Source organism: Equus quagga, chromosome 22 (assembly GCF_021613505.1).
Source record: "Equus quagga isolate Etosha38 chromosome 22, UCLA_HA_Equagga_1.0, whole genome shotgun sequence".
Taxonomy (NCBI): domain Eukaryota; kingdom Metazoa; phylum Chordata; class Mammalia; order Perissodactyla; family Equidae; genus Equus; species Equus quagga.
The window spans coordinates 4,233,026-4,305,114 of record NC_060288.1 but is presented as its reverse complement, the minus strand read 5'-3'; positions in this window follow the sequence as shown (position 1 = coordinate 4,305,114).

Genomic DNA, 72,089 nt, shown 5'->3' with positions numbered 1-72,089 from the left:
TTTCAATCAAATAAATAATTGTATTTATTGTCAAAATATACTAAAGTATGTCTCTAAGTTAATTACATCACAATATGATTTTTACTACTGTGTTTATTCATTCAATTTTTTTGGAAGAAGATTAGCCCTGCTCTTTTTACTGAGGAAGGATTGGCCCTGAGTTAACTTCTATGCCCATCTTTCACTACTTTATATGTGGGACCCCTGCCACAGCATGGCTTGATGAGCGGTGGATAGGTCCACACTTAGGATCCGAACTGGCAAGTCCCAGGCGTCTGAAGCAGACTGCGCGAACTTAACCACTATACCACTGGGCTGGCCTCACTACTGTATTTATTTTTAACATCACTTAATATATTTTCAGTATAGAAAAGCAATATAGCAATGAAATTATTCATGATTCATATTAAAGAAGTTGAACTCTTAAAAATGTAATGCAATTTCTTTGTGTTTGTAAACACGTGCTGCAAGTTTTTAGATTTTTTTCATTTATTATATGATAAGTAATTTTCCATCTTATCAAGTCTCCTCAAGATATCTTTTTGGGAATATATAACAATTTACAGATGTCACAAAATAGAGGTTTCTATAGTATAACAACATTTTATTATTGTAAATAATGTTTCAAAGAAAATGTTTTGGCATTATTTTTTAGCTATAAAATTTTATATTAAAGATTAATTCTACAAGTTATTAGGTCATAGTGTACAAAATATTAAGGGCTGTTTATAATACACTCATTTCCCTCCTTATATACAATTATCTATTCAATGCAAGAGTGGAGTTATGTTTCACAAGACTTATAGTAATATTTAAAAAATTAGTAAAGTGGATAAGCACAAATAACTGTGTCCATATCTTTTTCAATTTTATCTTTATTATTAATGTGTGAAACATTTTACATATCTATACATTCTGGGTTATTTTATATTTCTATGCCTATATTTCTGTTGTGGTATTCCTCTATTTCCTTTATTTGTAAGCATGTTTATATTAATGATAGGAACGCCTAGCCACTAAGATATGTTACTACATTTTACAGTTTATTGTGAAAACTCATTTTTGTTTTTGTGAGGTTCTTTTTTGGGGGCAATTTTTTGATGTTGTGATATTGTGAAATGGAAAACTTTTATGAAATCTGAAAACTATCATCATTTTTGTGTATTTGCTCTTTGAGTTTATGGATAAAACTTTTTTCCACCCTAACCTCAGTAAAAATGTGAATGTGTAGTGTGTGTGTAAAATGTTAGTGTCATATATATATATATATTTATTTATTTTTATTTTACATCAAATGTTTTGACTATTATGTTAGCAGAGAAGCTGTAATAATGGATCTTTTTCCAAAAAGACTAGTTAAATTTATCAGTTGCATTTATAGAATAATAATCTGTTCCTGATTTTTTGTAATACCTGGATTATCTTGTAATATCCTATATAAAATTAGATACAATGTCTTCAATTATACTAACTGCACAGTTATTGTATTATTAAAGCATATCAAAACTTTATTACTATATAATACATTTTTATATTTACAGGAGTCAGATAATATTCTTTTTTTCAATTTTCATAATTCAACATTAAGAGGTGTGCTCTGCTTCAAAAAAATATTTTAGTAAAGAATTATCTAAAGTATTTAGTAAAGATAGAAGATTGAACACACACTAAATATTAATGTTGGAGAGAAAAAAGCAAAAATAAATAACACAAAAGGGAAATTTCCAAAGGCTGAAATCAAAGAGAGAGCCTAGAGTGGAGAGCATGATTTGACAAAACTCAATGTATAATGGTAATCTATCTAAATGCCAGGCTTAGAAATAGACTTTTAATGACTTGTGGTCTAGGTATAGAATCCCATCACTGGAGGGATGGAAGCCAGAATTTTGTAAAATAGGCAGCTGTGGTTTATCATTGAGAAATTATAGAAATCAAAAGGACATTCCTTTACTCCTAGTAGTCCAAATTTTATCAAATGTTCTTCAATATTATTCAATATCAAATTGAATATCAATATCAAATATCAATATCAAATGTTCTTCAATATCAAAATGTTCTTCAATATCTTATCATTTTTTTCTCTTTGTTAATTTAATGATATAGGCTGAAAAATACTGAAATGTTTCTCTATTTCTGGAACAAACTCCAGAAGCATATATCTTTTCCTATACTCATTGGGATTATTTAATAATTTTGATTTAGACATTTTGCAAGAATTTTCCAAAGTGTGAATCAATCATTCAAAGTACTTTTAAACTAGCTAAAGGAGGAATCAATAACTTTCATGATTTAATCCTATTTCTATATGCCTGCAAAGAACACTGGAAATTGAGATTTTAAAATATGTAAATAATCTATAATAACATTAAAAAATATGAAATACTTAGAATTAAATTTAAGTAATTAAAGGCATGTAAATAAATGGAACAATATACTATATTCATAGTTGGAAAATCACAAAATTATGAATATGTCAATTGTGCACAAATTCATCTATAGATTCAAAAACTCCCGAAATTCCAGCAAACTGTTCTTTGGTGGGGGTAGAAATGGAAAAGTTGATTTTAAATTTTGCATGGGTATGCAAAGACTTAAAAAAGCCAAATCTATCTTGATAAAGAAGTACAAAAGATGAGGATATCTTTTACCTGATTTTATGAGCTAGGGTAAGGAGAGCTGGAATTGGTGCAAGGATAGATACACAGATCAACGGAACACAACTTAGTATGTGGTAAATTGTTTTTCAATAAAAGTATCAAGGTAATTCAAGGGGAAAAGGATAGTCTTTTCAACAAGTGGCATTAGAACAATAGACTATCTATATGGGGAAAATATACCCTGATCCTTAACCTATAAAAATTACTCAAAATGGATAACAGACATATACATAAAAGCTAAAAATCAGTAAACTTCTAGAATAACACTTATGAGAAAGCTTCATAATCTTGGGATAGATAGGATACAAGTAGCGTAATACATAAAAAAAATATGATAAGGTGGATTTCATCCAATTAAAAACTCTGACTCATTGAAAGACATCATTAAGAAAATACAGAGTCAAGCCACATACTGGGAGAAAAATCTGGCAAAGAGCTTGTATATCGTGTATATTAAGAATTCCTATAACTACACAATAAAAAGAAAAACAATCCCATAAAAGTGTACAAGATATTTGAACAGACACTTTAAAAAAGGGACATATGAATGTCCAATAATCACATGAAACACTGTCCAATATAATTAGTTATCAGGGAAAGACAAATTAAAACCACAAAGAGATACCAGTACACACTCAAATGACTAAAATGAAAAAGACTGACAATAACAACAATTAGTGAGGATAAGGAACAACTGTCACTCTCATACACAGTTGGTTGGAATGTAAAATATGACAATTATTTTGGAAAGCAGTTTGACATTTTGTTGTAAGTGTAATAATAAATTAACATATAACCCAGTAATTCTACTCCTAGATATTTAGCCAAGAGAAATGAAAACCTAAGTCCACACAAAGATTTGGACATGAATGTTCTTCGGAAGTATTTTTCATAATACTCCAAACCCAAAACAACCTAAATGCTCATTAATAGTTGCATGGATAAATACACTATGGTATATCCATACAAAAAGATACTACACTACAATAAATACCAGTGAACTACATATACATTCAAGCATATGAATGAATATCAAAAATATTATGTAAAGCAAAAATACCAGAATCAAAAAGAATCCATAAGCTATGATTCATTTATATGAAGTTCGATAGTGGGCAAAAATAATGAGTTGTGACAGACTTTAGAAGCTTAGATACTTATGGAATTGACTTGGAGGAGGTAGAGGAGAACTCTCTGTGGTACTATAAATGGTACTATGGTACTCCAAAAAACTCAGGAAGTCAGAAGGAAAACAAATATAAATAAATATAACGAAGACCACTTAGACACATTGTAAGTCCTTGTGTTGAAAACAAAAGACAGGTCACAATGCCTATGTGGATACAAAGAGAGATGGGTCCTATGGCCAGGTATAGCAGGCAGAAGCAGACTTGGTCACTGAAGTCTTCAGTGACAATGAGGGCAAATGGTTGTTGAGGCTCTTGATGAGTTCCATCAGTGTGGAGGTGTGGTCTTGTAATACTAAAGAAAGTGTATCACGGTTATTGTTTACTCACCTACACTATCAAGAAAGTAAAACTACTTATATTCTGCTGGTGGCCACAACTATAGGTAGAAAAATACTTGGTGATCAAGAGCAGTTAGTCACTCCAGAATTTACTGAGATACATTCTTATAATGCAAGAGAAAGGAAAAAAATTAGAGCTATACTTAAGCAAAAGCATGGTGAAATCATAAAACCTAGGCTCACCCAACTAGCATATTAGGGATCTACAGAAGTTTTGCTGGATTTCAAGGCTGGGAAGTCACTTGGTCACTTAAGAACCAACCTCATGCTCTAAGCACCACTGGTCAATAATCACTCTGGCTAATGAAATGGACATGGAGTAAGAGAATGTAAAGACCTACTGGGGCTGATTGCAGTAGGTCTTTACAGTCATAATAAAACAGTGGCCTACCCAAGATGAATTCCCATTTTCCAGTAAATACCCTTGGAATCCAGTGGAGCAAGCTTCCACTTCTCTTTGGTCCACTGTGACTCCATCCTGGATTCTTAATGAAGACTAAGAGGGCCCAGATGATGAAATAGTCACCCGATCAGATCCGTTTGTCCAAATGGTGCAATCAGGATATCAGAGACAACTGAACCTCCTCTGGTGTACCAGGAATAATCTCTGAAAAAGTATTCAGGAACTGGGCAATGAAATCCCCAGAATGGACAAAGCCTCAGAAAAAGCTAAACAAAATTTCCTGCAAGACAAGGGCTATAAAAAGAAACAAACCAATAGTTCAAGTCTACATCATAAGGCCATGTAGATCTGGATGTTAAACCAGAGAAAATTTAATGAGGAAATTGATGGTCTGCCCTTTGGAAACATTCTCTCTCACTACTGGGCTAGAGAAGAGCCCTGGTACTTGAAGATTTGGGTTGTGGCCAGGGAATATTCCTGCCTTCCTTTGTACTTACTGTGGGCAAGCAACAGGAAGACAAGAGGGTCTTGATCCCCTATGTGACATGATGCCATTTGGATTGGCACCTTCTCTGTACACAGATTTTACCTCCTTCAAAAACAAACAAGACAAGGATGAATAGCTTCATTCATATGAATGAAAACCATATATACTGGTCAAGGTGTGTTGGAGAACTGATGATAATGAAGTGGCCAAGCCATTTCATCTCTCCTGGGCACTGCAGCACAATCCATTATGATACCGGAAATTTCCCAGGGATGAGGTTGAAAGAATATTCTTACTGGATTCAGAAATACTTTCAAATTAGAAAATGGAATCATATAAATTTCTGGTGGGCCCTTTGGGGCCAACACATACTCTAGTAGTTGTAGCCAATATTACTGAATATATGGTGGGAATAGATATTTTATGTGCTTTTAATATTTCTCTGGATCTAAAGAGATGTTCTCAATGGGGAAATGCTACAATTTGGACAATGATAGTGGGATGAGTATACAACTGGAATACCACGTAGCTCCCTTGACCTATCCATATCCTTATTGTGAAGCAGCACAAGATACTTGGCTAAGTGGGGAGAGAGAAAGTAATAGGGGCTTGTTGAGGAGAAAAGTGAGCTGGAAAGGAGGTCACTGTCTTGATCAAGGAGACAACAGAGGGAGGGATATTCAAAGAAACCTAGCATCTTATAATAAATCTATTTGACCAGCAAAAAAGGCCAGTAGTGCGCAGTGCCTCATGGTGGCTTACAGCAAGTCAAATATGGCAGTGGCCCCAATGACAAGGGCAGTTTCATATATTATCATAATCACAGACTGTAGGCATCTAGAGTGTGTTGGTGGACATTAGTAAGGTCTTTGTTTAGCATCCCACTACACCCAGAGGATCATAATCAGTTTGCATTTGCCTCATGTAGCTTGGGTTACAATAAATTTCCATGTGATTTGCTATCGCTGGATATTCTGAGAGCTTGAGAAAGTTGGAATTGGATAAGAACTGTATTATTACCACTATATTGGTGACATCATCTTAATTGGAAAAACTAGAGACAGTGCACAAATTGCCCAAGATGAAATGGTCCAATATCAAAGTGAAAAAGGCTGGAGAACTAATTCAAGATACAAGGGCCCACCACTCAAGTAAATTCTTTAGCAAACATGTGGGTTGACACCCAGAAAACAATACTTTAACCTGTAAAATTAAAAAAGAGAAAGAAAAAGATAAACTGCTAATCTTAAAAACCTCTAGGAAAAATGGAAAAGAAATCCATGTGTTGGCCATGTTCAGATATCATACACAATTTATAATACACCTGGGTGTTTGAAGACTGTTGCAATCCACTTATAATCCAGACTGGACCCCAAAACAAGACCTAGTGTTTCCAGCACATGGGATCAAGGAAGACTGGCAAATGTGCCTGTTCTACCATCTACAGTCAAGTGACATGGAAAATCTGGGGCACATATCCCAGAGCAATGGACATGGCTAGTGCTTGCTAATACAGCTTGTAGGCCCTTACTCTCCTGTCAAGGGTACTGTTTGGCATTGACTGTAAGAGAAACTTTTTCCAGGTATCATATAGCAATTTCTTTCTGCACAGTGGATCTTAGTCATACTAGTCAAGGACTCTTAAATGGGCAATATTACACATCCAGTCAGACAATGGTGCCACTTTTAGAGCCAAGAATACTTAGCATTGGGCAACTGGCTGAGGTAGTCACTGAACATTACATGACCACATTGTGCACCAGCAGCAGGTGCCATTAAAAGATGAAATGTACTTATGAGAGAAGTTGAAAAAAGTAAGTGGAGAATCAAGGCTTATCTCTCAGTGCAGCACACACTTAAGACAGGCAGTATCATCTCTAAATGTGGCAATTCCCTGGAAGTAATTAGATTCAGAAGGAAATCCAGACTGACTCTAAAAGAACCAAACCACATTATTAAACCTCCTGTTTTTCTGTTATTTATTCCCCGTGTCTACCCCAACATGCCAGGCTACTGAGACTGAAAGGTAGCAGATAAGAACCAGGGAGTGGTAGACACAAACACGGTGCTTCTTTTACTGCCAGCTTTGCTTGCTGGATCAAGGTGATAATGGATAAAAATGATCATGGCTAAGAGGTCAAAACTCCCAAGGTGATCCTGCTGTGGTTCACATATCAATGGATGGGAGATGTTCTAAGATGGTACAAGATATACAAGAAATAAACTACTAAACTACTTAAGGATGAACCCAGCTGAATGGTTTGGTTTGCCCTGGTGAGGATGGGAAAAGAGCATCTTACTGTAGATGCTGGTCATACTGACCTCATGACTATGGAACAAGAGCAACAACTCTGGCAGATGGAGAAGGAACATCTTAGATAGACTCTGGCAGGCCAAGGGTGAGAAGAGGGACAATTGAACTCTTGGCTCCCACAAGACACTTGGCCTGGCCCTGTCAATTCAGAATGCTTTGGTGATCTTGCCCCAGACTATCACCGCTGCCTTAACCTAAGGACTGGAAACCCATTCTATAAGGAAACCTTAACCCTAGACTTGTTGACTTTAGAGGCAGACAGCTGCTGCCAAAGATAAACTTTTCAACACTGATGTGGTTCCCATTAGTCACATTTTATTGGATCAGGAGTTCTGCACTTCCTACCGAAGGAAAAACAAAACTCTTCTGTATGCTTTCCTCAGGTCCATAGCTACTACTCTGATTGCTGGATGTATCATCTCATGACCCTCTTGATGAAAACCATGAGCTGTTCCTTTGAACACTTCATAATATAGATTTCCTTCTACAGGTCCCTTCTGGCACTTAGGTTTCTCTCACTTTAATAATCTCCACTTTCTGTCTCCTAAGAATTGGCAAGAATTGATCTCATGTCAGGAAAATATTGCTGCTGAGATTGCTACAAATGTCTTGGCAGAAATGATTTCACCCAAAGTAGGCCAATGTATTAAATCTAGGTTTGCTATGATAGCCAAATTGTTGTTCTTTCACCAAAACTGCAGTCTGTTTGGCTGGAAATATTTAAATCCATTCAAGGAGTTTGTCCATAAAAGGGACACTGAATTGGCTCAGTCTTGTATTCATTTGCTATTTCTGCTGTAGAAAATTACCATAAGCTGAGTGGCTTAAAACTACACACAGGCATTCTTTTACAGTTCTGCAGGCCACAAGTCCATAAGGGGTCTTACTGGACTAAAATCAAGATGCCGTGGGTTCTACATTCCTTCTAGAAGCTCTAGAGAAAAGTCTCTTTTGCTGCTTTTTCCAGCTTCTAAAGACCACCTGCATTCCTTGGCTCATGGACACTTTCTCCATCTTCAAAACCAGAGTCTAGCATCTTCAAATATCATTGTCACATATCCTCTGACTCTGACCTGCTTGCATGCCCCTAATAAGGACCCTTGTGATTACATTGGGCCCACCTGGATAATATAGGATATCTCCCCTGCTCAAGATCCTTAACTTGATCTTATCTTTAAAATCGCTTTTGCCATGTAAGGTAAGATATTTGCAAGTTATGGGGATTAGAACATGGGGAACTTTGAGGGTTATTCTACCACATTTCACTATCTGGTCCCCAAAGATTCATGTGCATCTCGCAGGCAATATACCTCCATTTTATCCTAACTCAAATTTATCTAAAGATTCAGTGAAACATCTTTTGATCTTTTTGTTGGCGGAAACTGAAAAGACGAACCAGAAATTCATAGCAGAGGGCCAAGAATATTCAAGACAATCATGAATTAGAAAAACAATGATGGGGAATATGTAATATCATATTCCATGAATTAATAAAAATCTACAGTGATTAAGATAGTGTAATGTTGGCACAAGAGTAGGAAAACAAATGTTCACTTGATCTATACTAAAATTATGATTCAGAGCAGTGAAGGAAGTATCGTCCTTAAGTAAATTGTGATTGTTCAATTTGATATCTATATAATATATATAACAATAAATTACAGCTGGATTGCATATGTAAATATAAATTGTAGAAAAATTCCAACCACCGTTAGAGGAAACGTGAACATTTTTGTGAAGTATAGAGCAATACACATAAAGTGGCATGTGTCATCTATTGCTGCAGAACAAATACTTAATGGCTTCAAACAACAATAGTCATTTATTATTTTATGGTTTCTTTGGGTAAACATTCAGGTATACGGATTAGAGGAGTAATTGTGGTTTTGGGTCTCCCACAGATTCTAATTCTAAAAAAGAATTTAGATACAGATCTTTCCTTTTTCACAAAAATCAACTCAAAATGAATCAGAGACGTAGGAGTTAGAGAAAAAGGAAGGAGAGCTGAATATGTGAACTGAAGGGGATTTTTTAGGGTGGTAAAACTATTCTGCATGATACTGTAATGGTCAATGCATGTCATTAGGAATTTATCAAAATCTGTAGAATTGTATAACACAAAGAGTGAACCTTAATGTAAACTACTGAATTGAATTATAATGTATCAATAGTGGCTCATTAATTGTATAAATGTACCACACAAATACAAGATGTTAATAATAGGAACATTGTGTGCTGGAGTTGAGGTAGAGAGCGGGGCAGGTAAACAGAACTTATCTGCTCAATTTTTCTGAAATCCTAGTACCACACTGAAAAAATGTCATTATTTTTAGGACTTTGTAGCCCAGAAATATATTCTACAAATATGTATGTTGTATGTTTAAGCTTATTAAATATTTTAACTAATCTGGCTATTAGTCTGGTCTTTTATGCCTTTCAAATATTTTTGTTCTTTTGTTAGTCTTTGTGGATTTGATAAATTTTTTCTAGGTTCTCACACACATAGATAAACACTGGGTATTGCTAATACTTTTTATACAGTTCTGGGAAGTTGACCAAATCCATTTCAATTTTATCAGGTAAGGCTTAGAGCACAGTTTGCTGTTCTGGACTTCCACAAGGATGTGTCATCTCTAGATTATAACAATTCTTGTAAAATACTATTGAGTGTGTAGATATCCTGTCACAATTATAACATTTTTATAATGACCTGCACTGAGAAACTTGTTTGCTTTGCACTGCATGCCATTTAAGTATAACTGGATGAAAACAGACTACCATCCAAATAACCTTCTTGATCCACTACTATACTGAGTTACAAACAAAAGCAGCTAAGTTTCTATGGCAGTAGGTGGAGCTCAGCAAGAAGAAGCATTGAAAGTAGTTCAGGATAAAAGGAGTGAGGGTGAAAAGAAGGTCCTGCCATTGGGCACTGTATCTGATTAGGACTCCATGCAACTGCAGGCATCTCTGACCACCTTCACAGCTGATTTCATCCATTGGCCCTGAATTTCCCTTGAGGTTCACTGGTTCCTGGAATTTGAAATCAAAGCACTTTATCCCATAGTTAAGTGAAAAAAAGGTTTGATTCCAATATTCCCATTCTGTTAAAAGTCCTTTATAAAATCCAATTCAAACGGGTGGGTAAACCCCCAAAAGTTCCACTATAAGAGATTGGCCTCTGACGCTTGTAAACTCCACAAATAGGAGGCTTTCCACTCATAAGAAACAAAAGTAGCCCACCTACTGCTGCAACTAAACTACTAGATCTCTGGGGGTCCTCTTCAAAGACTTGTCTCCACCAAAAGAACTTAGTTTAGTGGAGAAACAGCATACCTCTGAGCCTTCTACTATATTGATGATAAATTGCTGACAATTCACAGAAGTGAATGCTGATTAAATGACAGGAAAATGTGGGTAAGACATGAAAAGACTATTCAAGCATAAGAAAACCCAAAGTAAGTAAGATATCCTCAATTCATAGTTATATTCACTTAAATACCTCATAACATGGCACATTCACTTCTTGGTATACAGCCTGAGAACTGCAGGCACATGTGCAGCAGGAGACATGTGCAAGAAAAGTCATAATTGCAAGTGTCTTAATAGTCAAAAATTGAAAATAACAAATTTTCATTGATGCATAATAAACTATTGTATTCATAAAATTAACACTAAAAGCAATCAAAACAATTGGACTATAGCTACACTCAAAAATTGATGAACTTTTGAAGTACAATATTGGGTGAAAGACCAAGTCACCAAGTGATATAAACCACAGGATTGAAAATTATATAAAAGCATAAAACAGTCAACCAAACTATATTGTATAAGGAGTAAAAATAGGAAGGAAAAACTATGATGAAGAGTAAAACACAGAAATGATTACAGTAAGTTCTAAGCAATGGTTGGAAGGAAGGGGCATGTGATTGCAAAGGCACACACAGAGAACTTCTTTGTCAGAAGTAAGGTTTGTTTTGACCTGAGTGCAAATTATTCAGGTGCTTGTTAAGTGTATACTCATTGCACTCTTCATCAACAATTCATGTTTATATTTCATGCATATTATATATCATAATTAAAAAATGAGAATGACATAAATATTTATTGTTAAACAAAAGTGGGCAGAGAACTGTCCTATCAAGAGAACTGCCCTAAAGCATATTTTAAGAAATAGAATATAATTCAAATGGAAATTATTTCAGAAGGAAACGTTGACATGTCAAAATAAAAAATGCTAATAAATAAAAGGAACGGTAGATAAAATAAAGCCACTACTTTCTGGATAAAGTCTTCAGAGTACTTTCTAATGTAAAGAGTAAAGATGACTGAAATGAAATATTTACAAAAATGTTATGTAAGCTAAGTGAGTTGTAAACCATGCTATTTTGGGGGAAGGTGGCTCAGATATGGTTAAACCTTTAAAAAGTATGGTAAAAATTCAAGGATAATCAGTAAAGGGAAATAAAAAGTACATATCCACTAAATCACTGAAAGAAATAGTGGAAGAAAGGAAAACAAAACACACAGATCAAAAGAAATGAGCAAAAGTTTAATTAAAAAAGAAATGTGGCAAAATACACATAAAAATTATAAATTTTGAGACAAATAAAATTTTAAAAGTATGCAGTCTAGAGGAGCATAAGGAGTTATAACAAATAAATGTAACAAGGTATCCTGGTGGAGATCCTGGAACAGAAAAAGGCTACTGGGTAAAAATAAAGGAAATCTGAATGAACTATGTGTTTTAGCTAATTAAAACAATATGCAAAAATTTAATCACAATAACGTTTAAGGGAATAATCTTGTAAATCAAAAACAAATTAAATAAGAAATTAAAACCCAATGTAGATATCGAACTTAATAGTACAGAAAAACTAAGTGTGAATAGAGAAATATCAGGGAAATACTAATTAAAGCAAGCTAGTGTGTGTGTAGATATAGAAAGAGATATATAGATATGACCGGCAAAATAGACTTTAAAACAGAAAGCAACATTAGAGATAAAGAGATTCAGTATTTGAAGGTAAAAGAAAATTTCTAGGAAGATATAACTATTGTAAATAAATTTGCGTCATATAAAACAGCTTCAAAATACATAAAGCATGAAGTGAGTAAATTATAGTGAGAATTAGGCAAATCCAACTGTATAGTTGGAAATATCAATACTATTTTTCAAGTACTGAGAGGCCAGGCAATCAAAATCAGTAAAAATACAGATTTGAGTCACTCACTTAAAAGTTATGATGTAATCACGTTATACAGACTTTTGTTCCTAACAATTAAAGAGCTTTCAATTTCCCAAGTAAATAAGGAACATTCCAAAAAATCATCACACATAAGCATATGAAGGCAGTCACAACAAAATTCAATGATTAGTTGTCTTACCAAGAACAACTGAAAAAAAAAAAGATATGCGCAGAAAGCTAAATATAGCAATTACAAAGGAAGGATTATGACTAATTGAATTTTGTGAAAGCAAGTTAAAATAAATGAAGCTACCCTGGATGCAAGGACTAAAACTAAAAGGTGAGGCAGTAAACAACAACATACATTTAATAACTTAGTGAACTGACGCAGTCACCTTGGAGGAATTCAGGAGATGATTTAGGTGATGATTATACTACTAATGGTACTGATGTTTATGATAAAGAAAGGTGGTTATTACTTTTAACAGTTACACAATGAAGAAAATCTATTTCTTTAATCCATGCTAACTTACCCCATAGTTACTCTTCAAATGCTTCAAATCCAGGATGAGTCAGTTATCACATGCCCCCATCTCCCTATCTTAGAAGTCTGATAAAATAGTGCAGCATTTGCAAAAAACGTCCTCCCCTTTTATACCACACCCATATTTATAAGACTACATGAGAAACACAAAAGCAAGACTTTAAATAAGCTATCAATTTTTGTTACTAACCTCTACACTTCCACAATCACATTCCTCGAATTGTTCCAAAACCTGATTGCCACAAGTTGAAGATTTTTCTTGGTAAACCACTTTTGAAACTGTTTGATTCTGAAGACATTCAAATTGAGGCTGTGAAACCACATGTTTAAATTCATTCACGCTGCAACTGCTAAAAAACTTTACACCATGGGAGCGTCTAAAATGAAATCATAATCCTCAGATAAATGGAATACAATCAGTACCAAAGTAACACTCTTCAATAAAGTGCTGTGAATTCTGTACTATTATTCACTTATAGAAGAGCCAAGAAGGAAGGGTGAGTGCTTCTATTTTTAATACAAGTTGCAGATAAAAGCAGTAAGTTCATTTCTATCGTAGTTTGATATAAAAGACATCTAGCATGTAGAGGAAGTTGAGATGACATGAGTTAGAATATATTAAAACACAACAGTGCTTGGCACACAAAAAGCTCTAAGTCAGTCTTATTATTTTAATTATTGTCAACATCATAATTATAATCATTATAACAAGAAGCACTAATTATTTATATGAAAATAAAACATACTAAAAATTTGTGTGAAAAACTGAAGGAATAAAAGAAGATAGATTATGTTAATCAAAAATCAGGTAACAAAAATCTTTGGTAACAAAATTAATCAATTGAAATATCTCAATGTTAAGTATATAAAATGTATAAGCCCTAGATTCTTTTTACTTTTTTGACTTTTTAAAATATTTCTATACTTCTAAGCATACTGTTTAAGGGGTTTTTATTTAATTTTATAACAGTCTCAAATTTAGAGAAATAATACAAACATAGTCCAAAAAATAAATTTCGTTTGCCTAAACCGTTGAGTAAAATGCGAACATGATATCCAAATTGGAAAGGAAGAAGTGAAATTGTCACTATTTGCAGATGATATGATTTTATATATAGAATACCCTAAAGAATCCACCAAAAAACTTTTACAAATAATAAATGAATAAAGTTGAAGGATACAAAATCAACATACAAAAATCAGTTTCACTTCTATACACTAACAACGTAGTAGCAGAAAGAGAAATTAAGAATAAAATCCCATTTACAACTACAAGAAAAATAATAAACTACCTAGGAATAAATTTAACCAAAGAGGTAAAGACTTGTACACTGAAATCTATAAAACATTGTTGAATGAAATTGAAGAAGACATAAAGAGATGGAAAGACATTCAGTGCACTTGGATTGGAAGAACTAACGTAGTCGAAATGTCCGTACTCCCTAAAGCAATCTACAGATTCAATGCATTATTTATCAAAGTTCCAATGACATTTTTCACAGAAATAGAACAAAGAATCCTAACGTTTTCATCGAATAACAGAAGAACGCGAATAGCCAAAGGAATCCTGAGAAAAAAGAACAAAGCAGGAGGTATCTCATTCCCTTATTTCAAAATATAATACAAAGCTCTAGTAATCAAAACAACATGGTACTACCACAAAAACAGAAACATAGGTGAATGTAACAGAATTGAGAGGCCAGAAATAAACCCATACATCTATGGACAGCTAATTGTCGACAAACGAGCCAAGAGCATACAATGGAGAAAGGAAAGTCTCTTCAATAAACGGTGTTGGGAAAACTGGACAGTCACATGCAAAAGAATTAAAGTAGATGATTATCTTACACCATACGTGAAAATTAACTAAAAATGGATTAAAGATTTGAATGTAGGACCTGAAACCATAAAACTTCTAGAAGAGAATATAGGCAGCATTCTCTTTGACATCTATCTTAGCAGTATCTTTTCAAATAGTAGGTCTCACAGGAAACAGGAACAAAAGAAAAAACAAACAAATGGGACTGCATCAAACTAAAAAGCTTCTGCACAGCAAAGGAAACCATCAACAAAACGAAAAGACAACCTAACAACTGGGAGAAGATATTTGCAAACCACATATCTGATGAGGAGTTAATATCCAAAATATATAAGGAATTCATCCATCTCAACAACAAAAAACCAAACGACTCAATTAAAAAATAGGCAAAAGATCTGAACAGAGATTTTTCCAAAGAAGATGTACAGATGGCCAACAGGCACATGAAAAGATGTTCAACATCACTAATTATTAGGGAAATGCAAATCAAAACTACAATGAGATATCACCTCATGCCTGTCAGAATTAACAAGACAAGAAATAAATGTTGGAGAGGGTGTGGAGAAAAGGGAACTCTCATACACTGCTAATGGGAAAGCAAACTGCCGCAGCCACTGTGGAAAACAGAATGGAGATTCCTCAAAAAATTAAGAATAGAGCTACCATATGATCCAGGTATTCTACTGCTAGGTATATGTCTAATGAACATGAAAACAAATGTGTAAAGATATTTGCAGCCCTATGTTCACTGCGGCATTATTCACAATAGCCAAGACTTGGAATCAATCTAAGTGCCCAGTGAGGAATGAATGGATAAAGAAGATGTGGTATATATACACAATGGTATACTACTCAGCTATAAAAAAAGATGAGATCTTGCTATTTGTGACAACATGGATGGACCTTGAGGGTATTACTCTAAGTGAAGTAAGTCAGACAGAGAAAGTCAAATACCATATGATCTCACTCTTAAATAGAAGCTAAAAATGATAACAACAACAAACAAACACATAGATACAGAGATTAGATTGGTGGTTATCAGAGGGGAAGGAGGGGAGAGAAGGGTGATTAGGCACTTGTGTGTGGTGATGGGTGGTAATTAGTCTTTGGGTGGTGAACATGATGTAATCTACACATAAATCAAAATATAATGCTGTACCACTGAAATGTATATAATGCTATAAACCAATGTCACCTCAATAAAAAAATATTTGGAGAAAGGTACTTTGGTTGTATGTAAATATCCCTTTCCTAATTACATTTTCAATTCATTCATTCATGCATTTATATGAATATGGAATCATATTTTCCTATTGTACTAAATGGATTATAATCCATTATTATAACTATTATTTACGACACTCAAATTGTCCCAGATTTGGCTATTGGGTGCTCTATTGGCTATTGGGAGGTTTTGGTTTTCCTTCGACAAATCTCCATAATTCTTTGAACACTTCCTTATTTTCTGACACACGATGTTCCAGGCTCGCTTGTATTTTCTCTGCGTTGGCACTGGAATAAATCATTTCTCCAAGGTGCTCCCGTTCCTTTTAGTGGAGAATAGTATTTTAAAAACACAATCTGGGTGATACATGTGCTCATTGTTACTGGACTTTTTAAGGTCAGAGACCAAGGCCATACCAGCATCTTAAGAAATGTTGGCAGTCCCTTGGCTCTCACCTACAATTTGCAATATCCCCACCAAATCTGCCTCCTGTAATGTATGAGCTTACTGATATTTCAGTCTCAGGGGATCACTTTTTGGGATGTAGATTAGTCAATGATGTCTGAGTTCCCAGGTCTGTACGTTTTGTAGAGGTTCCACTGTGTTCCTTGTTCATTCTCCTACACAGCTACTTTCTTTACGCAGGTCTTATTTTGTCAGTGGATTGGCCCCACCTGCTGGTATCCTTGGTGCATTCCAGTTTGGGAAACGTGTGGAATATGTCTTTGCTTTATGTTTGTTTTCATCGTTTTACTCTCTGTTTTGTGAGAGAATTGGGGGAGGCTAAAATACCATGCTGATACTTTTACCATCTGACTTCCAGCCTCTCCCTTATTCTTAAAACACATTCCTCCCGAGGTAAGACTCCATCCTATCTTGGTTCTTGTCCTAAAATTTTCTTCCTTACTGTTCCTTTTTACTCCATATCACTTTTTCCTCAATAACTCAGCCTGTAAATATGGGAAGTAGACAAAGCTACATCTTAAGGCACCTCTTTTCACCTTCTTTCTAAATGATCTGTTCATGGTTTTAATTCCCATCAATATGCTGATGGCTCATACATTTTACATCCCTTGTCCTTTGAGATCCGGAATTATACATCTGTGCACTTAACTCTAATGGAAGATTTAGGACCCAAAATTTAATACATATAAACTCCCCTCAAGATTTCCCCCCATTTTCCACCTTTCCTAAAATATTTGCCTTTTTAATATCTGTTAATATGTCGTGATATCCAAAAATCTACAGATAAGTCTTGACATCTCCCTTTCTCTCCATCTATGAAACTGCTATAGATTATTATGAGAATCATCATTTCTTAAATATTACTGTATTCTTGTCCCCACTGACATATTTTACATTCATTTTACAAGATAATTTTTACTATCCACACTGCATGAATCGATAACAATGTGTTTTGTTACATTTATTATAAAATCCCAAGTCCCGCATCATGACTCCGTGATCACGCTCTCTCCTACATTTCCTATGTCCTCTCCTGGACTTCCCCTGACTCGTTGTGCTTTAGCGTCATTGCGTTTTACTTTCTCTCCAGGCCTAAACCATTCTTCCTTGTAGTCTCAGGTGTTCTTTCTTTTTTTTTGGGGGGGGGGGGGGAGGGCTCGTTTTTATCCTCCCCTCCATCTCCTTATTTCAGTTCGTCGAGCTTTTCTAATTTTTTTCCAACCAAGTATCACTTCACTTGCTGACCCTGAAAAGTTTTCAACAAGCTTTTTACAGGACCAGATTCACTCCTTCACTTTCGGGTTCTGACATAATTATTTCCTCAGAGAAACTCTCCTAAAGCACTTTATCAGAAAGTTTCTCCTCCCCATGTATTCCCTACTTATTTCCTTCTCGGCACCTATAGAAAGAATTTATATTTTGTTTATTTTTATGCCTATTTTTTAACTCTCTGTCCCTGAAGGACTAATGTAAGATATTTAGGACATATCTATCTTGTCAACCATTCGTAAGACAAACTAACATAATCCCTGGGACACAGTAGATGCTTATTACAGATTTTTAGAATGAATGAATGAATTTCACATGAAGATTCTAGAAAACCCAGAAAGTCATCATCAACATCCGCTTTATACTATAACATTGAATATAGAACTACTAAACACATTTTCTACAATATCAAATACTCATTTTCTTCAATAAGTTTTTAGGCACATATGTATTTAATAAAAATATTCTTACTTAAATTATATTGCAAAAGACTATATATCAGGGAATACTACAAACATTTCCCAAGAGAAGACATAGATTTGATAAAAATAACACCTTACATTGCCTGAGGATTCATTATGCATGTAGTTCCTGGACAGTAACAATTGTAGATGTCATCATATGTTAATCCTAGATTAATTCCAAGCAACTGTACCATAACAATTGAAAATGCATCTAAAGTTATCGTCTTTGGATACTAAACACACACAAAAAACAAAAAACAGATTTGTTGTCTAAGTTATTTCTTCACCCTTTTGATTTTTTCAATAATTTTGTGAGCATATAACCTAAATGCAAATACATATTTAAGAAACTAGTACACCACAGCTCATTATTTTATTAGGAATATGGAAAAAAGTAGGTAAGTTTTATTATGTTTTTGAGTGACAGTGCTTTTAATCCAAATGTCATTGACATACAACAAAATAAAATTACAGCTACCATATGTTTTTACTATACGTTACTGATTTAAATTGAATAAACTTTAAAAATTTTTTTGAGAAGAATAAGCATTGTTTCAGTGACTCTATCACTTTTCAAATGAACACTTGGAAAAAATACACAGATTCTTAAGCGTTGAATTGGTATCAGTATGACTTTAGAAATAGTTTTAAAAGAGAGAGTCAAGTTAATTTTTTCCAAAGGCAGAATACTATAACACCTTGCAAATGGCTTTCTTTTTTTTGTCTTAGCAAAAAAATAAAGAAAAAAAGAAAACCCTTGAGAAGGAGCGGTGCCATTAAGGCACAAACCCTTGGCAACCCATGATCTTTTTATTATCTGCATAGTTTTCCCTTTTCCAGAACATCATAGAGTTGGAATAATACATTATGTAGCCTTTTCAGAGTGGCGTCTTTCACTAATGACTATACATTTAAGTTTCCTCCATGTCTTTTCATGGCTTGATGGCTCATTTTTGTAATCACTAAGTAATATTCCTTTATATGGATTTACCCAAGCTTGTTTATGCATTCACCTGTTTAAAGGTCATCTTGGTTGCTTCCAATTTTTGGCAATTATGAATAAAGCTGATATAACCATTCATGTGCCATTTTGTGGGGGGGGCATAAATTTTGAACTCATTTGGGTAAATGCCAAAAAGGACAATTGCTAGATCATATGGTAAGAATACATCAAGTTTTGTAAGAATTTGCCAAACTGTTTCCACAGTGGCTGTACCATTTTGCATTCCCATCAACACTGAATCAGAGTTGCTATTGCTCTACATCCTCACAGTATTGGGTATTGTCAGTGTTTTACATTTCCAGTATGATGCTGAATAGGAGTTGTAAGCTACATTCTTACCTTGTTTCTGATCATAGTGGGAAAACATTTAGTTTCTCACCACTACTGAGTGATGTTAGTTGTAGGTTTTTGTAGATGTTCTTTCTCAAGCTGAGGCAGTTCCCTTATATTCATAATTTGCTACAATTTTTTAAATAATAAATTGTGTTGGACTTTGTCAAATCCTTTTTATGATTCTTTTGATATGATCATATGATTTTTATTGTTTAGCCTATTGATAGGATCGATTAACTAAATTGATTGATTTTTGAATGCTGAATCAGCCTTACATATGTGACATAAATTCCAGGTATAAATATCAAGAAGGAGATATAAAATATTAAAAACAGAAGTTCTCGAGCTGAAAAATATAATAAATGAACTAAAAATATTCACTGGAGGGATTCAAAAAGCAGACTTGATCAGGCAGAAGAAAGAATCAGACCTGAAGATAGGCCATTCGAAGTGAGAGGACAAAAATAAGAATAATAAGGAAAGAATAAGGGGAAAAAAAGAACAAGGGAAGTGAAAGAACCTATCAACACTACAACCAGACCAATATGAGTCTCTGAAAGCAAAGGGAGAAAGGGGCAGAGAGCTTATTTGAAGACATAATGGCCAAAAACTTCATACATCTGAAGCAGAGAATGAACATTTAGATTCAAGAAACACAACAGTTCCTAAGTAGGAGAAACCCATAGAGACCCACACAGAGACACATTATAATCAAGCTGTCATACGTCAAAGACAAAGAGAGAATCTTGAAAGCAGAAAGAGAAAAGTGACTTGTCACATGTAAGGGAGCTCCCATAAGATTACTAGTGGTTTTCTCAGCAGAAACTTTGCACTGCCAGAAGGGTGTAGGGTGATATATTCAAAGTGCTGTAAGAAACCATCAACCAAGTATATTATACCCAGCAAAACTTTCTTTTTCCAAAGCAAGATTTTTCCAGAGAAATTAAAGTTAATGGAGTTCATTACCATTAGATCTGATCTAAAAGAGATGCTAAAGGGAGGCCTTCAAGTTGGAAAGAAAGGGTACTAGATAGCACTATAAAGCCAAAACAAAATTATAAAGTTCTCTAATAAAAGCAACTATATGGACAAATATAGTAACCTGTATTATTGTAATTTTGGTACATAAATTCACTTTTAATTCTTGCATAGCATTGAAAGGACACAAACCAAACACTAAAGTCTATGTAATAACATAAAGTGAGAGGTAGAGCTGTAAAGGAGTAGAGTTTTTGTATGCAATAGAAGTTAAGTTGCTATCAGTTTACAACTGACTGTTATAACATTAAGATGCTTTAAGTAATTGCAATAGTAACCACAAAGAAAATATCTACATCATATACACAAAAGGAAAAGAGAAGGGAACCAAAGCATGTCACAATAAAAGAAAATGAAACACAAAAGAAGGCAGTAAGAGAGGAGGAGAAGGACAAAAATGCTACAAGATAGAGAGGAAAATATTAACAAAATGTCAATATAAGTTCTTCCCATCAGTAATTACTTTAAATGTAAATGGATTAAGTTTTCCAATCAAAAGACATAAAATGGCTAAATTAAAAAACAGGATCCAACTATATGCTGTCTACAAGACAGTCACTGTAGATCTAAGGACTCACAAAGGCTGAAAGGTTAAGGATGGAAAAAGATATTCCATGCAAATAGTAACCAAAAGACAGAAGAGGTGTCTATACTACTATCAAACAAAATTACCTTAAGTCAAAAACTGTTAAAAGAGACAAAGACATTATGTAAGGATAAAAGAGTGAATTAACCAAGAAAATATAACAATTATATTTAAGTACCCAAAAATAGAGCTCCTAAATGAATGAGTCAGATTTTGACAGAATTGAAGGGATAAACAGATGGCAACATAATAATAGGAGACTTCAATACTTCACTTTTAATAACTGACAAAACAATCAGACAAAAGATAAATAAGTAAATGAAGAACTTAACAGTATAGATCACTGGACCTACTAGACATATACTGAACATTCCAGACAACAGTAGCAGGATACATGTTCTTCTCAAGTGCACAATGAACATTCTCCAGGTCTCCAGATAGATCACCTCTTACATAACAAAACAAGTCTAACCACTTTAAAAATACTGAAATTATACAAAGTATCTTTTCTAATCCCAATGGAATGAAACTAGAAATTACGGAAAGAAAACTTGAAAATTCACAAAACTGTGGGATGTCAACAACATACTTTTAAACATCAGTGAGTCCAAAGAAGAAGTCACAAGGGAAATTAGAAAATACCTTGAGACAAATGAAAATACAACATACCCAAACTTACGGGATCCAGCAAAAGCTGCACTAAGTGGGAAGTTTAGAGCTGTAAACAAATACGTTTAAAAAGAAAGATCTCAAATGAACAATGTAACTTTATACCTCAAGGAATTAGAAAAAGAAGAAGAAAGTGACCCCAAGCAAACAGAAGGAAAGAAATAATAAATTTTAAAGCAGAAATAAATAAAATAGAAAGAATAGAAAGAAATCAATGAAACGAAGAGTTGGTTCTTTGAAAAGATCAATAAAATTGGCAAATTCAGCTAGATTAACAAAGAAAAGAAGAGATAATATTCAACTAACTAAATAAGAAATGAAAGAGGGGACATACAATTGATGACACAATTTTTTTTAAAAAAGTTTATAAGAGAATACTATGAAAAGTGTATACCAACATATTGGATAAGCTAGAAGAAAAGGATACATTCCTAGAAACACACAACCTATCAAAACTGAAGAAACAGAAAATCTGAACAGATGAATAACCAGCAAGAAGATTAAAGCAATAACCGTAAACCTTCCAACCATGAAAAGCCCAGGACTTGATGGCTTTTCTAGTAAATTCTGCAAACATTTAATGAAGAATTATTACCAATAATCTGCAAACTCTTTCAGGACTGAAGGACTGAAGAAGAAGGAATACTCCCAAACTCACTTTATGAGGTCAGCACTACCTTGATACGAAAACCAGAGACTCAACAAGAAAAGAAAATTACAGACCAATATCCCTGATGAATATTGATGCAAAAATCCTCAACAAAATACTATCACACCAAATTCAACAGCATATTGAAAAGATTATACACCATGATCAAGTGAGATTTACTCCTGGAATACAAGGACCATTTAACACAAGAAAATCTACCAATGTAATACACCATTGTTACAGAATAAAGGATAAAAACCACATGATCATCTCAATTAAAGCATAAAACGCATTTCACAATATTCAATACCTTTTTGTGATTGAAACACCCAAGAAACTAGGAATATAAGAAACCAACTTCAGGAGCCAGTCCTGTGGCCGAGTGGTTGAGTCTGTGTGCCCTTCCTTGGTGGCCTGGGGTTCGCTGATTGGGATCCTCGGCGCGGACCTACGCACCACTCATCAAGCCATGCTGTGATGGCATCCCACAGAGAGGAACTAGAGTGACCTACTATTAGGATATACAACTATTCCACATAAATAAGCTGTTAGAACTGATAAACAAATTTCATGATACAAAATCAACATAATCAGTTTCTATACACTAACAATGACAATCTGAAAAGAAATTTAGAAAATAATTCTAGTTACAATAGCATGAAAAAGAGTAAAATATTTAGAAATAAACCTAATAAAGGAGGTGAAGTACTTGTCTATTGAACACTGCAAAATATTGCTGAAAAAAATAGAAAACAAACAAATAAATGGAAAGACATTCCAGTCCAAGGATTAGAAGACAATATTAAGATGACCTTATTACCCAGAACAATCTGCAGATTCAATGCAATTCCTACCACAATCCCAATAGCATTTTTTGGCAGAAAAAGAAAAAATAACCTAAAAATTCATATGGAATTTCAAGGGATCCTGAATAACTGTAACAATTTTGAAAAAGAACAAAGTTGGAGGACTCACATTTTCTGATTTCAAAGCATATCATAAAGCTAACGTAATCAAAACAATGTGGTACTGGCAAAAAGCCAGACCTGTAGCTCATTGGAATAGAAAAGAGAACCTAGAAATTAAACCCTCACTCATGTTGCCAAATGACCTAGGACAAGGGTACCAAGACCAGACAGTGGGGAAAGAACAGTCGCTTCAACAAGAATATTCAACAGAGAAAAGATATCTCTTCAATAAACGGTGATAGGCAAACTGGATATTGACATGCAAAAGAATAAAGTTGGACTCTTATATTACACTATATACAAAAAATAACTCAAAATGGATAACGATCTAAATGTAAGATCCAAAACTATAAAACTACTGGAAGAAAACATAGGGGAAAATCTTCATGTGATGAATATAATGTGAACCATTTGTTGGGATTATAAAATGGTGCAATCACTCTGGAAATCAGTTTGATGGTCCCTCAAAATATTAAAAATAAAACTACCATAGAATCCAGCAAACCAACTTCTGGGTATATATCCAAAATAATTGAAGACAGTATCTTGAAGAGATATCTGCACTGTCATGTTCATTGCAGCACTATTCACAATAGCCAAGGTATGAAAACAACCTCAGTGTTCATCGACAGATGAATGGATAAAGAAAATGTCATACACACAATGGAATATTATTCAGCCATAAAAAGAGTAAAATCCTGCCACTTACAACAACATGAATGAAACTGGATGGTATTATGTTAGGCGAAATAAGCCAGACACAGAAAGACAAATATTGTGTGATCCCTCTTATATACAGAATCTAAAAATAACATACTCATAGAAGCAGAGGTTGGTTGCCGGCAGTTAGAGGCTGTGTGTAATGGGGCTTTGTTGCCAAAGGGTACAAAAGTTACAGTTATACAAGATGAAAATTTCTGGAGCTCTGTTTCACAACAATGTAAATATACTTAACACGACTGGACTGTACACTTAAAAATAGTTAAAGTGGTAAATTTTATGTGTATTTTACCACAATTAATCTTTAAAAATTATAACATTTGAGTTTCAAAATCAAAAGAAGGATTTTATAAAAATTTCTCAAAACAGCATGGAAGATACACTATATACACTTTCATTCCTTGAAGTGGATATTAACTTTCAAAATGTGATATAATTACTGAAGAGATGGGAATAAAATGCATACCAGAGCAATTCCTGCAGCAAACTTTGGATCACATGCCATTCCATGATATGTTGCTCCCACGTAATTTTGATGGTCCCGATAACTAAGTAATAAAATTTTTCTTGTGGATAAATGCATTTTAAATTGTTAATAACTTAATGACTTTTTAAGAATTGGATGCCTCAATAAAGCTATGTTTTCTTAAAACATGAATAATACATATCATGTCTAATGCTTTCAATTATTCTGTATCGGGTAATCTCCCATAGTTCATACAAAGGTAAGTTCTAAAGGCTACTTTAACATCAACTGATACACAGCCTAAAACCTAGTAGTGCTTAATCATTCAAAAATATTAATTACCGCCATTGTCACCACTGGATGAATATAATCCTAAAATGTAAAATTCAAGACAGTTTACTGCCATGATTTGTACATGGTGAACCCTTAAAGTATGTAAAAAATGTTGGATTGGAGGACAGGAGAGAAGAGAGAGAACATGCAGTAGACTCACCAAGAAAAAGAAAGACAGGAGGTAGAAAGTGACCGCACTCATTTTAGTCCTTAGTTAATGTTGTTCCTGAATCCCCAAACCTGAACTTAAATTCCACAGGAGACACCAATAGATTTATAAATGTATTCCATATTATTTAAGATCTTCAGAATTGTCTTTTTGTTTTTTTTCATCTAAAATAATTAAATTATTAAAACAAAAATCTAAAGACTTGAAAGATACGGTACAAGTAGTTAAATAGCTACACATTATGTCAGTATAGAAATACTGGAAGGTAACCACATTACTATTTAAAGGTTTTGTACTGTAACCAGCTTTGTATGCAATTATTGCATTCTGTTAACGAATTTACATTTTATTTAATGTTAAAATGATGGTTTCAATTATTTACTCCTGGGAAAATCTTTAAAACCATCAAGGCCTCATGTTTCTCCTAAGTCTTTCATATTTTCCAGTTCACTACATTTCCACAGGTAGACAGTCCACTCTGAGAATAACGGCCTACTATGAGTTAGTGTCTTACGTTATTATTGAATTTTTATATTTTGCCTTCTGCCAATACAGTACTCATGCAATCTTTGTTTGAGATGTCTTGTTATTATACATAATAAATTTTGTATATAATTTTGATAGCTAAATTATCAAATAATTTGATAAACCCTATATCAATGCAAACAAGGTACTTACATTAATAAGAATGCCATGTCATGAGACCTTTGAAACAAAAATTTTTCTTTCCATGACACAAATCTTTGCAGTACTTCATCAGCATCCCCATTAGAGGAAATCTTATTTTGATCTGACCAGATCTCCAAAGAAGTTAACATAACAGTCATTTTAAGCTGGGAAAACATCTGAAAACAGAAGACACATGATACGCAGTTTTAGGCTACATAAATATAACATTACATCTCATACATAAAGCTAATATAATCAATTTATTATTTTTTGGAGATGAAATCCACTGGTGAATGAAATTAGTTGGTAAGACTACTTTTTATAAAAATACAAATGCTATTAATACAATGTTACTTCATTAATAGGAATATTTCTTATTTAAATGTGAAAATAAATACTTACAGTGTTGATAAGACTAAAGATATGGACAACCTTCTCAGTTGCAACTGCCACTTCAGAGCCCATGTAATTATACTGAAAGGCAAATTTTTGTTTCTTAATCACTAGTAAAAATTACCAAACTACAACATTTTAAATGGATATAAAATATAAAACGCTAAAATAATGCAGTGCTCAAGTGAAAGAATGAAAGTAGAATTAAGATTTATCAAGTATTTAGTAAGTTTTAGGCATAAAGCTAGGGACTTCGTATGTTAATCAATAATATTTAAATGAGATTGTTGTGATTATCTTCCTTTGTACACATACAGAAATTAAGGATCAAAAGGTAAGGTCAAGGGGCCAGTCCCATGGCTGAATGGTTAGGGTTCCACTCTCTCACTTTGGCAGCTCAGGTTCGTGGGTTCCAATTCTGGGCACGGACATACTCCACTCATCAGCCATGCTATGCAGGTATTCCACATACAAAATAGAGGAAGATTGGCACAGATGTTAGCTCATGGTTAATCTTCCTCAAGCAAAAGAAAACCAAAAACAAAGAGGAAGATTGGCAACGGATGTTAGCTCAAGGCAAATCTTCCTCACCAAAAAAAAACCCCACACAATTAAGGTTACGATTGCAACAATAATTAAAGGTGAGTACCAGGACTCAAATCTCTAAATAGCTAAACTACTGTCTATGTTGTCTGCTGCAGTGTGCTGTCATCGTTTGTCTTTATCCCAATAAGACAACAGGACCATATATCCTGGATCAACAATGTACTTTGTAAATGCAGAGCTCTAAGTGCTATATTAGTGAATAATTTAAGAAGATGTCCTCATTCAAGGGAGCAAAAGTCATACTATTTTCTCTGAAATACTTCTAATTGCGTGTGCACACACATTTCTAAGTGTTGGCTGAAAACATAAAAATTGGCAGCTTGAGATCTTCAATATCTCCAGTAAGTCTGCAGAAGACTCCTGGCAGAAAATAAAACGGAATGGATAGAGTTCTCTGATACAGACAAGAGAGTTGCCATCCTCCCAGCTGTTTAGAGACTGTTTGCACTTTGCTATTTCTCTGTATGTAACCTTCCCCAATAAACCATATTGAATATTTACACAACACAGCAGGTGTAGCATGAGTGAGGGTGATCCTTTGCAAGAATAAACATATGAAAAGCAAGACAAAAGAAAACAAAAATATGGTTTTGGAAATGAATCCACATATGTCAATAATCACAAATTATCAACACATCAAACACTAGGCAAATGATAAAGACTAAGAAAACACACTATACGCAAATTAAAAGAAAAACACTTAAATTATAAAGACATATAAGTACTAACAGTCAAAGCAGGAAAATATACCAGGACAATACTAGACAAAAAGCACATGTTACGTGATGTGATAGTTACAGTAATTAACATAATAGTAACATTAATATGAAAAAGGAAATAATTATCACAACATATTTATAAAATATTTAATTCATCAGAAAGATGGAAGCATTCTAAGCTTGCTTATAACTAATAGCCTAGCAACATAATACATAAAACAAACTTAACAGAATTATAAATAGAAATTATCATAGTGACGGATTTTTACATACTTCTCAATCATTAATAGATCAAGCAGACAAATTAACCGTAAAGATATACAAGACTTTAAAAACTCAAGCAAACTTTGGACATTATACACATTTATAAAAGCTTATATAAAACAATAATAAAATATATATAAATATTTTTTCAAATATATATGAACGTTTTACATAAGTTGACTCATATTAGGCCATGAAACAGTTCTTTGACTGTAAAGCATAGTATCACGTAGATTACACTGTCCAATCACAAAGCAGTTGTTATAGACTTGATTAAAAGTGTTCTAACGATGTTATTTTTACTTACATGGATAACTCTATTGTGGTTATATAACGTACTGATCTTATTCTAGTAAATGCACACTGAAAAAAAGCTGCATGATGCAATTTACAATTTACTTTCAAATAGAGCACAAGCGATGACGTGATACAATATTAACAATAAATCCAAGTAAAGAGGATACAGGTGTTCTTTGCATTATTCTCATTCCTGCAACTTTTCTGGAAGTTTGAAAATATTTTCAAATAAAATGTTTAAAAAGTGAAAATGAAATAAAGATAATTTCAGATGAACAAAAGCTGAAGAAAATTCAACAGGCTAAACAGAAATATCAGAAACACAGGCCTAAAAGAAGGAAGACAGGGCTTTGGAAATGGTAAATAGGCAGAAAAATGAGAAACCCTTTTTTCTTTCTTTAAACAACAATTGAATATTTAATTTAAAATAATTTATTTTGTGGTTTATAACACATGAAGAGGTAATATAGGTTACAGTAACATCACAAACGTATTAAATGGAATTTTACTGTTACAAGGATTTTCCATTATATATGAAATGGTATAACATTAATTCCAGATTGTGATAAGATAGGAATACTAATTGAAACTACTAGTTAAACCACTGGGGTGGGTCGTGGGAGATAAAGGGGCATAGCAGAAAAAATATATATACGAGATAAAAATAAATGCTAAAAATAGCCCACTAATCCAAGAGCAGCAAGGGAGGAACAAAAGAGCAAACAGTTGACAGGACAATTAGAACGCTAATAGCACACACCACACGAGAGTACTTAACCTCCATCTGCTGTTGTCAGTACTTGTGATAAACAAATCAACTAAATACTCTAACGAAAAGGAAGGGATTATCTGATCCAGCAGAGAAAAAAAAGACCTATGGATATGCTGTTTAGAGTCATACTTTAAAATTTAAGACAGAAAAGTTGAACATAAAAGGAGAGGAAATACTAATCATAGAATATTATAAAGAACTCTTTGGAGGTGTTTTTGCATGATGACAATAGCATCTGAAGATGTCTTCTGTTGCTATTGGCAGGTTAACATCTAAGTGGAGGGAGGAAAGTGGGCTGTCTAGATTTAAATTTAGCAACCTCATGGGATTATCTGGGGGAGCATAATTCCAATGCTCCCTGGTGTTAAACCAAATAATATTATTCCGCATGAAACAACAATAATGAAAATATAAATGCCCCAAAGGGCATTAGCTAGTAAAACAGATTAAATTATATTTAACATATTAATTGAACACTATGTAAGCATTAAAATATAGGATAATATTATTAAATTGTTTAGAAAATAGCATTACAAAATAGCATATATAATGCAGATATATAAATATACACATACATAAATATAAGTATGTGTGTATTAAAAATAGGAAATGTGTTGGAGCCGGCCCAGTGGTGCAGCGGTTAAGTGCACACAATCCGCTTCTTGGCACCCTGGGGTTTGCCGGTTCAGATCCCGGGTGCGGACATGGCTTCGCTTGGCAAAAGCCACGCTGTGGTAGGTGTCCCACAAACAAGATGGAGGAAGATGGGCACGGATGTGAGCTCAGGGCCAGTCTTCCTCAGCAAAAAGAGGAGGATTGGCAGCAGATGTTAGCTCAGGGCTAATCTTCCTCAAAAAAATGGGAAATGTGTGCATATAATTTATCTCCTGGTGATAAAATTATGTGTTTTTTTAAATGATTTTGTCTGTGTATTCTTTTCTGTTATTGTTTTTGTAAAAATCATTTAAAGATCTAAATATTTTCTTTTATGAACATAATCTAGAACATTATGGCACTCACCAAGGGACTTTATGCAAAAATATCAGTGATAATGGACAAATCATATTTTTTATCTTGTTACTCATATGGCTTTGTTAAAACTGATTATATAAACAAACATTTCCATAACTAAATGAATGTTCCTATGAATAATTCTTCTCATTTTAAAATGCAGAACTTCCACCAGAGAACCCAAGTGATTACAAAGCATAAAATAATCTTATAAAAGATAATATTTAATAACAAGGATCTCCAATTTAGTAATAAACAAAATAGCTAGTTTTAAAATGGAAATCAATTTAAAGAAAACAGTTTCACCACCATTTTGGGTGGATTCAGAAATATCTGGAGCTAATTATAATCCAATAGGTAATATTGTACTAGAATCCTTCCATTATACAAAGTTATATATTATTGATAGAATTCTATACTGATTTGGAAATCAATATTGTAAATAGCAATCCCCCTATGTCAATGTAAAGGCAACTGACAACATTTCTTTATGTTGTGCTTTACCGAGAGACATATTTTGAACAGAGAAAATGTATCTATATTGCAAACAATGGAAGTCTTTTTTCTCACATTTCCTTTGAATTTAAATACAAAATAAAGATATGAAGAAATATATCAATAATGCATACCAAGGCTTTATCCATAACGATTTGCATCTTCAGAATTCTTTTCGTTAGCGCATCTGAATTTTTCTGGGAAACAGCAGACATGAATTAAGTAAAACACTTTTTAAATTCTCAAATTGTTTGTAATTATGTACATTATATATGTACATTATTACATGTATGCATACATACACACATTATATATGTATACATACATATACACCACACAAACAAAGTATAGATAGATAAATAGTTACAGATACAAATATATAAAGATAATAAGAAAACAAAAGGATAGATGCCCCTGAATAAATAAGCAGGTGAGATTCCAAATAAAAATTTTACGGACAAATCAGAAGCTCTTACTTTATATTATTGATAATTAGAGTCCTCAGAAAATTTACTGAAATGAGGGAGAACTCATGTGTCCTTCCTCTGGAAACCTTCCCCCAAACTTCAAGCTAAACAAGCTCTCACCAACTTTCCCTGAAACATTGCCTCTATTTTCTCATTGCTTTTGTCCTTTTAATTAACTTTAACTTTACTGTGGCTTACACTCAATAGAATGCATCCATTTTAAGAACAGTCATATGAATTAGTACTAACGTGTACACCCATGGAACCATTTCCACAAGTAAAGCAAAGCATGTTTCCATCACCCTTGTCCAAGTCAATAGCCCAGAGGACTCAAGGCAACCAATTATCTGTTTTCTCTCACCATAAATTAAAATAATCCACTCTAGAATTTCACATAAATAGAATTATATGGTATGTACTCTTTTATATTTGGCTTTTTTCACTCAGCATTCATCTATGTTGTTGTGATTATTAGTAACTCATTAGTTTTTATTGCTAAGTAGCATGCCATTTTAGAAATATATCACAATTTGTTTATACATTTACTGTTGATGATCATTTGGATTATTTAGTCATTTTAGCAATTATAAATAAAGCTGAATATCCATGTGCAGTTATATTCTTTCATTTTTCCTGGTAAATACTTAGAAATGGAATACCTGAGTCATATGGTAATTGTGAGTGTATAAAGTATTATGAAAGCGCCAGATTGTTTTCTAAAGCAGTTTGATCATTCCGCATTTTCACCAAGGATTAATAAGAGTGCCAGCTGCTCCATATTCTTGCCTATATTTGGTATTGTGTTTTCTCATTGTATCCATTCTTGTTAACCTGTATTGATATCTCATTGAGGTTTTAGTTTGCAGTTCCCTGGTAATTAAGGACGTTGAACATCTTTTCACATTCTTATGGTTCATTAATTTGGTTTCTCCTAAGTTCCTTACTAGAAATTTTGTTTAGTCTTGACATTTAAGACTATTCTGTAATTCAATTTTTTAAATAGGGGTCAAGATTCATTTTATTCCATATGGATAGCCAGTCTTCTAGCATAATTTGAAGGGATCACTGTTTAACCTTTCAAAGTCCTTCACATCGTTGTGGAAAATCAATTGGCCAATAGTACACAGGTTTACTTTTGATCTGTTCTGTTCCACTGTTCTATATGTCTATACTTACACCAATAAAACAATGTGTATCTCTATAGCAGGGATCAGCAAACTATAACCCAAGCTATGGCCACCTGTTTTGTAAAAAATCTTTTATTGGAACACAGCCACACCATTTGTTTGTATACTGTCTATGCTGCATTCATGCTACAAAGGGAGAGTGAAGTAGCTGCAACAGACCACATGCCCCACAAGCTTAAAATATTTACTATCTGGCCCTTTAAGAAAAAGTAATGTAGAGGCTGGCCTGGTGGCTAATGGTTAAGTTCCATGCACTCCTCTTGGGCAGCCCAAGGTTAGCAGGTTTGGATCCTGGGCGTGGATCTTGACACTCATCAAGCCACACTGTGGCGGCATCCCATGTATAAAAAATAGAGGAACATTGGCATAGATGTTAGCTCAGCAGCAATCTTCCTCAAGCGAAAAGAGGAGGACTGGCAACAGATGTTAGCACAGGGCCAATCTTCCTCACAAAAAGAAAGAACAGAAAAAAGAAAAAGTAATGTAAGTACTCTATCTTATTCTTCTTTTTAAAGCTGTTTCACTATTCTAGGATATTTGCATATCTTTATGAATTTGAGAACATACTGGAATTTTGATTGGGATTACACTAAATCCACAGATAAATTTCAGGAAAACAAACATCTTGATGATGTCAATTTCTTTCTCTCCTGTGACTTTGCTAGACCCTCTTATTAGTCCTGATAGCTCTGGTGGGGATCCTTTGGGATTTTCTACATACACAGTTAGATCACTAAAAATATAGGGTTACTTTTTCCTTTCAAAAGCATGTGCCCTTGATTATTACTCTTTTTCCCATTGCACTATCGAGGAACTCTAGTAAAATGTTGACTAGAACTAGGGAGGGCAAATGGCCTCATGTTATTCCTAATCTTAGGGGCTATTTTAGTAAGCTCAGACTATAAAAATATGTCAGAGACTAGGTGGCTTAAACAACAAACATTTTATTTCTCACAGTTCGGGAGGCTGGGAAGTTCAAGAACGAGGAGCCAATAGATACAGTAGCTGGTGAGAGCTCTCTTCCTAGTTTGCAGACGGCCGTCTTCTTGTGTGCTCTTGGGAGGAAGAGCAGAGAGAGATCTCCTGTCTCTTCCCTTTTTTATAAGAACATTAATCCCATCATGAGGGCCCCGCCCTTATGACCTAATCTAACCCTAATTATTTTCCCAAAACCCCACCTCCTAATACCATCGTATGGGGGGTCAGGGTTTCAACATATGGATTTGGGGGGGACACAAGCATGCAGTCCACAACAGGGACAAAACATTCAGTCACTTACATTCATTATGTTAGCTGTAGATGCTAACAGATGCTGTTTGCTAGATCAATGAAGTTTTCTATTCCTAGTTTTCATCATGAATGGGTGTTGAATTTTGCCAAATTATATTTCTGGACTATTTATCAATGATTCTGTGGTTTTCTACATAAATGTGTTAAATTGTTTGATTCGATTCCTATTTTGCTATACTGATTGAAGTAATATTGCCTCAAAGTTCCACAGATACTATAGTCTCAGAATTCCTGAAAAAGTAAGAATGTTTTTATATAAAACAGCAACTTGACTAGGTTAAAAAAACTGTTGGGATGTTGTATACAGGCATACCTCATTTTATTGTGCTTTGCAAATATTGTGTTTTTTACAAGACCCTTCACCAGCAAAAAGATTACCACTTGCTGAAGGCTCTGATGATGGTTAGCATTTCTTATCAATTAGGTATTTTTTAATTAAGGTATGTACATTGTTTTATAGACATAATGCTACTGTACACTTAATAGACTACAGAATAGTTTAAACATAACTTTATATGCATTGGGAAATCAAAAAAATTGTGTCTCACTTTATTGTGATATTCTTTTTATTGCAGTGGTCTGGAACAAAACTTGTGATATCTCCGAGGTATGCCTGTACCCCCTAGAGAAGCAATTCTCTATACAAGCCCCCAAGACAGACATTGTTGACTGTCTTACAAGCACTTCATTTGAGCAAAGGCTGAGTTTTCCTATCTTTGTAGGTGATTTCTGTGGAGGCCAAGGTGCCTATAAGATTATTCATTATACATTTATAAAGTCCAATATACTAACCACATTACATCTCAGTGTTGCCAGTTGTTATCAGGGTTTCTTGGGGCATCTTTCAAATTCAGAACTCCTTTACATGAACAAAGTTTTATTCTTAGTAACTTGTAATACTTTGGGTGCTATTTTACTCATGAAGGACAATTTTATTATTTTGAATTTCTCTTATCAATCTTTTATACTCTACTAGTCAGGGTTCCCCAGAGAAACAGAACCAACAGGATGTCTGTGTGTATATTTATACATTTATTTTAATTTACTATAATTAGATTTATTATAAGGAACTGGTTCACATGATTCTTGAGGGTAGGCTGGTGGGCAGGAGATCCAGGCAGATCTGCTGCTGCACTTCCAGTCTGAAGGCAGCTGGCTGGAGAATCCTGTCTTACTTAAGGGAGGGTCAGTCCATTTGTTCTATTCAGGACATCAACCAATTGCATGAGATCCACTCACGTTATGGAGGACAATCTGCTTTACTCAAAGTCCACTGATTTAAATGTTAATCTGATTCAAAAACATCCTCACAGAAACACCCATCAAATTTGACCAACTATCTGGACACTGTGGCGCAGCCAAATTGACACATAAAATTAACCATCACACGGTCTTAGGTGTTCTCTGTCATAATTTTTATATCATTGCTTTCTCTGTTTCCTTAAACCTGACTATAATACTACAATTTGGGATTTTAGCACAATGTTTATTCTATTATTCACTAGTTCTATTACCAATTTTTTTTTATTTTTAAAATAGCTTTATTTTTCTCTTACACTTATTTCCTGAGCACTTTCAGGGCTCTCCTAAACAGAATGTACAGAAGTAGACCATTAGACTACTAAAGAGCATATCTTTAGGGTCATATTACCTGGGTTTGAATTTTAATGGAGCAACTTACCAGAGAATTTCATAGATTAATAATTTAAACTCTCTAAATCTCTGTTTCCTGATCTGAAAAGAGGGATAATCGTACTAACTCTTAGAACTATTGAAAGAATTGAAAAGACAGGATATATGTAAAGCTTTTAGAACAATACATGGCACCTATGAGACAGTGCATGAATATAAAATAATATCAGTATTGTTTTTTATTCACTTCGGATTTTGTATTTTTCCTATATTTTATATTTATGGTCATTCATATGGCTCATGTTTATTCCTTTCTGATTATTATTCTTATTTTAGAACACATGCAGTTCTCTCAAGTCAAACTTTTCTTGGAGAAACGGTGGGAATTAGTGACTATTATTATACTTTGGGGTATAAGGAATGGCCAGTTATCCAAGAACGATGCTAACTCCCTCTCCAAGAGAAGAGATGTCAGTGACAGGCAGCTGTCCAGGCTCAACTGCATCAAGGTGGGGACCTACGCACTCTTTTCCCTTTATCACTGACTAGACTCAGATAATCTAGTGGGAGATTCTCAGGGGTCCTGAGTCAAGCTAGGAAGACAATCAACCAGGAGAGTTTCATCCAACTTGGTCTTTGCCTGAACAAGACATTAAACCAATGAGCGTTGGGAACTGTTTGCTTCAAAATCAAGTGGGATTTGACCTAATATTGATTCTCATGAAGAATACAGTTTGGGGAGAACTGCGTACACAGTTGTTCCATTGTTTGATTTGGTTGAAAGTTCACTCTATTTGGAAAACATTCTTTGTGAATTTGGTTCTGATTGTGGCTGGCTACTATTTTCATTCAGGATGAGATTAGGGCCTTTTTTTTTCTGTTTAACTCTGGCTTGTTTATTTTACAGAATAAGAAGGACATTTCGCATTAGGGAGGAAAGAAATGATTTCTATTAAAAAAACTCAATTAAGTAGTTTTGGTTGGATACAGAATTATAGACTGGAAATTACTTTGCCTTATTTTAAACAATTGTAGTATTGCCTTTCAACTCCCAGTATTGCTGCTGGAAAATTTCATGCCATTCTGCATCTTGAGCATGTATAAGAAATCAGATTTTCTTATATCAGTCCAGAAATTCATCTTACATAATTGAGAATTTTTCTTGTCTTGTCTTCAACTCAATTTTCTCTGTTTATTTGTACTGGAACCCCTATTTCTATCACCCATATTGTTATTTTAACTTCATTTCTTCTCTCTCAAACTTCCCTTTCATTTGTCTTTGTTCTTTACGTTTTGTGTGATTTCTGGAATTTTATCTTGTAAACTTTCTATTGAGTTTTTATTATCATACTTTTAATTCCCAAGAACTGTTACTTATCCATTGAATGTTAGTTTTTAAACAGCACTCCATTCTTACTTTGTGGATGAAATATTTTCTCTTAGCTCTCTGAGGATATTGTCATTTTGTTTCCTTCACCCGCTATATTCTTTGGTACCTCAAACTTTAAAACTTTGATTTTTTTCATGTCTCCATCTTCCATATTACATTGTTTCATCATATATTTAGTGCACCTTCATATTAAGAATTGAGCGTTTAATAGCTTATTCCAACATGTATGATCATACATGTAGTTTCTGGGCTGCTGTCTTCACAGAGGGTAATTTCTCTAGGTGGTTGGTTGGGAAAACCTTGCTGTTAATATGGTTAGTTTTGATTCTTTGGTTGGTTTGATTGCCTCCTAGAGAGGAGTCTCTCCGATATATTTCTTAGAATATATAAGCCGGGTTTCCAATATCCAGTGTGCCAAGTTTAACTTAATTACCTTAGTTTCAGTATGATGATCTTCCCCTGGTGTGGAATACAATAGAACGCCTGTGCCTAGTGCTCCTGTTTCACAGACCCCTCACCCCCCGCCAAAGTAAACAACCTTCGATTATCTATCAGTTTACAACAGAGACAATTGATTAGGAGAGGAAATCAGGATTTCTAAATACTTAACTTATTTTCAATCAATTCTCTTCTTAGGTCTACCTTTAAAGTTATTTCCTAAGGTAGGTGAGCATGCAATTCCAGAAACACTGAACAGCACTGCACTAGGTACCAAGTTTCCAGAGGCGATCCCCATTGCCAGTTTAGGATTCAGCTTTTTAGGGGCTAAATCAGCTGTCTATTTGCTATTAAATTTCCATTGTTCTTATTCCTATCTTGTTCTATTTGTGCTTGTATGTTTATGCATTTTAAAAATCTCTTTTCATAGTAGTGGGGTTTAATGGAGGGGCAGGGGTAAATGCATACGTCCAACGTGCCGTTAAAAGGTAAGCCCTTTCTTGTATTTTGTTTGGTTTCTGTTCCATTTTTCAACTCTGCTTATAATGAAAGTGTTCAACTTGCTTGTAAGTTTATTCGTGTTTACTTTCAGAAATATAAAAATGTACCAAAAATATGTTTTCATGTTACTTTTTTTCTGTTCTTTTTAAAAATCTGTTATATTGGAGGTATTCACTTTGTTTATTTGTGCCTGTAAAAGCACTAGTGCATGTGAGAACATGATTACCTAAACTCAGAGATTTAAGTCTATCAGATTCAGGATGAAAAGCAATTATCAAGTTTCCCTATGAAAGATACACAATTCACAAACATGTACCACTACCCACCTATCTCCATTCCTGCAGTGACCTCCCGGGTTTTTTCTTAGGTTCTGAAATCTTTGTCTTTATTTTATTTCATTACTGCATTTTGTTTTGTACCCAAACTTTCCATAATTACTTCCAATATGTTGCTTCACTACATTAGAAAATGCGGTGAGCAAATATTATTAGTAGTAGTAGCAATGTTATTGATCACTTACATTTCTCCATATACTATGCTGAGTAATTTCCATTTATAAACTTATTTAATCTTTGAAATATTGCATGAGTTAGCAATTATTTTTATTATTGGATTTTACAGATGAGAACATTTAAACACAGAAAGGCTATGTTATTTGCCCAGGTTCTTGTGGCTACAGCCAGACAGACTTGGATTTCAAACTAAGGCAGCTGGGACTGTCTGTTATCTGTATCTCTTCCAACCCCTCTCTTGTTGCTGATTCATTGGAGAGGGATGGCTTCAAGTGCAGGGTTATTTGTCTTTCTCAAAGCATATCCACCTCTTCAGGTTTTCCCTCTGCCACAGAAGAGTATTTATGGAATACTTTAAAGTTTTTAAATTTATGTTATAGTGCTCTATTTCAGCTGCGAAAATTGTCTTTACTTGTGTCCAATGTTGTATGGCAACATGCAGATAGTTTCCAGAGCTGGCATAAAGTTTGCGGGCACATCTTAGTTTTATTAAAAATAAAATTTTTGTCTCTATATATGGCTATATTTTATTGTTTTTACGAGATTCTGAAAGGGTAATTTTATTAATCTACATCTGAACCAACATCTTTGCCAAAATAAACAAAAGTAAATGAAAGCAAAAGTGAGATGGAGTTCATCATAAATTAAATTATATTTTCACTTTTTACTATTTTTTTTTTTGCTTCTCTTTAACATGACATTCAATTTTGATGAGAATATGTAGACAGAGATTCATTTATTTAGCCACTGGTGATAAAATGTAAAGTTGTATAAAATTTCTTAAGGAGGAACTTAGGAGATTATATATATATATACATACATCAAAAAGCCTTTGGAAATATGCCTACTTTTATATGCAAGCATTTATAAGCAAAGTATGATTGCTCAAAACTTGGGTACATTCATGCAGTTCATTTCTTGATTAAAGTAATAATGAAATATGTAAAATATGACATAATTTTATAAAATATATAAATTTCAAATTTGTGCTTAGTATATATATTATATACCTATATGCTTATACATGGATATTTACTCATATATACATATATATGCTTCATATATGCACACACACATATACAAATAAAAAACTATAAAGGAATATACATCCAAATAATTTCAATGGATAAAATGCATTTACCTCTAGAAAATGGAAAATATTTTCTTTACATATGTACATATTTAATATTTTAACACGTTAACCAATATTATCTAATTTAAAATAATAAGTGAAAATTATTTAATGATAAATAAAAATGTACATATCCTCTTAATAGCAAAAAGAAAATTTCGAAGCAGCATATATGGTTAGATCATTTTTTGTTTTAAAAAAATCTGTACATTTATAAAGCTGCATTTATAACCAAGTATATTACAAAAACTGGAACAAATATTTGAAAATTCTAAGACAACTATCTCTAGACAATGAGCTCTGAAACAATTTCTTGCCTTTTACTACTTTTAAATTTGCTATTAAGATAACACTTTTTTACAAAAAAGTGTAATGACAAGGAAAATGCTGACAAAGTAATAATCAGCAGATTTGGGTAACATTATATTGGTAGGATACAAATTCAGTCACAATGCAACTATGTATATATGCTTAAAAATACTTGCAATTAGGGAATTGTGAGAATTTTTAAATTATATCTTTATATCTCTTACATTTTCTAAATATTATATGAATAAACATAAAATATATTTTAAATAAACACCTTACAGGAGAAGATATTAATATGATCAACATCAGTTTAAATTTGTTTTCCAAATGTAACACATCTCAATCTGAATAAGTTTATCAGAAGTAACACAAGCGAAGATCTCACAAAAGGGGTTACTTACTTCTGATTTCACAAAAATCCTGAAGGATTTATCTACCAATTCGGTCATAGGATAAGTTTCTTGTAAGGGAGGAAAAGAGATTTTATTATTCTTTATTTGATGAAGCATGTGCTCATATGTAGCTGCTGATCCCAGTGGTTCAATTCCATAACTGACATTCTCCAATTTCAATAATCCCCTGAATATTTAAATTAAAAAAGAAAAGAAAGAGTAATTAATATAGCTGTGCCATTGAGAAATGTAAGTCAACATTAAATAAAAACATTTTACAGAAATTTGACAGTGATCTTTGTGGTCTAATACCTAAGAATCATCCCATGTTACTTGGATTAACTTTCAGACCCAATTTTATACCGTCTTCTATTTATTACGGTATTTAGGAGTCATTGTGGTTCTAGTGTGGCCAAGAAGTGTGAATATTCTTCAGACTAGTGGGAGGTTTTTCTGAATAAATTTTATGACTGCAAGCATGGTACAGAGACAGAGAGAATAGGAAAAATGATAAGAAGAGGAGGAGGAAAAGAAAGCATATGAGAAGAAAACAATCAAAGGCTATTTTTTTATCTGTATTCTTTAAGAAGTTTTTAAACATTAAAGTTTACTTAAGATTTTCAACCATGTACATCTCTGAAATATGCTGTTACCTGAGTCCAGAACAAGTGCTAAGTGTCACAACTGATTTTGGAACCTCTGCAGCATATCCTTGATAAAAGCAATGGCTCTAAACAGGAGTGTATAAAGATACATTCGTGAATGATTTGAAAATAAAATTTTCGGTTTTATCCTTACTTTGTAGACATCATGAAACATTCAGATTTAGCCATTATCATAATATTGTTCAACAGATATTCCTTTTTTTTTCTACCTACCTGCAATCTCTTCTTCTAAGCCTTCTTCTGCCTAAGAATAATCATGACTCCTATCCTCCCTCAAATAATTCTTGCTATACTTCTAAATTTTTGACAAACAACTTTCTTTTCTTTCTCAGCCACATTTCTTGAATGTACATTTATAACTGCTAACTCAGTGTAATTAGCAGTGTTAATTTGACTTCAACTGTGAACATTTCAATTGTTTTTTCTGTTCCCCAAAGGTATCTTAAATGACATTTCCTCATTTTTATTTCTTTTTAGTATCTCACCATATTGATCACCCTAGTTCCACTCTCCTGCCCATGGACTCTTACAGCATTAGTCTTCCCAGAGTCTTCCCTAATATTCTCTTTCAGTGAATATTCCCTTCTCTGCCCTTAAGAGTGTGGTGATATCTAGAATCAGTCCTGTTCTTTTGTTAATCTGTGCTATGAGAGCTTTAGTATCATCACATTCTCTCCTATGCATTTGTTTATACGTTACTAGTTCCCAGATATATTTCCATTGGTAACTGTTCACTTTTTCTCCAACCAAGGCTTAACTCCTATCCCCCAACCACAGACAGTGGCAGAGCATACCCTGCTCCAAACCAAGCAACAGCAGCAGCCACCTCCACTTGCACTGGTGCCAGCAGACACTGTAGCTACAAGCTCATCACAAAAAGAGATAATGTAAACCAGATCTCAAGCCTTTACCCAGCAACAGAGAGCAATTCAGTCTCCTGGCCTTGCACCCAGTGGGAGAAAATGATTCTCATGAGATAATTCCCAATGTCCCCAACTCCAAGCAGAAGGAAGTAGCCCAGTTAGGAATATTCCTCACCCAGGGGCACTAGCAGAGATAGAGTGAGAAACACACTAACATCCACTGGAGGGAGAACAGCCAGATGAAATGCTTTCCAGCTCATGGGTCTTTCATCATGCAACCCCACCCAGCAACACAAGCTGGCCCAGGAAAGCACCTTTTATCACTAGAGGCTGCACCAGTGGAGATTCAGCAGGAGCTCCAGCAGAGCCAGAAGAATGAAGCACAACACAATAATATTTAAAGACCCAAAAAAGCTAAACTGTCACTGAACAACAAACAAAACTAAAGCTAAACTTAAACTGTGTGACTGCCTCCGAAAATAGAAGATTTAAATGTCAAGGAAATAACTGAAAATCACACACTATGCCAAGAACCAAGAAAATCGCAACAAGAATGAGAAAAGACAACCAACTGATCCCAATATTGAGATGAGCCACATGTTGGAACTATTAGACAAAGATTTTAAAGCAGCTGTGACAAAATTGCATAAATAAACAATTAAAAAGTATCTTGAAACAAATGAAAAAACAGAAAATCTCAGAAAAGAAATGGAAGCTATAAAAAACAAATAAAATATTAGACCTGAAGACTATAACAAACAAAACACAAACACACCAGATAGGCTCAAAAGTAGAGTGGAGACAACAAGGGATAGGATCAGTGAATTTGAGGACAGATCAACAGAATTTACTCAATATATAAAACAGAGAAAAATGAGCTAATAAAATACATAGAGCCCCAAGGACCTGTGGAACAATTACAGAATATATAAAAATGCATATCAGAATCCAAGAAGCAGAAAAGAAAGAATGTGGGGTTGAAAAGTATTCAAAGAAATAGAGTCTGAAATTCCGGTCAGGAAGATGGTGGAGTAGAAGCCTGGATCCCCTGTCCCCCAACAAACACACCAATTCACAGACAAATTCCCTTTGTGAGAAATCAGAAACGAATTGAAAGGCTCATGCTCACCCTGAGAGAAGGCAAAATCAGACTCACCAAAGCAGTAGGGAAATTTGGGACACCCTTTCACCAGAGACTGTCCAAGAGCACTGCCATATGATCAGAAAGAAACCCTCTACCTTCCCAGATCGACCCAGGAGAGGAAAAGGGCTTGTTCACATGTCCAGTGCCCCCATTTTTCTGAGGAGTATACCGAAACAACTAGCATCTGTGTCACCAGTCCTGGTGCTCTGATGGGTTTAGCACAGTCTAGCCGCCCAGAAAACAATGGAGGTGATGGCTTGTGCTAGTAGACACCATTGATCTGCACCCCCCCTCCCTGCCCCCATACATCAGAGTGAATGGAAGAAAAATCCCAGCTCTCTGCTTCTCTCTGGGAAAGGAAAGGGTTGACCTGTGCATGGAGTACCCCCATTACCAAAACGGTCCAAAGAACTAGCATCTGTCTCAGAAATCCTGGAGCACTGATGGATCTGGCACGGTTTAGCTGTCTGGGGGAGAATAAAGGCAGCAATTTGGAATAGTAAACGCCACTGATTCTCCCTCATTCCCAGCACAGAGAGAGTAGGAAAAACACAGATGCCTGCTTCTCCCCAATTCCTTGAAGACACAATTTGTCAAACCTCACACAAGAGGAAATAGACAATCTGAACAGGTCTGTATCTATTGGAGAAATTGAATCAAAAATTAACCTTTTCCTGCTCCAAAAAAGGGATAATCAATGAAGATGCATTTTTGTCGAAGGCAAAAAAGAAAGTAATTTTGTCCTAAAGTAAAATGATTGTTCCAGAATAAAAAAAACAAAAAGATAGGACAAAACCTAACTAGATATGAGAAGCTACAGAAGGTTTGTGGAAAAGAAATCTTGAGAAAGGAATTTTATGTGTGGTTAAGCTCACTCTTCCCTCTTCGCATTCCCTGGCCATAAATACAACCTACTCCACACCCTCAAACAACTTACCTGTAGCTTGCTACATTTGCTTGTCCTAAATTGCAATTCTCTGGAAATTCCCAAATAAACTCATCTTTTTGAGTTTGCCTCAGTTTACTTTGTTATTTAGGTCAACAAATATAACAGAAGGATAAGTAAAAACTACATAGATGTGTGGAAATTAAGCAACACACCCTTGATCAACAATAGAATCAAAGGAAAAGTCAAAAAGGAAATTACAAAATGTCTCAAGACAAATGAAAGAGGAAACACAACATACCAGATTTATGGGATCTAGCGAAAGCAGAGCTAAGAGTAAGTTTATAGCTGTAAATTAAAGAAGAAGAAAATCTCAAATTGACACACTAATTTCACACTTCAAAGAGCTAGAAAAAGAAGAACTAAGCTCAAAGTAGCAAAAAGAAGGAAATAAAGATTAGAGCAGAAATAAAATAGAAAGCAGAAAAAATCATGAAATTAGAGTTGGTTTTTTGAAAAGATAAACAAAATCGTCAAACCCCTAGCTAGGCTAAGAAAAAGAGAGAAGACTCAAATAAATAAAATCATAAATAAAAGCAGAGACATTACAAGTGATGTCACAGAAATAAAAAGGATCAAAGAGAACACAATGAACAATTCTATGCCAACAACTGGATACCATAGAAAATGGGTAAATTTCTAGAAACATACAACCTACCAAGACTGAATCATGAAGAAACAGAAAATATGAACAGACTTAAAAACAACTACTATGGAGACTGAATAAGTAACCAGAAACCTTCCAAGAAAGAAAAGCCCAACACCAAATGGCTTCACTGGTGAATTATACCAAACATTTAAGGAAGAATTAACAGCAATCCTTCACACACTCTTCCAAAAAGTTGAAGAGGAAGGAACACTTCCAAACTTGTTTTACAAGGCTAGCATTACCCTGATACAAAAGCCACACAAACTGTCCATAAGGAAAGAAAACTACAAGCCAATATTCCTCATAAATGTAGACACGAAATTTCTCAAGAAAACCTCAGTAAACCAAATCCAGTGTAAGCCAGCAAATTACAATGATCATACATTTTGACCAAATTAAATTATCCCTGAATGCAAGGATGGTTCAAGTCACAAAAATCAATAAATGTGATAAAGTCACATTAATAAGATACAGAATAAAATCACATGATCATCTCAATATATGCAGAGAATTAGATAAAATTCAACATGCCTTCATAATAAAAACTCTCAACAAATTAGGAATAGAAGGAAATTATCTCAACATAGTAATGGCCATATATGAAAATCCACAGCTAATATGATATTCAACAGTGAAAAACTGAAAACTTTTCCTCTAAGATAAGGAAAGCCAGGAATGCCCACTTTCTCCACTTCTGTTCAACCCAGGACTGGAAATTCATGCCAGAGCAATGAGACAAGAAAAAAAAATAATAAAAGGCATCCAAATCAGAAAGGAAGGAGTAAAATTGTCTTTGTTTGCAGATGAGATGATCTCATATATAGAAGAGACTACAGACTTCACAAAAAGCATTAGAACTAATAAATTTAGTAAAGTTGCAGGTTACAAAATAAACATACAAAAATTGGCTGCATTTTTGTACTGACAATGAACTGTATGAAATGGAAATTAAAAAAACAATTCCACTTATAATGGCACACAAAACAATAAAATACCTATGACCAAATTTAACCAAGGAGGTAAAAGACCTGTATTCTAAAAACTGCAAAACACTGATGAAAGAAGTTAAATAGGACACAAGCAAATGGAAAGACTTCTTGTGCTTAGGGATTGGAAGACTTAACATTGTTAAAATTGTTGAACAGAAGACAAACAGGTATAGGGTGAATAGGTATATGAAAATATATTCATTATCACTAGTCATCAGGGAAATGCAAATCAACACCACAATGAGATACCACCTCACCCTTGTCAGGTTGGCTATCATCATATAAACAAAAACAAATGTTGGCAAGTATGTGGAGAAACTGCAACTGTTGTACACTCTTAATGGGAATACAATATGGTACATTTGCTATGGAAAATAGCATGTAGGTTTTCTAAAAATTAAAAATGTAACTACCATATGATCCAGCAATGTCACTTCTGCATAGTTATCCAAAACAATTAAAATCAGGTTCTCAGGAAGATATTGGCACTCCTATATTCATTGCAGCACTATCCACAATAGCTAAGATGTGGAAACAACCTAAATGTCCATCAACAGATGAGTGAATAAAGAAAATGTAGTATATACATTCAATAAAATACTATTCCATCTCAAAAAAGAAATAAATTCTTCAATGTGTAAAAACGTGGATGAACCCTGAGAGCATTATGCTAAGTGAAATAAGCCAATCGCAGAAAGACAAATACTGCATGATTCCATTTATATGAGGTATCTAAAATAATCGAATTCATACCATCAAAGAATGGAATGATGTTTTCCAGGCGCCAGGAGGAAGGGGAAATGTGGAATTACTAATTAATGGGCATAAAGTTTCAGTTAAGCAAGATAAATAAGCTCTAGGATCATCAATGAAACATCATACCTATAGTAAGAATAATGTAATGTATAACTTAAATTTATTAAAAGAGTAGAATTCACACTGTTTTTACCACAATAAAAAACATATAAACAAAAATTAAGAAAAAAGAAAGAATGGCTGAAAACTTCACAAAATTGATGAATGACATAAACTTTAGACTCTGGAAGCTGAGCAAACTCCAAATGGAATGAACCCAAAGTAACCCAAAACAAGAACCATCATTATTAAAAGATAAACAAGAAAAATATCTTCAGAGTAATCAGAAAGGAATGTCACATAACCTACAGGGGAATACAAATTTGAATGATAGCAGATTTCTCATCTGAAGTCATGAAATCTTGATAGAAATGCCACAGCAATGTTTAAGGAGTGAAATAAAAGTACAAACATGAATTCCATATCTGGCAAATTTATCCTTTAAGAATGAAGGAAAAAGAGGCACTTTCTCAAACAAAGGAAAACTAAGAGATTTTGTCACTAGTACACACATCCTTAAAGAATGACAAAAAGAAACTCCAAAAAACAAAGGTAACAGTTAGACAAGAATGCTTGGATCATCATAAGGAATTGGGAAAAACCTAATGGATTAAAATAGAGGTAAATATAATGGACTATCTTTGCCCTCATGAGTTTCTCAAATCATATTTGGTGGTTGAAACAAAAATCACATAATATCATGTGATGCTTAGTGTATGTAGAGAAATATTTAAGCAATTATATTTAGCAAGTGCAGAGCATAAAGGAATCTCAGTGGAAGTAGAGTTTCAATATTTCACTCAAAGTAGTAAACATTCCACAATAGTAGGCTATTATAAGTCATATATACATATATATACATACATATAGTAATACCTAGAGCAAACAGTAAGGAAACTACAATGAGGAAAATACTTAAAAATATTATAAATAAATCATGACATAATCCTAAAAATGGTCAAGTAACCCAGAAGAGGGCAAGAAGAGAGTAACAAAGGAACGAGAAACACAGAAAAAAGAAACAGAAAAGCATATATTTTATAGCAGACAGAAAGCACTTGCATATCAATAATTACTTTAAATGTAAACGGTCTAAAAACACCAAGTAAAATACTCAGTGCCAGGGTAGACGGGAGAAAAACAACACACAGGAAAAAAACAACACACTATGACCCACTAAATACGTTCTATAAGAAACTCACTTGAAACATAACAACACAGGTGCACTGAACTTAAAAGGATGTAAAAATAGATATCATGCACATGTTCATAAAAATAAAGCAGACTGGCTTTAGTAATATCAGATAGAGTGGACTTAAAGCAAAGAAATCTACTAGGGACAAAGAGAGCTATTTACATAATCATAAAAGTATCAACCCATCAGGAAGACACAGCAATCCTAAATGTACAGGCATCAAACAACACAGATTCAAACTACATGAAGCAAACACTAATACAGCTGAAAGAGAAAGACAAAAAACCACAAGAATAAATGAGGAGTTCAACACACCCCACTTAGTTATTGATAGTACTAGACAGAAAATCAAGAAAACATAGAACAGAAAAACAGCATCAATCAACATGATCTACACGACACTTATGGAAGACTCCACCCAACAATAGCAGAATACACATTGTTTTCAAGCATCTCAGGACATTTACCTACACACACAATGTACTGACTCATAAAGAAAACCATCGCAAATTTACAGGAGCTGAAATTACACATGGTATATCCTCTAACCATAGTGGAATCAAACTAGAAATCAAGAGACAGACGAGGAAAAATCTCCAAACATTTAGAAATTAATTAACACACTTTGAAAAATTCCACGTCTAACAGGAAGCCTCAAAATAAATTTTAACAATAAGTATAAATGTATTTAAATGAAAATACAACATTTTGTTGTAGAATGCAGCTAAAGAGTGCTGAGAAGGAAATTTTTACAATAGAAAAGAAGACAGGTCACAGACTGATAATAAAAGTTTTTCCTCAACTAACTAGACAAAGAAGAGCAAAGTAAACCCAAAGCAATGTAGAAGGGAGAAAAATAATAACCATAAGGGTAAAATACTAAGAAATCGAAAATAAGAAAACGGTAAAGAAAATCAAAGCAAGAAAAAGCTGGTTCTTTGATAAATTCAATAAACTGAAAAATCCCCAGCAAGATTGACAAAGAAGTTAAGAAAAGAGAAGACAGAAATCATCAATGTCAGAAATGAAACAGCACATCACCATAGCTCTTGTACTCATTAAAGGGATAATACGAGCTATGATGAAATTATACTCATAAACTCCACAAGAGATATAAAATAGACCAATTCCTTAAAAATCACAAACTATCAAAATAATACATAAGAAACAGATAAAATATGCCTATAACTATTAAATAAATTGAATTGGTAATTAAAAAGCTCTCACATACAAAAAAATCCCCAAGCCCAGAGGCTTCACTGAAGAATTTTACCAAACATCTTAAGAAGTAATATGTATTTTACATGTCTTCCAGAAAATAGAAGAGAAGATATTTCCCAATTTATTGTATGAAGCCAGTATTACTCTAATACAAAAACTAGACAAAATCAAGATGAAAAAAGAACCATAGACCAACATCTCTCATGAAATTTGACAAAAAAAATATCCTCAAGAAATTATTAGCACATCAAATTCAGCCATGAATTTAAAAAAAGTTATACACCAGGACCAAGCTGTAGCTTTTCTAGGTATGCAAAACTGCTTCAATGTTTGAAAATCAAGCAATGCAAGCCACCATATCATAATAGGCTAAAATATCAAATGATGCAGAAAAGGCGTTTGATACAATTAAAAACACACCCCTTGATGAAAAAAAACCCCAACAATTTAGCAATCCAGAAATAGAGAATTTCCTCAACTTTATAAAGAATATATTTTTAAAAATCTACAGCTGGGGTTGGCCCAGTGGCACAGTGGTTAGGTTTGCACCTTCCACTTCGGTGGCCAGAGGTCCACTGGTTCAGATCCCGGGTGTGTACCTACACACTGCTTGTAGAGCCATGCTGTGGCAGGCATCCCATATATAAAGTAGAGGAAGATGGGTACAGATATTAGCTCAGGGCCAGTCTTCCTTAGCAAGAGAGAGTAGGATTGGAGGCAGATGTTAGCTCAGGGCTAATCTTCCTCAAAAAAAAAAAAAAAGTACAGCTAACAGTATCCTTAATGGTGAAAGTCTAACTACTTCATCCCTAAGATTGGGAACAACATGAAGATGTCTCCCCTTACTATTGTTATTCAACACAGCACTGGAAGTTGTAGCAAGCACAGTAAGGCAAAGCAAGGAGAAAAAGAAGAAAGACTGAAAAGGAAGAAATAAGTGTCCATATTTGTAAGACATCTCAAGAAATCTATCCAATAAAACCCCAAAAAACCTGGGGCCAGCCCCATGGCATAGAGAGCCTGGGGTTTGCAGGTTCAGATCCCAGGTGCAGACCTCCACACCACTCATCAAGCCATGCTGTGATAGCATCCCACAAACAAAATAGATTGGCATAGGTGTTAGCTCAGGGCCAATCTTCCTCATCAAAAAAAAAAAAAAAAAAACCCTGGGGTCGGCCCAGTGGAGCAGCAGTTAAGTCTGCACGTTCTGCTTCTTGGCGGCCCGGGGTTTGCCAGTTCCGATCCCAGGTGCGGACATGGCACCACTTGGCAAAAGCCATGCTGTGGTAGGCGTCCCACATATAAAGCAGAGGAAGATGGGCACAGATGTTAGCTCAGGGCCAGTCTTCCTCAGCAAAAAGAGGAGGATTGGCAGTAGATGTTAGCTCAGGGCTAATCTTCCCCAAAAAAACAACCTTCATAGATTTAATATGTGACTTCAGCAAGGTTGTAGGATACAAGAGCAACACAAACAAATAAATTTTATTTCTAGATAACAAATGTGGAAACTGAAATTAAAATACAATACCATTTAAAATTTCTCCAGAGAAAATGAAATACTTCAGTGTCATCCTGAAGAAATATATACAGGATCTGAATGGTAAAATTACAAAATGCTAATGAAGGACATTAAAAAATAGACCAAATAAATGGAGATACTGCATTCATGGATTGGAAGAATCAACAGAATAAAGATGTCAATTCTCCCCAAATTGATCTGTAGGTTCAACACAATGTCTATCACAATCCTATCAAGGTTGTTTGTATACATAGAGTAGTTTAGTCTAAAGCTTATATGAAAAAGCAAAATATCCATAGTTTAAACGTCTTGAGAAAGAAGTATAACACGGTAGGAATCACTGTAGTCTGCATAAAGGCTTAATATGCAGGTAAACTAAAGAAGACAGCATGACAGTAGCAGAAGGATAGACACAGAGAAGAAGTGAAGAAAACAAAGAACTCAGAAATACATCCACACAAATATGCCCCACTGACTTTTTGACAAATATGCAAGAGAAGTTCAGTGCAGAAGGATACTATTTTCTATAAATGGTGTTGGGACAATTACACATCCTTAGTCAAAAGAAAAGCTTTGATCCAAATCTCACTCCTTATATAAAATTATGTCAACGTGAAAATACAATTAAATGTAAGTAAAACTGTAGAACTTTTAGAAGAATCTTGTGGACGTAGCAATACATAGAGTTCTTAGGTTTGATACCCAAACCACCATTCATAAAAGGAAAAGGTGATAAATTAACTCTCATCAAAATTACAAATTTCTGATCAATGAGAGATTTTATGAAAAGGATGAAAAGACAGCTTACACACTGGGAGAAAATATTTGCAAACCACATATCTGGCAAAGGACTTGTGTTTAGAACATAAAAATTGCTCAACAATCAACAGTAAAAAAAACAACCAATCCAATCAGAAAATGGGTAAAAGACATTAGTAGACATTTCACAAAAGGTGACAAACAAGCACATGGAAATATGTTCAACATCATTAGTCATTAGAGAAAGCGAATCAGAATTACATGAGCTATCACTACACATAGATCACTATGCCTAAAAAAAAAAGAATTAAATAGTGATAACACCAAACGGTGGCAAGAATGCAGACACTCTTTCTCTCTCATACACTGCCAGTGGAAATGTCAAATGGTACAGTCACTCTGGAAAATAATTTTGTAATTTCTTCTAAAAAATAAGTATACACTTACCATATGACCTGGCAATCATATTCCTGGGCATGTATCACGGAAAAGCAAAAATTTATATTCATGCAACATATTGTACACGAACGCTCATAAAAGCATTATTTTTAGTAGTTAAAGACAGGAAACAACAAAAATATTTCTCAACAGTTGGAGTGTGAGAACATCTAAACTTGGTGTATTTTTGTAGGAAAGTGGTTGTTTAGGAATTTAATTTTTTCAATAGATTTCAAATGAATTGAGATCTTCTCTCAGTTTTGTAAGTTGTCCTTCTGAAGAAGTTGTGCATTTCATCTAAATTATCACGTTTATTGACAGAAAGCTTTCAAATTACTCTGAAATGTCATTTTATTCTCTGCATAACTAGTAATGTCTCCCATCACTCCTAATATTGATGGAATTTATTTTTGTTCTAGATAAGTCTTACCAGAGTTTAACAATTTTAGCAGTCCTTTTAAACATCTAAATTCTGGGCTTTAATTTTTTCTATTCTTTTTCCTTTTTATGTCTCATTGATTTCTGTCCTTATCTGCATTATTTCCTTCCTATACCATGTTTTAACCCTGTATAGACTATTGGGTTTTGCATTGGAAGGCAATTAATTTACTGGTAACCCTCCTTAATCCTCTTCTTGCTGGGTTTTGGGCTTTGGGATGTAGAATGGGGATGATAAGAGTATCCCTTACTCTGGAGCTTGAACCTTCCTCCTAAGGATTAGCCTTTCTTGTCTCAGCTGAATGCCTGGGGTTTTAGCAAGGTCAGTCTACTCTGCCTGGGTTGAAACTCCAACATTTCCCAATACTGTTTGACATTTAGTATTATCTCCATTTTACCCTCTATCCTTCAGTAGAGTCTTACCCACCACATATGCAGCCTAATCCTTAATCAAGGACATAAGGACAACTCCTCTCCTCCCCCAAAAACATATATCTGATAGCCCCTCTACATCTCTGGTCCCATGTCATGCATGTTCTGGGTGCTTCAGGAGCTCTGAACTTCAAACTCAGAGTTCTACTTGGTTCCACCTCTCTGTGCTTTGGTTAAGACATTATCCCCAGTCAGAGGGCTGAGTCAAATGTGAGACTCACTTTCTGTGCCTTCTTTCTCACAGAGAGAAAATTTCTGAGTACCTATTGTCAAATGTCTGAAAACAGATGCCTTATGTATTTTGCTCTGCTTTCTACTTGTAGATGGTGAGAAAGACAAATGTCGTACTAGTTACCATATTTTAAATTTCATTCTCTCTCAATTGTGTGTCGAAAGCTGAGGTGATGTCAAAAGCTCGGCCTTTTGCACCAAACAATTAGCCAAGTTGTGAATATAAAGGAAAAGTTCTTGAATGGAATTAACATTGCTACTCCAGTGAGCACATGAATGATAAGAAAGCCCCACAGCAACAAAGCAGTACAGCAATAGAATCAGACCAACCACTTGCATCATTTTTTTCTTCTCAGTAAACTGTCCAACAAACTTCTGGATTTTTCATCTGTCAGGCCCTATAATTTTATTTCAGTTAATTCCTTCCTACTAATACTTTCAGATATTTTAAATTACCTCTTTCAATAAGTGATTTTTGAGTTTCAAATTGTAAAAGTAGTTATTCTATTCAATATGTTTTCATAGTAACTGGCACATTATTTTTAGGTTTGTGATCTGTTTGCCCAACAGTTCTGTGGGATATAAAGCATTCTATCTCCTCCCACCAATGGCACCTTAACCACATAAAGAATGCAAATATACACAGCATAAAATAAATGTTACCTTTATAAATGAAGAATCTGGATACAATGTTCCTGATTCGTTGTATGAATACACCAGGAAATGAGGGTCTAGAAATGACCTAATTCAACCAAAGTAATGACACTTCATGTAATAATATCATCAATAAAAATAACTTTCAGAATCATGAAATTAAACAAAGTTTACTTTCTATTTTACAAGCTCAAATATCCAGAAATTAAACAGACCAATTTCACCATGACCTAGCTTGCTTTCTGACAGCATATTGTATATATAAAAATAAAAAACAGTATAACCAGATACCAGTATGGACTTACATACAATAGAAACCAGGGCTTCCTGACTGCCACAACAAAGTTTTCTTTTAGATTCAACCACCAATAAATTTCACAGCATAGATATGTTAGTTAGAATTTGCTAACAGGTGGCTAGGGATTGATAAAACCAAAAAATATAAGCTTTATTTCCTTCATTTTCATAAAGTTATGCTGTGGTAAAAAGAACTGTCAAATTCTTACTGTCTTAAGACAACAATAAATGTTCTTCACAAGTTTGCTGCAGGCTCAGCTACACACTGCCTTCATTCTAGAACCTAGAGAAAGCCATGGCCCCTCTCCAGAACATACCTTTCTTGTAGCAGAAGGAGAAAAGAAACTGTAAAAGTACATAATAGTTCTTAAAGCCTCTGTTTAGAAGTGGGATATTAGTGTTTTGCTCAAATTTCATAAGCTAAATGATTTCTGTAGACAAACGTGATATAAACATGGTACAGAAGTATAAAACTTCTTACAAGGAAGACAGCGATTATTACGGAACAATCTAAACCGTTATTTATTGTAGGGAGACTGGGATTTCTCAAATTCCAAACACCAAGAGGCATTTCGAGGCCAGAGTCAAAAAGAAACTAGCGTATTCAGAGTGCTTTCTTTCACCACTATAGGCATACCTCGTTTTATTGTGCTTCACTTTACTGAACTTTGCAGATATTGCGTTCTTTGCATATTGAAGGTTTGTGGCAACCCTGCACTGAGCAAGTCTATCAGCACCATTTTTTCCAACAGCATCTGCTCACTTCGTGTCTCTGTGTCACATTTTGGTAATTCTCTCAATATTCCAAACTTTTTCATTAGTATTATATTTGTTATGGTGATCAGCAATCAGTGATCTTTGATGTCATTCTTGTAATTATTTTGTGATGCTACAAACTGCACCCATATAAGACAGTGAACTTAATTGATAAATCTTGTGTGTGTTCTGACTGCTCCACTGACCAGCCATTCCCTCATCTCTCCCCCTCTCTCTCCTGGGGGCTGAGACACAACAATATTGAAATGAGGCCAATTAATAACCCTATAATGGCCTCTAAGGGTTGAAGTGAACGGTAAAGTCGCATGCCTCTCACTTTAAATCAAAAGCTAGAAACGATTCAGCTTAGTGAGGAAGGCATATCAAAGGCCAAGATAGGCCAAAAGCTAGGCCTCTTGTGTCAAACAGCCAAATTGTGAATGCAAAGGAAAAGTTCTTGAAGGAAATTAAAAGTGCTGCTCCAGTGAACACGCAAATGATAAGACGGCAAACAGCCTTATTGCTGATACAGAGGAAGCTTTAGTGGTCTGGATAGAAGATCAAACCAGCCACAACACTCCCTTAAGCCAAAGTCTAATCCAGAGCAAGGCCCTAACTCTCTTCAATTCCGTGAAGGCTGAGAGAGGCGAGGAAAAGTTTGAAGCTAGCAGAGGTTGGTTCATGAGGTTTAAGGAAAGAAGGTGTCTCCATAACATAAAAAAGCAAGGTGAAGCAGCAAGTGTTAATGTAGAAGCTGCAGCAAGTTATCCAGAAGATCTAGCTAAAACAACGAAGGTGGCTACGTTGAACAATAGATTTTCAATGTACACAAAAGCCTTATGTTGGAAGAAGATGCCATCTAGGACTTTCACAGCTGGAGGGGAGAAGTGAATGTCTGGTTTCAAAGTTTCAAAGGACAGGTTGACTCTCTTGTTAGGGGCTAACACAGCTGGTCACTTTAAGACGAAGCCAGTGCTCATTTCCCATTCTGAATATCCTGGGGCCCTTAAGAATTACGCTAAATCTACTCTGCCTGTGCTCTGTAAATGGAACAGCAAAGCCTGGATGACAGCACATCTGTTCACAATATAGTTTACTGAATATTTTAAGCCCACTGTAGAGACTTACTGCTCACAAAAAAAATCTTTTCAAAATATGACTGCTTATTGATAATGCACCTGGTCACCCAATAGCTCTGATGGAGATGTGCAACAAAATAAGTGTTGTTCTCATGCCTGATAACACAACATCAATTCTGTAGCCCATGGATCAAGGAGTAATTTTAAATTTTAAGTCTTACTATTTAAGTAATACATTTCATAAGGCTATAGCTGTCATAAATTCCTTTGATAGATATGGGCAAGTAAATTGAAAATCTTCCAAAATGGATCCACTGTTCTAGATGCCATTAAGAACATTCATGATTCAGGGGAAGAGGTCAAAATATCAGCAATAACAGGAGTTTGGAAGAAGTTGATTCCAATCCTCATGATGACTTTGAGGAGTTCAAGTTTTCAGGGGAGGGAGGAACTGCAGAGGTGGTGAAAATGGCAAGAGAACTAGAATTAGAAGTGGAGCCTGAAAACATGTCTGAATTACTGCTATCTCATGACAAAACTAACTGATGAGGAGTTGCTTCTTATGGATGAACAAAGAAAGTGGTTTCTTGAGATGGAATCTACTCCGGGTAACCATGCTGTGAAGACTGTTGAAATGACAACAAAGGATTTAGAACATAACATAAACTTAGTTGATAAAGCAGTGGCAGGGTTTGAGAGGATTGGCTCCAGTTTTTAAAGATGTTCTACCGTGGGTAAAATGCTATCAAACAGCATCACAGGCTACAGAGAAATCATTCATGACAGGAAGCATCAATTGATGAGCCAAACTTCAATTGTTGCCTTATTTTAAGAAATTTCCAAAGCCACCCCAACCTGCAGCAATCATCACTGATCACTCAACAGCCATCAACACCAAGGAAGGACCTTCCACCACCAAAAATATTATGACTCACTGAAGGCTGAGATGATGGTTAGCATTTTTTAGCATGAAGTATTTTTTAATTAAGGTACACACTTTTTTTAGATATAATGTTACTGCATACTTTATAGAATACAATATAGTGTACACATAACTTTTATATGCTCTGGGAAATCAAAAAATTTGTGAGTCTCTTTATTGAATATTTGCTTTATTGCAATGGTCTGGAACTGAACCTGTAATATCTTTGCGGTATGAATGCACTTCTTTTTTCATACCTGCTTTGTTTCCTCTCATTCTTGACAACTTTCCCTATTCTTCAATGCAAATAAAACTAGAGAGCTTCCCAGAGAAAAACTGCTATTTATCTGAATGGCCTGGGTTGGTTTAGGTGCAAGTGCCTGGAACATGAATTCTGGCACAAGGGCAGAGACACCTTTTAATAACTGTGAGCATGTAAATGGAGATGGTGGAAATAAGAATCCTGAAGCAGTTCCAAGGAAAAGGAAACTAGAAGTAAAACACCTAAAAGATATCTGGCAAGCATAAGAAAAAGGATAAAACTTTAGTTTGCAAGTTTATTTGCCCAGGGCCCTCAAAAGTTTCCTATTTGCTTCTACATGAAGCAAAAAGTCTGGCTTAATCAGTGAAGTAATAAAAATACAAATGATCATTCAAAGAAAAACAACATCCAATGTAGGAAAAATGAACAACAAAATAAAGAAGGCAAAACTTGAAAGTTAGATCCTAATGAAGTAGCATTGATTGAAGAAAACAATCATAATTTTAAGAAAAGTCAATAAGCTGCCACAAGGAGATCATTTCAAGAGCAAAAGGACACTCTGACAGCTAAAAGGACACATGACAGCTAAAATTAAACAATTCAGTAAATGTGCCGAAGAGAAATTGCTTACTGAGAACAGAATTAGAGGCCTAGCCAAAAAAGAGAACAAATAATGGTAAAACACATAGCAAAAATAAAGATTTGGAAATAGTTATACAAAAAAACTATAATATAGAGGGCATGACCATAAGACCCAGGATGAATCTATAGATTTTCCATAGAAAAAAAATGTGTAGGAATTCAATACTAAAATGAACAGTTAAGGGACTTTTGATCTATCAGGGATGATTAATACACCACACACACACACACACACACACACATTCACGCATGCACATAAAACATACTGGAAAATTCACTTAAGATGTACTATATCAAATTATAAAAATTTATAGTAAAGGAAATGACTCACAAATTATACACATTGCCTAGATGTTATTCACTTATAAAAATAAAAAGGACATTTGCAGATGTGCACAGTTTCAGAAAGCTTGCTGTCTGCATAGCCTACCTGAAGAAAATAATCTGAAAGTGTTCTAACTAAAAAACACCTGAGTCAGCATAAAATTGCAATTAAAAGAATAAAAAGGAAGCAGCGATAAAACTTGGAAAATGCAATATAGTTGTTAAGTAAAGAAATTGAAAGCATTGAATTTATATCTTAAATGTAAAAATAATTTTAAAAAATACTGTGGGAATATTATGAAATAAATTCAGGATCTGAAAGAACCAGACAGGAATCTGAGAACCTATAAAAGAAAATATGAATATAACGATTACGCGGAAATTTAATTTTTATAACAATAAATCCCCTTAACAAAGGATAGGAAATGCCATTTTATTGTATATTAATATAGATTTCACTGGTTATTAATAACATGTAATATCTTTTCAAATGTTTACTGACCATTCTAATTGAATTGCCTCTCCTCAGATTTTATTTTTAGCTTTTGAAATTTGAGCAAAACACTAGCATCCAACTTGTAAAAAAAGGCTTCTACAATTATGTGCTTCTACAATTTCTTTTCTCCTTCTGCTACAAGAAAGGCATGTTCTGGAGAGGGGCCGCGGCTCTCCCTAGGTTCTGGAATGAAGGCAGTGTGTAGCTGAGCCTGCAGCAAACTTGTGAAGAACATTCATTGTTGTCTTAAGGCACTGAGAATTCCTTTCATCCATTAATTAACAAAAATAAGTGAGTAAAGACACTTATTTTGTTGAGAATGTAGAGAACAGAAACACCTTGAATTGCTGATGTGAGTGAAAATTGGTATAAACCCTTTGAAGAAACAAATTGGCAGTATATAGCACACTTGAGAATTTTCTTATTTATAGCCCATCAATTTCACTGGTGCCCACAAAGTCATGGCAAGGAGATCCACAATACAGCTTTTCTTGCTGTAAATACGGGTGGATAAATAATAAATGAAATATATTCATTTGATGGCAAATACGCATTTAAAAGAAAACTCATTTTGCACACATCAGTATGAATGAATTTCAAAATATAATATTACACAAAACGTTTCACAAGAAACAATCACAAAACCACAACCACATATAATAAAGTGATAAGTATCTATTGCTCATACTCCTAGGTCTTGCTTGAGTAGCCATGGTAGTTCGGCTCTGCCAGGCCAGGCTTGCCCAATGGTTTGGGATTCAGCTGAATGGTGGCTGATCTAGGGGTGATTAGGGCACCTGGCTGTGCTCCACCTATCTCTATCTTCCATCCAGCTAGCCCAAGCATATTCTCATGGGAACGGCAGACAAATAAGATGGAAAGCAGAAAAGCACGAGAGCTTTTTCAAGCCTCTCTTTCAGCCAAGTCAGCTAGCATCTCTTTGGCTACACTAAGTCATATAGCCATAGAGGTCATATAGCTACATAATCTGTGAGACCCAAGGTAAAATGAAAATGTGAGACCTCTTGTTCAAAAGTATTAATCATCCCAGGACAGTATAGCAGAACATTAAACCAAGTATAGGGCCCTTCTAACTATGGGGTCCTGTGGAACCACCCACCCATGAAGTTGGCCTTTCATAGATAAACTCAGATCCAAGGGCTGGGGAGTGGGGAGGTTGGAAGATATGTATACAAGCCACCTCTTGATGATAGGAACTCAAAGTTATATGGTAAAGAGTGAAGAAACAGGGACAGGTAAAGGATTGGGGTCACTTTTGTGGTGCACCATATTAAGATAAATAGTATAAAGCAATATACAGTATTGTGTCATTTATATCTAGTTAAAGTAATATTCAAAACATGATTTTTATTGATCTCTAAGTATATGGATGAATGAAGATAAAATATGAAAAATAATATGGGTGAATATCATAATTATGATTAGCACTGGGTGCTAATCATATGAGTGAGAGAATTGAATAGGTCTGGGCATGGAAATAATAACTATTGCTTGCTATGTATGCTTTAAAAAAAATATGTAGGCAAAATGCTTATACGTATATCATCCGTGGTAAGAATCTAATTGTTTATATTATTCTCAGAAATTTTCTTTTCTATTTTTAATCATTCAAAACAAAAAAAACAATATAAAAATATTGGGCTAATATAAGCTAGGGACTTTGGGTAATAATGATGTGTCAAGGTAGGATCATCAATTATAACAAACATATCAAACTGGTGGGGGATGTTGATAATGGGGGAGGCTGTGCATGTGTGGAGGAAGGAAGCATATGCGAAATCTCTGTACCTTCCACTCAATTTTGCTGTGAATCTAAAACTGCTCTAAAAATGAAAGTATATTAAAACAGTAATAATAAATAATAACGGGAAAGCCTCATATAGGAAAATTCAAATAGCTGATAAATGTTTAGAGAAATTATTTAAGGAAGCGTCAACTGATATTAAGATGAAATATAATATTTTAACACATCACGCATGATTTTGGAAACCTTAATTGCTACTGTCTTTTCAGAAAATAACTGGCAATATTGCCCCAAATCTTAACATACTATAAAATAGAAGTAATAAAGAATGCCTATCTTAGAGGTTATTGTGAAAATTAAATCGGTTACTACGTGCAAATTGCTTAGAAATATGCCTGGAAAATGCTATGTGCACATAAATGTCAATTACTTTAGTAGTTTTTGTTATTATTATTATCATCACTATTATTATTATTCATACATCTTGATCCAGATGTATCTATTTCTTGATATCAAGCCTACAAAATAAAATATCTACTATGTAAGAATATACATACAAGGATGTTTATTTCAGGACTCTATAGTGACAATACCTGGATATAACCTCAATACCTATCAATATTACTTACTAGTAAATGTTATCTAATAAAGAATAAGTTATAATATATACATAGAGCAAAAAATGAACACCATTAATAAATAAGACCTTCCAGTTGCAAAATACTATTTCCATTAGTGTAAAAACAAATTTTTTTGGTAGGTTTCTATATGTTTTATTTAAGGGAAAGGTGAAATTTAGAATAGAAACTTGTGGAAAGATATACACAAGGTTATTAATATTGGTTTCCTCAGAGTGTGAAAGTAAAAACTAGAAAAGTTGAGAAATTAAAAATATATATTATGGCAAAATGAGAAAAACTTATAGTGCAATATCAAGTAAAATGTTTAAAATCATATGTAAAATGACATGAAGACAAACAAAACAAAACATGGACAAATAAAATTATTCCCCTAATTGTTGCAATCATGGTTATATTTTAAGGAGTTACATAGAATAATTTTCATTTATCAGATATACATTAACATTTGCATCACTGAATTAGAATTTGGTTCGAATAGTAGATTTAAAATATCAAGATGAAGACTTGAAATTCTAGTCTCACATGAATCACAAAGTAGATATAACAAGATAAATAAACATAATATTCATGCTCTTGTTTAGGCTTACTTTAAGGAAGTGACTGTAAAAATTAAGAAACTAAAAACAACTGCATGAAAAGAAGAGTGGCAACTTACTGTTTCTTAAGATGGAAAGTGTATATTTTCCCATCAATTTTGATGGCATAAGTGACCTGAAGCAAAGTATTCAGAGAGAAAGTAATTATTAGAAATTCCAATTCTTAAAAATCAAAAGCCGTAATTTTTAAAATGTATGTACTCTTTTGTATAAATAGATTGTATCATGCATGTCTCAAAATTATATAGACATATATAAGTATATTGCAACATTCCTCCATCTTGGAATATATGACAGAATCACTGATAGTCAAATTTAAATAAAATCAAGGAGTCTAAATCAATTTCAAAACCAAGAGCATTAGCCATTAGCATTTATTATCATAATCAAGTTATATTTAAAAATGGTTACATTTAGAAATGCTGAGTGATCTCTGAAGAAACTCTAATTTTATGTATTATATTTTTCTACTTTGCAGTTTCTAGCACAAATAAATTGAAACTTAAATAATACAGCACAAGTCCCCTTTTAAGATTAAAGGAAGTATGCCCAAGCTGTCGGAAGTTCTACCTACAGACAGCCTTCACCTCCCCGTCCCCTTTAGGAATTGCCTCAGCTAAAGAAGGTCAGCTCACATTAAGTCACAACTTTCTGGAAAAGCCCACGTTCAATGAGAAGCCCCCTCATTCCAGCTCCAGATATTCCGACGGGGCATGGCTGCTTCACATTTTGTTGAGCCTCAATTGAGCTTCCTTCTCCCCAATTCTGCTTCCTTCCCTGCCTTTCAACAGGGTCTCATCATAAGGGCATACCATAATAAACTTCCTTCACAAGAATCTTCTCAGAGACTGCATCTCAAAGAACCCAGTCTGTGACACCACCATAAAACATACGCGTTCATTATTGTCTACCATATAGTTAATTCCGGTGAGTGTCCCACATTTGCAGAGAATGTGAATTTTGTCAGTAGGCGCAGTTTTCTGTGTAAGTCATTTTAAACGTTCTAGTTTTCAGTCTTGTGTACCTTACAGCTGTTGAAAAAGTTGTGTTGGCATCTCCCAAAATTATCGTGACATTGTTTCTTTCTCCTTTTAATCTGTAGTTTTTTTTCTTTACATATTTTGGAGCTTTGTTGAGTGCAGACATATTTAGTATGGTGATATTTTCAGGATAAACTGATCACTTTATCAATAAAAAGGTACCTTTTTTCTCTAGAAGTGCTTCTTTAAATTCTACTCTGATATTGGTATAGTTGCACAAGCTTACTTTTGATGTTTTCACTTTTTTATTTTAAGATTTGATTCATTTTTATGTAATAAGTAAGTTTTTTTGAGAGGTTTTCACTAATATAAAATTTAGAGATGGATTCTGAAGGATAAAAGTAAGCTGCAATTTTCAGGGATTTACTAGTATAAAGATGCCTTCCAAATCTTATTTATTTCACAATAGGTTCTGCAACCACCTTTGTATATATGCAAACTATATAGAAATTAAACTAATTTAAGAACTACATCTTTTGGTATTCCTCCTTTATTCTATTGATTGAAAATAAATCTGGGTAATTTGCCTTCTATATTCTGGATATTGGGTAATGGCATCACCATACACCCAGAATTCCAGGCAGAAAGCTGATCTATGTAAGAGCTGGTCTGTGTCTCACCTTTTAAACTCACTTTTTTTACATTTCTTTTTCCTGATTTTTTTATATTGCAAATTACTGAAAAAATGAAAATAGGCACCCCTATCGTACTCTGCCCCAAAGGTGGAATGCTGTAACGTTTAGAGCATTAAGTATGACATTTGTTATAGTCTGCTTTTGTTAGTGCTGCCGTTGTTGCTTGGCTCTGTTTAAACCACACTGAGGCTGCTCTCTTCTAAAGTGAGGTACTATGGTGCATCTGGTGAGTCCGTGTGCGTGAATGTGCAACTAATTTTCTAAAATGCTCTTTCTGGATGCATTTGTTGATTTCTTTTAATATGTCACTGTGGTGAGTTAATTTAATGAATTTTTCCAGTATTACGACATCCTTCCACAGAGGTAAAACCTATTTGGTCATAATGTTTTAAAATTATTTGCTATTTTCACTTTTCAAAATACTTTTGTAAGTGAAAGAACCTATAATTTTCCTTTCGCAAGCTTCTTTGTCCTCTTTGTGTTAAAGTTACATTAATCTCTTAAAATGATATTAAATGATCTAAGGGATTAGTTAATATGTTCCATTCTCTGAAAAAGATATTTATCATCTTTCCTTGAATATTGTCTAAAACCGTAAAACCATTTGACTAGCAGGATTTTGTGGGCAACTTCAATTATGAACTTCACGATTATAAGTATAATCTATAACCAGAGATTATATTTCTTCCTGAGTCAAAAGAAGCTTATTAGGGGAGGAAAAACAAATATCAAGACAGTAAACTTATAACAAACCACATCAATAATTACAGAAAAGGAATTTGATAAAAATTCAATATCCACTTTCCGTGTTCTACATGTGCAAATTAAAGTCAAGGGGACTATTAGTATTTTAAGCCTTCTATATCCCTGTTGATTATCTGTTTGAATTTTTTATCATTTACTGAGAAAGGATTTTTTAAATCTCTAATTATAATTGTGATTTGTCTACTTTCTTCACTTCTATAAGTTTTTGATTCATGTTGTTCCATGCACTCTTATTGGATGCAGTTTTAGGATTATTATGCTTTCTTGATAAATTAAGCTATCTATCATTACAAGATGCCACTACTTCTCCTGGTAATATCCTTGTTCTACAATATACTTTGTCAGATATCAATTTATCCACTCTAGCTTCCTTTTGATTTGGATTTTAATGAAATACAGTTTTCCATTCTTTCATTTTAACCCATGCATGTCCTTCATTTAAAGGATATTTCTTGTAGATAGCAGTCAATTTTCCCACCCAATCTGACAATCTCTGACTTTACTTGCAAAGTTACACGGATTACTTTTAGTGAAATTCATTAGAATATAAGCCTATTCTCTTGCTGTTTGTCTTGGCACATCCTATCTATTCTTTCCCCATTTTTTTTCTTTTCCTGTAGCTTTGGATTGCATTTGGATGTATCAATATAAACCTATGGTTTTGATATAAATACACATATATTTAGACACATGCACATATGTGTGCTCACACACCCTACATCTGTGTCTGTGTGTGTACACACACATATTTTCTGGCTTGGGCACGTGACCACTACATAAGCAGTGACACTCCAGTAGGGATTAGCACATCTAGCATACAGTGATTGGATTCTAAACACCATTCTCCACTCCTACTAATAGGAAACAAGCTCTTTAATTGAAAAATAGTTAAAATACAATTTACAAGATAGATTGGATTAATGAAAAAGAAAACACAGAAAGAACAAAAAAAAAGTAACAGAAACAAGGTTCAAACAGAGATAGTAAAAATTTGATAGGTTTAAATCCAATTATATCAAGAATCTGAATTTGTAATTGAAAATCTTCTAATAAAGGAATCTCTAGGTCCAAAGGTTGCAATGGAGAATTGTACTAAACATTTGAATAAAGAAAAAATACTAACTTTACAGAAATTTGTGAAATACAGAAAGTTAGAACACTTTCCAACTAATTTTATGAGGTAGCATAATTCAGATATTGCAACAAGACAACTATATTCGAAGGAAGTAAAACACTTCTCATGATCATAATTTCAAAACCCTAAACAAAATATTAGCAAATTAAATCCAACAAATACAAAACATATTATGACAAAATGGGCTTTATCTCAAGAATGAAAGGCTGATTCACTACACTGACAGGAAATGTATATATACATACACACACAGACAAACATACATATATATTTCTGCAGCTAGCTAGACAGATCTGAAGATATATATTTATATAGCTATATATACATCTAAAATTAAAAAAACCTTTCACAGACTAATAAAGGTCATTTATGAAACCTACAGCCAACATCATACTTATTTTTGAAACACTGAGAGTTTCTTCCTGCAGTAAAAACAAAATAAACAAACAAAAAGCATGAATAAACTAGATGAACTATTACGTGCCATTCAACATCATATGGGATTCCTAGATCATACCAAAAAAAAGCAAAAAGATTGGAAAAAAGAAAACTGTCCTTGTCTGCAAATGATATGAATGCAATACCTAGAAAAGCCAAAGGAAATAGCAGAAAACTATTATTAATCCTAGTGATTTATTATTTGCAAAATTGATATGTATAGTTAAATGCAGAAAAATATATTGTATTTCTATAAAATGAGAGATACACAATTGGAACAATAAACTTTATAAATACCATTTACAAGAGCACCAGAAAACATAAAAAGATATGTAGGGCCTACACATAAAAACTACAAAATATGGCAGAGAAAAATTAAATAAGACATAAATAAATGGTACAGATATGCCAATTTCATGAATTGGATATCTCAACATTGTTAAGATTTCATTCCAGTCAAAGTTGATTTGTAGATTGAATGTTATCCAATAGCTTATCTGTAACATTTAGCAAGATAATGTTCAATTTTATATATAATGTCAAATGACCTATAATAGACAAGATAATACTGAAGAAAAGCAAAAAGAAGAGACTTTAAGCACTAAATTTCAAGACTTACTATAAAGCTATAGTAATTAAGATAGTGTGCCATTTATGAAAAACAATTATATCACCTGGAAAGAACTGAGTCTATAATAAATCCACAAAAAGTAACTTTTTTTCAATGGAGGCTCCCATTTAAACTAATGGGAAAAGGATGGCATTTCAAATAAATGGACTTAATACATATTGACCCTTGACCCCTACCTCATATCATAAAAACATTCAGAAATGATCACAGACATAAATACCAAAACTAAAACTATGAATTTTCTGGAAGAAAATATAAGAGAATATTTCCATGACCTTGTGTAAGCAAATAATTCTTAAAAGATAAAAAGAATAGAGCCAGCCCTGATGGCCTAGTGGTTAACATTTGGTATACTCCTCTTCGGCAGCCCGGGTTGGGTTCCCAGGCACAGAACCACACTACTCGTGTCAGTAGCCATGCTGTGGTGGCGGCTCACATAGAAGGACTTACAACTAGAATATACAACTATGTATTGGGGCTTTGGGGAAGCTAAAGAAAAAGAGAGAGGAAGATCGGCAACAGATGCTAGTTCAGGGTAAATCTTTCCCAGAAGAAAAAAAAGGCAATTATAAAAGAAAAAAGATAGAATAGCCATAAATAAATATTTTATTAATTGGACACCATCAAAATTAAAAACTGTTGTTCATCTAAAGACACTATTAAGAAGGTTAAAAGACAATCCCTAAAGAATATTTGCACTTCATATCCACTTGGCCCATCAACATTATACAAGTCACTCATCATCAATATTCACCATGGGATGCCAAATAAACCAAAAAGGATAAAGGGACCGACTCAGTGGCACAGCAGTTAAGTTCACATGTTCCGCTTTGGTGACCCTGGGTTTGCTGGTTCAGATCCTGGGTGCAGACCTACACACCGCTTGTCAAGCCATGCTGTGGCAAGTGTCCCACATATAAAAAGTAGAGAAAGATGGGCACAGATGTTAGCTCAGGGCCAATCTCCCTCAGCAAAATGAGGAGGATTGGCGCCGGATGTTAGCTCAGGGCTAAATCTTCCTCAAAAAAATGATAGAGAAAAAGGAATCACAGTAACAAAATTGCAAACAACAAAGGATTGAGAATGCCACGTGTTAGTGAGGCTATGGAACAACTGAAATTCCCATTCACTGCTGGTGGACATGAAGAAAATAGTGGACAGTGGACAAATAAAATAGGAAACTATTTTAGGAAACTATTTACTAGATTTCTGTAAATTAAATGTGCACCTACTCTATAAAGCAGTATTTCACTACTTGAAATACCCACATGAAAGCAATATCAACAAGATACTTTTTTCTTTATAGCAGATTTATTCATAATGTTTACAAACTGGAGACAATGTCCACTAACAGGTTAATAATTCTAGTATATTATATGACTATAAAATTTATGAACTAATTCATACATGAATCTATGTGGATGAATCTCAAAAAGAGCATGTTGAATGAAAGAAGCCAGGCACAAAAAAGAGTACTACCTGATGATCCCTTTCATGTGAAGTTCAAAACAAAATAGTGAAGTTGCTGGTTATGTCTGAAAAAGGCACAAGGGGACTTTCTGAGGGATCCAATTGAGCGAGGGTACACAAGCGTTTAGACACGCAAAATAATTTTCAGATTTGTGACTTTTGATATAATTACACATGTTTTTAAGAATCAGTATAGATTTTAATTGGAAGGAGGGGCATAGGATTTAAATAATGTTTCACTTTCTTAATATGGTAGGAGTATCAATGCTGTTTATTTCATCTTATGTCAGGTTTTTTATATTTTTATGAATTTATTTTGTTTAAATTACAATTTATAAGCATACACTTTTTCATATTTTTATTTACTCCTTTGTATATTTCTCATTTCTAATATTATATACTTTTCTTCTCCTTTTCATTTTCCTTAGTTTATCTCACCAAAATACCTGTTTTATATTTTCCAAAATCCACTTTTGATGTGAACCCACGCTACTTTAGCTTAATTTTCTCTTTCATTAATTCTACTTCCAAATTTAAGTAATACCTTTTAAAATTTTAAGATTATAATTATTTTTCTGACTTTAATTTTCAGAATTTTTTTTGCTTAAGTATCTGTAGTTATTAATTATGACCCTATACCATCTTCAGCGCATGACTCAAATTTTAGTTTGTAATTTCCTCATTCTTGTCCAACATTTATTTTGATTTATGGTTTCTTCTTCAACCCATGAATCATGTGGAAGTGTATTTTTAAATATCCAAATACATTTTTCAGTCTTTTCTTTAGGTTTTAACTTACCTGATTTGTTACCACATAATGAATTTTGTACTATTAGTATTTGATTTTTAATTTTCTTTCCTCTGCCGTGGTCAAATTTGTTGAATGTTCTGTATATTCTTGAGAATAATGTGCATTATTTACTGTGAGACAGAGCTGAATTACAGCTTGACTGGAAAAGCTCTATCTTTATTTCTGGGGATGCCTACAAATCTGAATGTTTCTGACACTTAGCTAAGGCAAGAACAGTGAGAGTTACAACGTAATGTACTGTTTAGGGTTCAAACTCCCCGCTGCCTGCCCCCTCCCCCCCCAACACCGCGCCGCCCCGGCCAAGGTTAGCTTCTTTAGTGTTCCCTAACTGCTTTGATGAGGTTGGTGTGGCTACTTAAAGGGTCACTGAAAGCTTTTTAAGGAGTTCTCCCAAAGCCAAAATTCCTCCCATAGGTCTTGTTATTTCATGCTAGAGCCTCAGCATGTTCCAGGAGCACAGAGACTGGGTTCACGGGGAGGTCGCTGTGGATGTTTCTTGGATTCCTGATACATATTTGCCTGAATTCTCTTTCTCTTGCGGCACCACGTGCTCTGTCATTAAATAAAAGCCTCATGTGGGATTCTTTGAGGAGTCTAGTGAATCCTAACAAACAGCAGAAAGCGGAAAACAAGACATTCACTTGGTTGGGTTCACTTCTCTATATATGCATTGAATAAAATACTTATTTTTCTTGTTCAAAATGTCTTTATGTTTATGAATACTTTTCATATGAAATGATTTTTCAACCAACATTTGAGAAAACCATTTTAAGATCTATGAAAATGGATCTGAAAATTTCTCCCCCTAATGCCATCAGTTTTTATATGTGCTGAGGGCATCTTACTAAATTCATACAAATTTAGAATTGTTACATGTTCCTAGTGAACTGAATATTTTATTAAGTAATGATGCTTATCCCTCATAATGTATGTGTGTGTATGTATATGTGTACTAAATGCTGGGGTCTTTTTCATTATCCATTATCATGGATACTAACGTTTCCTGTTGGTTAGCATTTTCTCAATATATGTTATACTCTCCTAAACATTTTAACCTCTCTAGATATTTATGTTTTTGCTGTAATAGTTTTCATGAACACACAATCACTGGATTTTTTAGGTGCCATAAAGTGAGACAGTCAGACAGACCACTCAGTCTATACAAGCTGCCTTAGTGTCTAATAGTTTTTCAGTTGGCAATTCAACATTCCTTTCAGACCTTGCTTCTGCGGTTCCAATCCTTGGATTCCTATCAGATCCCTGTGGGTCTTTACATCAACACTTCTCCTTTTCTTTTTTTGGAGGAAGACTAGCCCTGAGCTAACTCCTGCCAGTCCTCCTCTTTTTGCTGAGGAAGCCTGGCCCTGAGCTAACATCCGTGCCCATCTTCCTCTACTTTATACGTGGGACGCCTGCCACAGCATGGTGTGCCAAGTGGTGCCATGTCCGCACCCGGGATCCGGATGGCGAACCCGGGCCACTGAGAAGCGGAACGTGTGCACTTAACTGCTGAGCCACTGGCCAGCCCCCACTTCTTCCTTCTTGAAAACAAAGTTTCCTAACCCAAACTGCTAATTCATATAAAAGGAGAATTCAAAATCACTAAGAAATTAACAAGAAAAAAAATGATTCAAATAGTCTATATAAAGCCATATCTTGTTAAGACAATCAAAAACTACCTGTTGAAAGTGAATCATTCATTACCACGCTCACAAGAGTGAGAAGAGAAGACTGGACCAAGTGTGGAGAGGCCTCAAGAAGATATGAATCATTACTCTTGGTTATGGGAGTCAAAATCAATGCACCTTTTCTGGTAGACATTTTGCAATATTTACCAAAAATTTTTAAAATGGCTTGCCTGTTGAGCTTATTGAGATGACCATCCAAGAAGGCTTATGAAACTATCTGCATGTGGAAAAGTTGATAAACTATATGATGCTATACCCATATAATGAGATATCACGCAGTTATGAAAAATAATGGGAGCTATATTTCTTATTATAAATGTAAGTTCTAACTTTATAAATAAATGAAAAGGCCAATTATAACTCATATATTATCATTAAAAAAAGTGTGTGTATGCACGTCTCTAAAATTTCATTTAGTTCAAATTTACTACCTTTTAAAAATGATGTGGATGGACAAACACTTTCCTAACAACTCTCTGTGCTATCTAGATTTAATTTTACAATGTACATGTGTTATTATTTTAATCAGGCTAAAAATAACATCACTTCCATTTTTACAAAGATTTACATATGCATATATATGTAAATATAGGCAAGAAGATAGTCTTTATATATAGTGTTATTTGAAAATCCTATTACAAGATAAATATTAGTATGACCTTACTTACATAGAACAGATATTTAAAGGTACATATTTTCTAGAAAAAAGTCCAGTAGACTGTATAAGTTATTTTCTGTGATAGGAGTTTGGGGCGTTTTTTCTTGAGTCTGCATTTTAAAATAGTTTCATAATGTTCATATGTTACTTGAGATATTAAAAAAATTCAAAACACTTGCTGTCGTTCAGACAAAACAGTTCTTTAACACAGTAATTAGAACACAAAATTTCAAAGAGGACTAGGCACGAATGGCTTTGGGTCATGTAGTCTAATAATAATAAAACACTCATTTAAAAATAAGTGATTTCTTAATTACATGGTTTCCTGAAACAGGGTCATCACTGCTGTTTGTCCCAATCTTCCGTGGCACGGTAATTTGTATAAGTGGTGTTTCAGAATCTGCAGTAAGGAAAACATGCGTGAGCATCCTCAGTGCATGGCAGCATCCTTGGTCCTCACTTGTCCTCTCATATCACATCACTCTTGGAACTTTCAAGCCCCAACACACACACACACACACACACACACACACACACACACACACACACCACAAAATCATACTTTGTAGGATTCCAGGAAGAGCCTCCTCTAGAGGTGGCAGTATTACCCCAAGACCCTCCAGAGACACCATGGGGCTTGTTGACCTCAGCCCTGAGTGGGTGAAGAAGGCTGGCCTCAGGACCCTATCCAGGCTCTCTCCTTTCCCACCTCCCCAGGAGATGGGTGCCCTGTCCTGCAAGCGCAGGGTCAGGTAAGTGAGGGACAGCTGTCCCAGTCCTGCTCTGAACCCTCCAAACACCAGGCCCGGCAGGACCCTGAAACTAGGCGGGCTCTGACAGGACACTGGGCTCTCCCCAGCCTGGCCTGGGGTTTTGGAGCAAGGAGGGCGACGCCCGCCACTCAAAGGGGCTCTGAGACAGGCGGTCCTCCTAGCATCAGGGTCCTTCACTTCCCATGAACCGCGGTGGTCAAGCGGCCCAGGCCTGAGAGGATCAGCAAGAGAGACAGCATTGTGTGGCCTGCCAGCCTGGCCGCAGCGATAGCGGTTGGCTGTTCGCGCGCTGGGGAGGCGGCTGGAGGGAAAGGGCGGTGGGGGTGGGGGGCCCGGGGCCCACCTCTGCGGACTGGACGCCTGGTTGCAGCCCCAGGGGCGCCCAATCACGGCCCTCTGCACACGGGAAGCACGCTGGAGCCTGCGCTTCTGGCCACGTGGGCTTTATTCTCCAAAAATTTGAGTTTCTAAACATATCCTGGGTAACATAAGGGTTATAAAGAACCCTTTCTCCTCTGGAAACAGACCACTTGTTGGTGAAGTTCCTGGCAGTGTTAATAGTGCACCTGACAGCTTTCCAGTACAATGGCTGAATTACTGTAGCGAAAGAAAAAAACGGAAAGTCACAGTATGTTTAGCAGCAGACAGTTGCCTGTTTTATCCATATCTACTGCCGAATTTCTCTTTTAAGTTTCAGGTCAAATACACATATACACATACACAAATACACATAGAAGCACACTCGTAGATAATGTAAAAAAGAAAAAAAATCTAAAGCAATTCTATTGTAGTTAAGTTTCTTAGAAAACTCTTTGGTTAAGGAAATTAAATAAAAACCTAAACATGAAGTGTATGTATGTATGTGTTTTAATCCCTTAGTATGGATTAACAGTCTGAGTATCAGGTCAAAAAAAAAATCACAACTATGAAGTGAGCCTGTAAAAACCCCTTTATTTTCCCATTGTTTGTATATTCCATCGTGTATAATTTGACTTCTTAGAAAAATCTGTGGCTAAGGAGACCAAATAAAAGGTTAAATGTAAAGTATCTTTCCCCCTCAACATGGAGTTCACACATGGAAAGGCAATGGAATTAACCTGGAAGGAACTTTCATTTTATGGCTTAATATGCAGGTTGGTGACTGGCATAATTTCAGTGTTGCAAGAATTTTTTACCAGACAATTCTTAAGTTGTCCGTCCACCGAATACTTGTGCTTGCATTCATTACATGCTCTATTTATACACAAAATCAAATAATGATTTTTTCTCAACTTGTAAAGGGAAACAGAAAAATGGATAAAGCTAGACTATTTTGAAAAAAATTCTTTTTTTCATGCTTTTCCTAAATCACTTCAGTGCATATTTATCAAGAAAATATTTGACCTAACAGTTATTTGCAAACCATATATCAAATAAGGGGTTAATATCCAAAATATACAAAGAACTCATAAAGCTCAACAACAAAAAAAACAACAACCCAATTAAAAAATGAC